The following is a 72,089-nucleotide window of genomic DNA, read 5'->3' on the forward strand; positions in this document are numbered from 1 at the left end:
AAATAAGTTTGATTTTGCATTATTGTTTCTTGTGTTGATACGTATTATTTCTTTTGGTATAGCTATTTTGTAATTACCAGAAACTTGAGGGGGTAATTAGGGAAAAAAATATGGAATTTTATTTAGTTATGCAAGAAGCCTATAGAAGGGATTAAAGTACAATAAAACAAGTGCAATTAAGTAAGTTTAAGGTGGGAAAGAGGTAATTTCAGAAGTTAAAGGGGGTTGGAAAATAGGAAATGACCAGCTGAAGCACAGTTGTCCCTTTTTGGTTAAAAAAGATATCATTTTCCTAAATTTTAGGAGGTTGGAAGATTCTCCTCTAGACCCTCTCTCATTCTCTTATATAGCATATACATATTCTATGTAAGAGACCTCACATTCCTACACACACACACACATAGAATTCTCTGCAGAAATTACACATACACTCCCTCATCTTCACTGATTTTCTCTCAAAGAAAACACTCTGGAAAATTCAATTTAAATACAGAAAACAAAAAAAACAAAAAAAAGGAGGATTTAAAGCTATTTTTTTTCAAATTGAAATCTAGAGTTGTTTGTTGTTTATTGTTGGATCTACTGATTGTTGTTAGCTGAGCTTCAATTGCTTTTCCTTCTGCCTTTGTTGGGTATTTGTTACTCTACTTTATCATGAATCATAGGAACACACGGAATCCTTATAGGTTTGTTTAGCTCTATAAGACCTATTTCTGAAGTTATTTAAACATGTTGAATGATTCTGTTGAACCTTGATTTCCTATTTCTATGTGTTTTTTTTCTGAAATGTTCTCTTAGTGTTCAATTTGTTTGATCCTGAGCTAATCAAGATACTTGTTTATGATTCATCAACTGTAATAACATGCGATATAATTTGCATATTTTTCTATATATCAATTCACATTTGGAAATCTCAGCAATTATTATAAGTTGTGGTTTAGATATTGTGACTGTAAATGTTGATTCCAGGAGCTCTCAAATTAGAGTCCAGGCATTCTATTAAAGGCACTCATCTTGAGATCTTCATTTTTTCTTAATAAAAGGGCTGATTACTTTGTGGATTGAGTCCATGGTTTATAACAGGATATATTTGATTAAGCATTGTATGTACACGTAAATGTTGGCTACTTTGTAATCTATGTTAAATGTGTTATAGCTAATACAAGTCAAAGATAATTTATTAATGTTGTATTCATAAGCATGATGGTTTATTTATTGGATTTATGGATAAGGCATGTAATAATCACAATTCACAGTAAGTGAATTACATTAGCAGTCGAGACTTATTAAGCTGAATGTGATTATGTAGTTATGAGTTTCACATCAGATGTCTTGTTAGTTTGATTGAGGAGTATTTATGAAATTTACATCAGATGCGTCGTTAGTTTAAGCTATTCAATGACCTATAGATTTCATTTGGCTAGTAACAATATAAAATGGGCATGTTCGCACAACTGGCCCAGCGGTTGGGAATTTGCAATCACAAGAGGTCTGGCTATGTTGGGCTTACCTTAAGCCCTGCCTCAACTCACCTGGACCTGTCAAAGGTCTTTATATGGGCTACTAATTGCATACAATTTGTCATTTCGCTAAGTCATTCAATAATTGTTGCAGTGTTGAACTATTCCAAGTAAAGCATGTCTTAATTATCAAGTCTACTCTTCCCACTATTGTAGTAATTAGCTTCAAATAAATCCTCAATATTGTGAAGCTCATACATACCAATTTCATTTCCACTCTAAAACAAAATCATTCCATAATTTATGGGCCTTTGCACTTGACCTCAAACTTAGGAAAATATTAAACCATGAATACTCGTAGTTTGCTCTAGGCACATTTAAATAAATCATCGTGATTATGGATACGGTTCCCGTCGCATAGTCATGATACGTAAATTCTAATTCGAGTGTGTGATGACCCAAAAGGGCATATTTAAATTAAATAATCTCTCGGTGTTTTAAGACAATAAAAAGCGCTATCAATAATTTCTCGACTTGCGTGCGTAGTCCGTATAATTTTTCGGAAGGTTTTTATATGAAAAATGTATTAAATTGTGAACTAGAGCTTTAAAACTCAACTGAGTTGACTTCGGTCAACATTTTGAGCAAACAAACCCGGATAAAAGTTTTGACCATTCCGGTAGTTCCGTATTGTGATTTGGGACTTGGTCATATGCTCGAAATCGAATTCGGAGGTCCCTAGATCAAATTATCGCCATTTAACGGAATCTAGAAATCTAAGGCTAAAGATTTCTTAAGTTTGACCAGAGATTTGACTTTTTGATATCGGGGTCGAAATCCGGTTCTGAAAATTTTCGTAGCTTGGTTATGTCATTTATGACATGTGTACAAATTTGAAGTCAATCGGATTTAATTTGGTAGGTTTTTGCATCGAATATAGAAGTTGGACGTTCCTAGTTTCATTAGGCTTGAATTGGGGTGTGATTCGCGGTTTTAGCATTATTTGATATGATTTGAGATTTCGACTAAGTTCGTATGATGTTTTAGGACTTGTTGGTATATTTTGTTGATGTCCCGAGGGCCTCGGGTGGATTTCAGAAGGTTAACGGATCAATTCGGACTTGAATTTAGCTGTTGAAATTTTCTGGGCAGCTTTTGCATTTTTTGCACGTGTGAACAATGACCACACATGCGTGAACAGTATCCATATATAGTATCTGTGAACAATACCCATAAATAGTAACATGAACAGTACCCCGTAAACAGTACGTGAACAGCAAACCCGAAAAATTTCTGGACGGAATGTAACTTCTGAAAATGGGACTTCGTCCCATTTTCCATTTTTACCAAATTGGAGCTCGGGGAGAAGTGATTTTTGGGAGATTTTCAAAGAAAACAATGGGGTAAGTGTTCTTAACTTAATTTTGGTTATATTACCCGAATCTATTACTAGTTTTGGCATTAAATCTGTGAATTTAGTTGGAAGAGTTTTAAAATCCTTTCTGATAGATTTGAGAATTTGAGGGTCGAAATGTTATCAAAATTTAGTAATTTTGGTATGGTTATACTCATGGTTAAATGGGGGTTCATATTCCGTAATTTTTGCCGGGTTCCGAGACGTGGGCCCCACGGGCGAATTCTTAGTGCAATCTCGGATTTTTAGTGGAAAATGTAGAATTTTATATGGATTTAATTTCTATAATTTTTATTGATTGAATCGAATTATTGTGGCTAGATTTGAGGCATTCGGAGGTCGATTTGAGAGGAAAAGGCATTGCGGAGTAGGATTTTGCTCGAATTGAGGTAAGTAACGGTTATAAATCTGGTCCTGAGGGTATGAAACTCCGGACATTGTGTCGGATGACTATTTTGGAGGTGACGCACATGCTAGGTGATGGGCGTGTGTGTGTGCACCGTAGGGATTGTAACTTGGTCCGTCCCGCGAGACTGTGGAATTAATTGGCCTACTATTTAATACATGTTCCCTCTATTTTCATAGAAATTGGATGTACTTCATGTTAGAAATCATGTTTAGGCCTTATGTGATCACTGTTGAGACCTGCGAGGTTGTGTACTTGCTGAATTAGCTGCTAATTATTGTTTTGTACTCAGTCATAACTTTTCTTGCTTATTATGCCTCCGTTTGTTACTGTTCATTGTTGATATATGATATTACTTATGTTTGGGCCGTTTAAATGATTTCTGAGAACCCAAGAGACTGGAGAGATTGATGATTGAGTGAGGCCGAGGGCTTAAGTATGAGGTTATTGATATTATAGCACGTGAGTTGTCAGTGCAGATCCAGATATTATATTATAGCACGTGAGTTGTCCGTGCGGATCTAGATATTATTATAGCATGTGAGTTGTCCGTGCAGCACGTGAGTTGTCCGTGCGGATCAAGATATTATATTATGGCATGTGAGTTGTCCGTGCGGATCCAGATATTATTATAGCACGTGAGTTGTCCGTGCAACACATGAGTTGTTCGTACGGATCCAGATATTATTATAGCACGTAAGTTGTCCGTGCAGCACGTGAGTTGTCCGTGCGAATCCAGATATTATTATAGCACGTGAGATGTCCGTGCAGCACGTGAGATGTCCGTGCAGCACGTGAGATGTCCGTGCAGCACGTGAGTTGTCCGTGAAGTTTATAGCGCTTGGGCTGAAGGAGCCCCTCCAAAGTCTGCACACCCCCAGTGAGCGCAGTCGACTATATATATATATATGGATCGGGTTGCACGCCGCAGCAGTTATTATGAGGTATCTACTGAGTGTGAGTGCTGATTGATGAGAGTTGAGTCATGAGGGACTAAGAGGCTTGCCCGAGGGTCTATATATACATACATACGAGTGATGGTTTGCCCAGAGGGTCTTATTTTATGAAATTTCTGTCTTCACTCATCTTTATGCTGAGCCTCTATTAAAAATATTAAACAAATATTTTGAACAACTTTCATTGGAACTGGAGTTTTTTTTACGACATGTTTGGAATTAAATTACTGATTTGGTTTTGTTATTTCCACTGAGATTTTTAAGTTATGAGATGAGCTGAGTAACTGTTGCCTTGAGAGGCTATATTTGTTTTCAGTTAATTGCTGCACTTAGTTGCTATTTATCCTTGTAGTACATATTTATGGAATATTTGATATCTGGGTTATTTGAGTACGCACTAATGAGACTTAAACTGTTAAATTGAAAGTATGGATATTCTTATTGAAAGTTATTGAGATAACTGTATTTGCATAGCTCGTCACTACTTCTCAGTTCAATAATTTATTTCTATTACTTACTAAGTTGGTGTACTCACGTTACCCCCTATACCTCGTGTACAAATCAAGACACTTCTGGTCACAGTGGTTGCTGATTGAGGTGTCAGACTCAGGAGACTATTGAGGTAGTTGCATGGCGTTCCCTGACCTTGACTCTCCTTTCCTTTCATATTCTACTGTTCTATATTTTCAGACAGTGTTTTATTCAGTCAGATGTTGTTATCATTTAGATGCTCATGCACTCAGTGACACCGGGTTTTGGGGATGGATTGTATAGTAATTTTGGAGTTATATTCTATTTTTTTAAAAAAGGATTTCTTTAATATTAACTGCTTACGCCTTTATTTAAAAGTTCTACTGTGTTGAGATGTCGAGTTGAGGCTTGCTTAGTTTCACAATAGGCGCCATCACGACATGTGAGATTTTGGGTCGTGATAGAGTGCGCGTTTCACGCGACTTGACCATAACTTCAAATAATAATAATACTGAACATGTTGTAAATCGTGGGTGCATTTTCCGTGATGCGATTCACAATGTGTACAAAAACATTAAGTACGCGACATCGCGACTTATTTAAATAAATTTCATATATCCTAAAAAGCAATTAAAATTCTATTAAAAGCAGTTAGAAAGTAAAAATGTACAATAGGTTTTAGACATGTAATAAATACGATAATTAGGTCAATTATTAATTGTTGAGCGATCGTGCTAAAACCACGGTACTCGGGAATGCCTCACACCTTCTCCTGGGTTGACAGAATTCTTTACTCGGTCTTCTGTGTTCGCGGACCATAAATAGGGTCAATTTTCTCAATTTGGTATTTAAAATAAACTGGTGACTTGGGACACCCTAATAATTATTCCAAGTGGCGACTCTAATTAAATAAATAATCCCATTTCGAATAATATCACTTTAATTAGAAAAACTCCATATTCTTCGTAAAAAGGAGGCATGTCAGTTAGTTTGGTTCAGATTTTTTTATTCAATACCGAATCTAATCGATTTGACTTTTTGATTTGGTGCAATTTTCCTTTTCGATTTGAACAACCTAACTTGTATGGACCACTTAGAATTAGATAGATAACTAATGATTAATTGGGACTTGATTGGGACACTGATAGATTGACGGAGTTAGTGGGTAAATGGCAGGAGTAACTTGTTAATGTATAGGATAAAATATGTTACACTAAGTAATGGCATACGAAAGTGACACGTGGAGACGGAGACAGAAGATAGCCGAAACCAAAGATAATTGTTCCATTTTGTTACCGGAAGGAATGATGCTCATAAAGATGTAATAAATGTCGGTCACCCGGTAGCATTTAATGGAGAATATTCTATAGCACTTAATACACTGCACGTTACAAAAGGATATGGTATTCATGCCTATTGTTACACACTTTTTAATGGCTCTCATAATTGGCATTGAAGAGGGACTTGATCCTAGGTCCTTATTCCCTAGGTGTAACTATAAATAGTGAGCTCTATTATCATTGTAAAAGGAAGAATTTTTTGGCAAACTTAGGCTATAATCTATTCAAAGCTCTATACAATTTTATCTGCTTACTTTTTGGTTTCATTATTATTGTGCCCAAAAGCCTCGCTCATGGACTTACTATTTTTGTTATTTCATCTTCATATCAAGGCTAAGTGTTACATATTTCTTTAATTTTTTATTATTTCAGGATCGAATTAATTTACTTGTCTAGAAACCACGTATATATTTAACTGTATCGTTTTATGGGTAAATAGTTTGGCGCCCACCGTAAGGCCTAGACAGTTGTGTAATTAAGTTGATCCTTGCCTCTTTTTATAATGTGTTTTGATTATTTGTTCTTAGCAAAAATCACAAAAAATGGTAGATAATGGTGTTAACAATACACACAATCTTGAGGCCCAAGGAGACCAGCCTCAGCGTGAGGATTTGATCAGCGATACCCACAATGAGGGAAACGATGTCACGCCGATCCATAGCAGACTGTACCCGCGTCATGTTCGGGAGGCTACTCCCAATGATACTGAAGAAGAGCGTGTTATTGAAGCGAAAAAAGTCCTGCAGGAGCAACAAGATGCCATTCTAAGTCATCTCACACGGTAGGATAAGGTTATGTTAGAACTAAAACAGGCGTTGTCGGGTACTTCCAATAACACGCATGGATGAGGTCAAGTTCCTCCCGGTGTTCCCACAAATAAAACAACGCAGAGGGTCGACCACGATACCCCGATGGACAAGGTCGCCTTCCCCGGGGCCGGAGGGAGCAGTTTCGATCACAACAACGAGAACAATCCCTTCAAAAGCGATCTCTTATGGTTTATGAGGGAAGTGAACGCCCGTATGCACCAAATCCAGGGCGTACCGCCGATGCTAAAAGGGACGGACTCAAATAAGTACACTCAGTTGTCGTACAAACCAAGCACATAACCGGAATTAATCCCAAAGCGGTTTAAAATACCCGATGTGCCGAAATATGATGGTACTTAGGACCCTCAAGGGAATATTACCACCTATACAACGGCGGTGAAGGGGAACGATTTATCTCCCCCATGAAATTGAATCTATTTTGCTGAAGAAATTTGGGGAGACTCTTACGAGGGGAGCCTTGACGTGGTATTCGCTATTACCCGTGCAATCCATAGATTCTTTTGAGATGCTCGTGGATTCTTGTATTAAGGCACATGCTGGGGCCAGAAAGGTAGAGGCCCGAAAGGCCGACATATTCAGAATTGAACAAGTAGAGTCCGAGTTGTTACGAGAATTTGTCACCCAGTTCCAAAAGGAAAGAATGTTGCTCCCGGCTATTTCGGATGAATGGGAGGCTGAAGAATTCACCAAGGGTCTGAATCCGAGAAGTTCCAATGCTTCCTAAAAATTGAAGGAAAGCTTGCTTGAATTCCAAGCGATGACTTGAGCGAATGTTCACAACTGGTATGAGTCCAAGATAAGGATTGATGATGATCAGTTTGGCTTCCCGACATCAGCAAAAGGTCGGGAGAAGAATAAAGAAAAATAAAAGACGATTTTGACACAGATAGATGGTAGTTGAGGGGCCTATTTTTGCCCTACAAATGGGTCAAAAACGCGGCAAAATTTTCCGATAGGCAGACAAGTTCATCACCAACAGAAGAACTGGTCATAGTCGAAACAACAGATCATTATAGGACAAAGAAACGTCAGGTACATGGGATCCTTCCTACCCTAGGCTATCAGAATACAACTTTAACATCAGTGTAGTACAGTTGGTATCGTCTATGAGTAACATTAAAGAAGTGTGGTACCCGAAGCCGATGAGGTCCAATCCCAGCCAGAGGGATCCCAATTTTTGGTACGAATTGCACGGGATGAATGGCCACCGGACTGGGGTTACCGAGATCTACCACCACTGAAATATGATCATCTTAGAGAATTCTTAAATGATCGAGCCAAGAACAACTATGGTCGGAATCGTGATAATGCAGAGCCCTCGAAATTAGGAGAAGATGCCCCCTCCCGACGATCAATATTATCTTGGGGGGAACGAGATCAACGGTGTCACCTTCTAGGCAACAAAAAAAATAAAGGTATCAATAACCCATAGCAAGAGAATACGGGAAGTTGCTGAAGAAGGCATCGCTTTCACGGAGGAGGACGTAGACGGACTAGTTCTACCGCACAATAATACATTGGTAATTTCTATAAATGTACTAGATTTTAAAACAAATGTGTTCTAGTGGACCCAGGAGTTCAGCCAATATCATAAAATGGAGGGTATTGAAGCAAGCCAAACTTACCGGAACCATAGTTCCGTCCACAAAACTCCTCGTCGGGTTCAACTTTGCAAGCGTAACGACCCGAGAAAAGATCATGCTGCCCACAAATGCCGAAGAGGTGATGAATACGACTCTTTTTGAAGTGGTGGACGGTTATATGGGTTATAATATTATTCTGGAAAGACCGTGGTTTCACGAGATGGAGTCGTACCATCAACGTATCATCAGTTACTAAAATTCCTGACACCCAAAGGAATCAACCAGATAAGAAGTGACCAACCAGCGGCATGGAGATAAATACAATTTCGAACTCTAGTAGAAAGGGGAAAGAGCATGCGGCATAGAAATTTCAGGAACCGGTGCTTGCTCTTAAATCAAGTGAAGTTAACCAAGAGGGAGAAGCGCCAAAATTTTATCAGGTGTCAAGATACTTCCAGGTACCAGAAGAAATGGATTCAACAAAATTCACAGCGGAAGAACTCGAGAAAGTTGCATTGTTTGAAAAATTCTTGGAGAGGAAATTCCACTTGGGGACAGGACTGCACCCCAAGCTGAGGTCTGGATTTATTGAATTTCTTAAATATAATGCCGATTGTTTTGTGTCATCGCATGCAGATATGACAGGTATCCCAACAGAAGTGGTTGTACACAAGCTAAGATTAGATCCCAACATCCCTCCGGTAAGACAAAAGAAACGCCCTATTATGGAGGCTAGGAATAAATTTGTCAAAGAAAATGTAACCCGCCTACTTGATATTGGTTCGATCCGAGAGGTAAAGTATCCAAACTGGCTAGCTAATGTAGTAGTAGTTCCTAAGAGGAACAATGAGCTTTGCATGTGTAGATTATAAGGATTTGAATAAGGCATGCCCAAAAGACTCATACCCACTTCCAAACAACGATCAAATGATTAATGCAATGAGTGGGCATGAGTTAATGAGTGTCCTTAATGTTTATTCCAGGTACAACCAAATTAAGATGAACCAGGAGGATCAGGAAAAGGTTTCACTCATAACAAATTTTGGCATATATTGCTATAATATGATGCCCTTCGGGCTAAATAACGCGGAGCCCGTTATCAACGTCTCGTAAACAAGATGTTTGAAAAATAGATAGGAAAAACCATGGAAATTTATATAGACGATATGCTTGTTAAGTCTTTGAACACAGGTGATGTGACGACCCGGCCAGTCGTCTCATGAGTTACCGCTTGGTTTTCCCCATTTCTGCTTCTTTATGCTTTGTTTATCCGTGTTATGTGATATCGGGTAGGTCGGATCGAATCCGAAAGGAATTTGGTAAGGTTCGAGACACTTAGTCTCTTTTGAGGGAGCTTAAGTTGGAAAAATCAACCGGATATTGACTTATGTGTTAGAGGGCTCGGATGTGAGTTTCGATGGTTCGATTATCTTCGGGAAGTGATTTGTGACTTATGAGCATGATCGGAATGAATTTTGGAGGTTCGTAGTAGATTTAGGCTTGAATTGGCGAAGTTAATATTTTGGCGATTTCCGGTTGGTAGGCGAGATTTTGATATGGGGGTTGGAATGGAATTCTGAGAGTTGCAATAGTTCCATTGTGTCACTTGGGATGTGCGTGCAAAATATTAGGTCATTCAGACATGATTTGGTTGGGTTTTTTATCAAAAGCAGAATTTGGAAGATTTTAGAAAGTTTGGCTTGAATCCGATGTGTTTTGGGTGATTTGATGTTATTTGAGGTGTTTTGATGATTGGAACAAGTTTGAATAAAGTATCAGGATGTGTTCCTGCCTTTGTTTGAGGTCTCGGGGGCCTCGGGTGATTTTCGAGGGATTGAACAGATCATTTTAGAGTTAAGAAAATTGCAGAAGTTGCAGGTTCAGTTGTTGCAGGTTTTTACTCTTCGCGTTCGCGAGTGGACCCTTGCATTCGTGAAGAGTCAGTGGAATTTTGGCCTTCGTGTTGCGAGAAGGGCTTCGCGTTCGCGGAGGGATGGGAAGTGAAGCATCGCGTTCGCGAGAATGGCTTCGCGTTCGCGTAGAGGAATTTGGGTCAGCTGGGTTGAGGTCAATTTGTTCATCGCGTTCGCGGGAGAGGTAGTGCGTTCACGAAGGTTCATCTGGGTAAAGCATCATGTTCGCGAGGACTTGGTCGCGATCTCTTAGGAGAAAAGTTGGTCAAAGTAAAATCTGTGCTTCGCGAACGCGAGGGTTGTGACTGCGTTCGCGAAGAAGGAATAAATGCCTGGGCAGAAGGTTTTTAAACTCGTCTTGTCCGCGATTTTGGGGCTTATTTCCTTCATAGTTGGTCATTTTTGGAGATTTTTGAAGGAGATTGAAGAGGGATTCAAGGGGGAAACGTTTGGAGGTAAGCATTTTGGACTAAAAACTCGATTATTATGTGAATTCCACCTAGAAAATCATGGAATCTAAGCCTAAAATTGAAGAACTAGGGATTGAAATTAGAGGCCAAATATTTGGGATTTGAAGGGTTATATGTGGATGAATTTTGATGTTTTTGATATGTATGAACTCGTGGGGAGATAAGAAATCTATTGGTGTAAAAATTTCTGAATTTCGAGATTTGGGCCCGGGGGTCGGGTTTTGGTAATTTCGGGATTTGTGCCATTTATTGATTGTTTTTGCTTGGGCTTCGTTCCCTTAGCATATTTTGATGTCCTCGTTCTGATTTTGGATAGATTCGATGCGCGTGGAGGCCGATTCGAGGGGCAAAGGTGTCGCGAGCTAGAGATTTAGCAGGTTCGAGGTGAGTAATGATTGTAAATGATGAGGGTTTGAAACCCCGGATTGCACATCATAGTGCTATATTGAGGTGAGACACATGCTTGATGATGGGCGTGGGGTCATGCACTATTGGGGATTGTGACTTGGTCCGTCCAGGCTTATGATTTTACCGCGTATTTGACTGAAATTTATTTGCTATCCTCATGATTTGGGCTGAATGCCATATTTGGGCTTCGTGCCAACTATTTGAACCCTTCGGGGATTTTTATTCATATTTCCTCACTGTTTTGATTCATTACTTGAACTCAGTCATGTTATTTTCCACTGTTTTCATACTCAGCCATGTTTACTCCGTTTTTTTAAGACTTAAATGCTATTTTAAATGATGTTTGGGCTGAGAAACATTGTTTTACTATTGCCCGAGGGGCTTGTGAGGATTTTTGACTGAGTAAGGCCGAGGGCCTATGTTATGAGGAAACATTGATACTAATTTTAGGCCGAGGGCCTGAGATATGTATGCCACGAGATGGCTTGAAATTGCGCTTGGGCCATAAGGGGCCCCTCCAGGAGTCTGCACACCCCCAGTGAGCACAGGTACCCATTGTGATGTGAGATTTGAGCCCGAGGGGCTGGTATTGTTCTGAGATGTTGCTCGAGGGGCGGTTTTGTTGATACAATGCCCGAGATGCGAACCTTTACGTGTTTATTTTTCCTTAATTGCCGGTCAATTATATGCTTATTTGTTGAAACAGGATTTTACTTATCTTTTAACTGGTTTTACTGTTTTTAAATGGTTTTACTGCTTTATTATGGAATGCCTTGTGCCTTACGTGTTTTCTTACTTTCAGTCCTTATTTACATTTGTTGCTTACTGAGTTGGAGTACTCACTTTATACCATGCACCCTGTGTGCAGATTCAGGCGTAGCTGGTCCCCCTCTCGAGTGCTGATTCATTCCAGCTTCAGGCGGATCTTCAAGGAGTCTTTAGGTAGTTGTTGACGTTTGCAGTCTGAAGCTTCTCCCTACCTCTTTTCCTTATGTCTTTAGTTCAGTGTTAAACTCTGTAGTTACATTTGCGTATTCAGTGTTGTTAGATGCTTGTGACTTGTGACACCCCGGTTAGGGGTATGTTGGGTTGTACTTCCGCACTTTATTGATATTATTCGCTACTTAGTATTGCTAAATCATGTTTTAGACTGCTTTTATGTTGTTTAACTGTTTAAAAAATGAATTGGGTTTAATTGGCTGGCCTTATCTTCACGAGAGACACCATCACGACCGGGTCCGAGTTCAGGGTCGTGACAAGTTGGTATCAGAGCCTAGGTTACATAGGTCTCACGAGTCATGAGCAGGTAAAATAGAGTCTCGGGGATTGGTATGGAGACGTCTGTATTTATCCTCGAGAGGCTGCAGAACCTTTAGGAAAAAACTTCATATTCTTGAAATTCTTGTCGTGCGAACTTGTCGATCCGAGTACTAAACTTCTGTTATTCTATTCTCTCACAGATGGTGAGGACATGTGCTACCGGACAGGATGGACAACCACCAGTGCCACCAGCTGTGTCCACCAGAAGCCGAGGATGCGGTCGTGGTCATGGTAGAGGCAGAGCAGCTAAGGCAGCACCTGCAGATCCACTAGCTGCCCCAGCTCAAGCCCAGGTTCTAGCTATGGACGCTCCAGCACCACCAGCTCAGGCACCAGCTGCCCATCGTGATTCCGGGTCTTCAGGAGGCCATGACTCAGATCTTATCAGTTTGCACTGGCCTAGCTCAGGCGGTTTCAGCCACTACAACCGCAGCTACTTCTCAGGCCGGGGGAGGCAATCAGACTCCCGCCGCTCGCACACCTGAACAGGTCGTATAGGTACTCCAAACACCGGGGGTGCATTCAGCCCAGCCGGTTACAGTTGCTCAGGACTATGTAGTTTCTGCCATGTCGTAGGATGAGCAACGTAGGTTGGAGAGATTTGGTAGATTTCAGCCTCTGACCTTCAGCGATGCAAAGGGCGAGGGTGCCCAGGGCTTTTTGGACAAGTGTTAGATGATGCTTCGTACAACGGGTATTCTGGAGACCAGCAGGGTCTCTTTTACCACCTATCAGTTTTCAGGAGCTGCTTTCACTTGGTGGGACGATTTTAAGAGGCGTAGCCCTGTTGGCCCAGGTTATTGTGGGGCATCGTTGGGTAATGGTTCTCACAGTTCTCATCAGGGCCAGTCATCACTTAGTGCCCTTCCAGCTCAAAGTTCGACCCATGCTCCATCAGTTTAGGGCTCTTCTATGCCGAGTGCATCTGCTAGTCACTCCAGTGCGAGGGGTTCCCTTCAGTCCCCTTCTCCAGCACTTGGGAGTTTTTATGCGTGTGGCAAGATGGGTCACATGTGGAGGCAGTGTCCTCGTCATTTTACTAGTTCATCTTAGCAGAGAGGTCAGTCATCGGCTTCAGCGCCAGTTTCTTCACTACCACCTGCTCAGTCAGCTAGGGGTGGGGGTCAGTCAGCCAGGGGTCGCCCTAGAGGGGGAGGTCGATCAGGGGGCTGTCAGGCCCATTTCTATGCACTTCCAGGTAGACCTGATGCTATTGCTTCAGATGCTATCATTACAGGTATTGTTTCAGTCTGCCACAGAAATGCCTCTATATTATTTGATCCCAGTTCTACCTTTTCTTATGTGTCCTCGTATTTTGCTCGTTATTTGGGTACGCCCCATGAGTTTCTTGCTTTATCTATTCATGTATCTACCCCGGTGGGCGATACTGTTATTGTAGACCGTGTGTACTGGTCGTGTGTGGTGACTATTGGCGGTCTGGAGACCCGAGTGGATCTATTATTATTGAGCATGGTAGATTTCGATGTCATTTTGGGCATGGATTGGCTATCTCCGTGTCGTGCTATTCTGGAGTGTCATGCTAAGACAGTCGCATTGGCTATACCGGGTGTGCCATGGATTGAGTGGCGAGGTATGATTGATTATGCTCCCAGTAGAGTGATCTCATTCTTGGAAGCCCAGCGTATGGTTGGGAAGGGTTGTCTTTCGTATCTAGCCTTTGTGAGGGATGTTAGTGCTAAGACTCCAGTATTGATTATGTTCCAGTTGTGAGGGATTTTCCCGATGTGTTTTCTGCAGACCTGCCGGGCATGCCACCGAATAGGGATATTGATTTTGGTATTGACCTGGTGCCGGGCACTTAGCCCATTTTTATTCCACCGTATCGTATGGCACCAGCGGAGTTGAAGGAATTAAAAGAACAGCTTCAGGAACTCCTTGATAAAGGGTTCATTCGGCCTAGTGTGTCACATTGGGGTGCGCCGGTTCTATTTGTGAAGAAGAAGGATGGCACTATGAGAATGTGCATTGATTATAGGCAATTGAACAAAGTAACAATTAAGAACAAGTATCCCTTACCTCGCATTGATGATTTATTCGACCAGCTTCAGGGAGTGAGGGTGTTCTCCAAGATTGATCTTCGTTCAGGCTATCATCAGTTGAAGATCAGGGATTCGGATATTATTAAGACAGCTTTCGGGACCCGATATGGTCATTATGAGTTCTTGGTGATGTCTTTTGGGATGACCAATGCTCCGGCAGCGTTCATGCATTTGATGAACAACGTGTTCCGGCCTTATCTTGATTCGTTTGTCATAGTTTTCATTGATGATATTCTGGTGTACTCGCATAGTCAAGAGGAGTACGCGGAGCATTTGAGAGTTGTGTTGCAGAGATTGAGGGAGGAGAAGCTTTATGCAAAATTCTACAAGTGTGAGTTTTGGCTTGGTTCAGTGGCTTTCTTGGGGCATGTGGTGTCCAGCGAGGGTATTCAGGTTGACCCGAAGAAGATAGAGGCGGTTTAGAGTTGTCCCAAACCGTCCTCAGCCATAGTGGTTCGCAGCTTTCTTGGTTTGGCGGGTTATTATCGCCGTTTTGTTCAGGGATTCTCATCTATCGCATCGTGCTTGACCAAGTTAACTCATAAGGGTGCTCCATTTGTATGGTCGGACGAGTATGAGGAGAGCTTTCAGAAGCTCAAGACAGCTTTGACCATAGCTCTAGTGGTGGTCTTGCCATCAGCCTCAGGTTCATATACTGTGTATTGTGATGCTTTGAGAGTTGGGATTGGATGTGTGTTGATGCAGGAAGGTAGAGTTATTGCTTATGCTTCTAGTCAGTTGAAGCCTCATGAGAAGAACTACCCCATTCATGATTTGGAGTTGGCTGCCATAGTTCATGCATTAAAGATTTGGAGGCATTACTTTTATGCCGTATCTTGTGAGGTGTTTATTGATCATCACAATCTTCAGCATTTGTTCAAGCAAAAGGATCTTAATTTGAGACAGTAGAGATGGTTGGAGTTGCTTAAAGATTATGATATCACTATATTGTACCATCCGGGAAAGGCCAATGTGGTGGACGATGCTTTGAGCCGAAAGGCAGTGAGTATGGGGAGTTTGACATATGTTCCAGTTGGGGAGAGACCTATTGCAGTTGATGTTCAGGCCTTGGCCAATTGGTTCGTAAGGCTAGATATTTCGGAGCCCAGTCAGGTATTGGCTTGTGTGATTTCTCGGTCGTCCTTATGTGATCGCATTAGAGAGCGCCAGTATGATGATTCGCACTTGCTTGTACTTAAGGACAGAGTTCAGCATGATGATGCTAGAGATGTGACCATTGGTGATGATGGGGTGTTGAGGATGCAGGGCCGGATTTGTGTGCCCAATATGGATGGATGGGCTTCGGGAGTTGATTCTGGAGGAGGCCCATAGCTCTCGGTATTCCGTTCATCCGGGTTCCACAAAGATGTATCAGGATTTGAGGTAGCATTACTGGTGGAGAAGAATGAAGAAAGATATTGTGGGATTTATAGCTCGGTGTCTCAATTGCCAATAGGTGAAATATGAGCATCAGAGATCGGGTGGCTTGCTTCAGCAAATGGATATTCCTGAGTGGATGTGGGAGAGGATGACTATGGACTTTGTGGTTAGACTTCCACGGACTTTGAGGAAGTTCGATACTATTTGGGTGATTGTGGATCGGCTGACCAAATCCGCGCACTTTATTCCTGTGTGTACTACCTATTCTTCAGAGCAATTGGCAGAGATCTATATTCGAGAGATTGTTCATTTACATGGTGTCCCAGTTTCCATCATTTCAGATAGGGGCACTCAGTTTACATCGTAGTTTTAGAGGTCTATGCAGCGAAAGTTAGGTACTCAGGTTGAGTTGAGCACAGTTTTTCACCCTCAGACGGACAGGCAGTCTGAGCGCACTATTCAGATATTAGAGGACATGTTGCGTGCTTGTGTCATTTATTTCGGAGGGTCATGGGATCAGTTTCTACTGCTTGTAGAGTTTTCTTTTAACAACAGCTACCAGTCGAGTATTCAGATAGCTCCATATGAAGCTTTGTACGGGAGGCGGTGTAGATCTCCAATTGGTTGGTTTGAGCCCGGTGAGGCTAGGCTATTGGGGACAGACTTGGTGCAGGATGCTTTAGAAAAGGTGAAGGTGATTCAGGAGAGGCTTCGTACAGCGCAGTCAAGACAAAAGAGTTATGCTGGCCAGAAGGTTCGAGATGTGTCCTACATGGTTGGCGAGAAGGTTATGTTGAAGGTTTCACCCATGAAGGGTGTTATGAGATTTTGGAAGAAAGGGAAGTTGAGTCCTCGATTCATTGGGCCTTTTGAGGTGCTTCAGAGGATTGGGGAGGTGGCTTATGAACTTGCTTTGCCACCCAGCTTGTCGAGTGTGCATCCGATATTATATATTTCTATGCTCCGAAAATATATTGGAGATTTGTCTCATGTTTTGGATTTCAGCACGATTCAGCTGGATGATGATTTGACTTATGATGTGGAGCCAGTAGCTATTTTGGGTCGTCAGGTTTGAAAGTTGAGGTCAAAGGATATAGCTTCGGTGAAAGTGCAGTGGAGAGGTCGGCCTGTGGATGAGGCTGCCTGGGAGACCGAGCGGGAGATACAGAGTAGATATCCTCACCTGTTTGAGGCTTCATGTATGTTTCTTGATTCGTTCGCGGACGAATGTTTGTTTAAGTTGGGGGGGATGTGACGACCCGGCCAGTCGTCTCATGAGTTACCACTCCATTTTCCCTATTTTTGCTTCTTTATGCTTTGTTTATCCATGTTATATAATATCGGGTTGGTCGGATCGAACCCGGAAGGAATTTGGTAAGGTTTGAGACACTTAGTCTCTTTTGAGGGAGCTTAAGTTGGAAAAGTCAATCGGATATTGACTTATGTGTTAGAGGGCTCAGATGTGAGTTCTGATGGTTCGGCTAGCTTTGGGAGGTGATTTGTGACTTGGGAACGTGATCGGAATGAATTTTGGAGGTTCGTAGTATATTTAGGCTTGAATTGGTGAAGTTGATATTTTGGCGATTTCCGGTTGGTAGGTGAGATTTTGATATGGGGGTCAGAATGGAATTTCGAGAGTTGCAGTAGTTCTGTTATGTCACTTGGGATGTGCGTGCAAAATTTCAAGTCATTCAGACCTGATTTGGTTGGGTTTTTGATCAAAAGCGGAATTTGAAAGATTTTAGAAAGTTTGGCTTGAATCCGATGTGTTTTGGGTGATTTGATATTATTTGAGGTGTTTTGATGATTGTAACAAGTTTGAATAAGGTATCAGGATGTGTTCATGCCTTTGGTTGAGGTCCCGGGGGCCTCGGGTGAGTTTTGAGGGGTTGAACGGATCATTTTGGAGTTAAGCAAATTGCCGAAGTTGCAGGTTCAGTTGTTGAAGGTTTTTACTCTTCGCATTCGTGAAGAGTCAGTGGAAATTTGGCCTTCGCGTTTGCGAGAAGGGCTTCACGTTTGAGGAGAACTGGGAAGTGAAGCATCGCGTTCGCGAGAATGGCTTCGCGTTCGCGTAGAGGAATTTGGGTCAGCTGGGTTAAGGTCAAGTTGTTCATCGCGTTCGCGGGAGAGGTAGTGCATTCGCGAAGGTTTGTCGGGGTAAATCATCGCGTTTTCAAGGGCTTGGTCGTGATCACGTAGGAGAAAAATTGGTCAAAGTAAAATCTGTGCTTCGCGAACACGAGGGTTTGACCGTGTTCGCGAAGAAGGAATAAATGCCTGGGCAGAAGGTTTTTAAACTCGTCTTGTCCGCAATTTTGGGGCTTATTTCCTCCATAGTAGGTCATTTTTGGAGATTTTTGAAGGAGATTGAAGAGGGATTCAAGGGGGAAAAGTTTGGAGGTAAGAATTTTGGAGTAAAAACTTGATTATTATGTGAATTCCACCTAGAAAATCATGGAATCTGATACTAAAATTGAAGAACTAGGGCTTGAAATTGCAGACCAGACATTTGGGATTTGAAGGGTCATTTGTGGATGGATTTTGATGTTTTTGATATGTATGAACTTGTGGGGAGATAAGGAATCTATTGGTGTAAAAATTTCTAAATTTCAAGATGTGGGCCCGGGGGGTCGGGTTTTGGTAATTTCGGGATTTGTGCCATTTATTGATTATTTTCGATTGGGATTCGTTCCCTTAGCATATTTTGATATCCTCGTTCTGATTTTGGATAGATTCGACGTGCGTGGAGGCCGATTCGAGGGGAAAAGGCATCGCGAGCTAGAGATTTAGCTAGTTCGAGGTGAGTAATGATTGTAAATGATGTTCTGAGGGTTTGAAACCCCGGATTTCACATCGTAGTGCTATATTGAGGTGAGACACACGCTTGATGACGGGTGTGGGGTCGTGCACTATTGAGGATTGTGACTTGATCCATCCCGGTTGATGTTTTTACCGCGTATTCGACTGAAATTTATTTGCTATCCTCATGATTTGGGCTGAATGCTATATTTGGGCTTCGTGCCAACTATTTGAACCCTTCGGGGATTTTTATTCATATTTCCTCACTATTTTGATTCATTACTTGAACTCGTCATGTTATTTTCCACTGTTTTCATACTCAGCCATGTTTACTTTGTTTTTATAAGATTTAAATGCTATTTTAAATGATGTTGGGGCTAAGAAACACTGTTTTACTATTGCCCGAGGGGCTTGTAAGGATTGTTGACTGTATGTTGGGGCTAAGAAACACTGTTTTACTATTTCCCGAGGGGCTTGTAAGGATTTTGGACTGAGTAAAGCCGAGGGCCTATGTTATGAGGAAATACTGATACTTATTTGAGGCCGAGGTCCTGAGATATGTACGCCACGAGATGGCTTGATATTGCACTTGGGTCGTAAGGGGCCCCTCTAGGAGTCTGCACACACCCAGTGAGCGCGGGTACCCATTGTGATGTGAGATTTGAGCCCAAGGGGTTGGTATTGTTTTGAGATGTTGCCCGAGGGGCGGTTTTGCTGATACAGTGCCCGAGGGGCAGTTTTGTTGATACAGTGCCCGAGGGGTGAACCTTTACTTGTTTACTTTTCCTTAATTTCCGGTCAATTATATTCTTACTTTTTGAAATAGGATTTTACTTATCTTTTAACTGGTTTTACTGTTTTTAAATGGTTTCACTGCTTTATTATAGAATGCCTTTTGCCTTACGTGTTTTCTTACTTTCAGTCGTTATTTACATTTGTTACTCACTGAGTTGGAGTACTCACTTTACTCCCTACACCCTGTATGCAGATTCAGGCGTAGCTGGTCCCGCTCTCGAGTGCTGATTCATTCCAGCTTTAGGCGGATCTTCGAGGAGTCTTTAGGTAGCTATTGGTGTTCGCAACCTGGAGCTCCTCCCTACCTCTTTTCCTTATTAGTTCAGTGTTAAACTGTGTAGTTACATTTGAGTATTCAGTGTTGTTAGATGCTCGTGACTTGTGACACCCCGGTTAGGGTTGTGTTGGGTTGTTCTTCCGCACTTTATTGATATTATCCGTTACTTAGTATTGCTAAATCATGTTTTATACTGCTTTTATGTTGTTTAACTGTTTAAAAAGTGAATTGGGTTTAATTGGCTGGCCTTGTCTTTATGAGAGGCATCATCACGACCGAGTCCGGGTTCAGGGTCGTGACAAGTTGTATCAGAAGCATCTGCAAGAAACTTTTGACATCCAAAGCTTAACCCCAAGAAGTGCATGTTCGGGGTCAGCTCTAAAAAGTTCCTAGGATTTCTAGTGTCACAAAGGGGGATTGAGGTCAACCCTGATAAGATCAAAGCCATCGAAGACATCCCGGACCAGCTATCAAGCGCGAAAGAAGTCCAAAGGCTCACGGGGAGATTGGCCACTTTGAGCAGGTTCATTTCCCGGTCATCAGAGAAATGGCACCATTTCTTTACGCTGCTCAAAAAGAAAAACAACTTTAAATGGACACCGGAATGCCAGCAGTCTTTGAGGGACTTGAAGTGGTACTTGTCAAGCCCGGCGCTATTATCAAAGCCGGAGGAATGGGAAATACTATTAATCTACCTAGAAATCTTGGAGGTAGAGGTAAGCGATGTTTTAGTCTGTGAGGATGAAGGTACACAATCTCCTATTTATTACGTTAGTAGAATTTTAACGGGGGCAGAAAATCGCTACCCGCATATGGAGAAGTTGGCCTTAGCTCTCATAGTCGTCGCTCGGAAGCTGAGGCCTTACTTCCAATGTCACCCGATAGCTGTGGTAACCACCTTTCCCCTATGAAATATACTTCACAAACCCAAACTCTCGGGTATATTGGCCAAATTGGCCGTCAAAATGAGTGAATTTGACATAAAGTATAAACCTAGGACTGCGATTAACTCACAAGTTTTTGCCGACTTTGTGGCCGATTTCAATCCACGATTGCTGCCTCTAGCGACCAAAGAAGCAGTGATGGTATCAGAATCAACATCGGGGGTTTGGACCTTATTTACGGACGGAGCTTCCAACGTAAAAGGATCCAGGATCAACACGTCTTCGGGTGAAATCCTAAGGCATGCCATAAGAATGGTTTCCTTAACTAACAACGAAACAAAGTATGAAGCTTTGATTGTAGGACTCGAACTTGCCCAGGGAATAGATTCTGAGGTCATGGAAATTAAATGCGACTCCTAGCTGGTGGTAAATCAGGTCCACGAGATCCTCAAAACCAAAGAGGGGTGCATGCAACAATACATAGTGAAAGTCTAGGCCATGCTTGCTTGATCCGGGAGTGGTCGATTACTCATATCCCAAGGGAAGAAAATGCAAAAACAGATGCATTAGCTAACCTCGGTTCATCAACAAAAATGAAGGGATCAGATTCCGGGACGGTAGTGCAGCTCATGCACTCGGTTTGGACGCAGATAGCTATTATGAGGTAAATACAACTAACTTGGTCTAGGACTGGAGGAATGATATTATTGACTATCTCAAACACGGGAAGTTTCCCAAAGACTCCAAGGCATCTCGGGCGTTGCGCGCCAAAGCGACACGGTATAGCTTCAAAGGAGGCTAATTGTATAGGAAATCCTTTCAAGGCCTACTGGCCTGATGCTTAGGAGCCTCCGAAGCTAATTATGTTATGCGAGAAGTCCAAAAGGGATGTGGAAATCATTCAGGCGCAGACTCTTTAGTGCTAAAACTGGTAAGGCCAGGATACTATTGGCCCCGAATGGAATAAGATGCCAAAGCTTTCGTGCAAAAGTGCGATAAGTGTCAACGCTACACGCCACTAGTACATCTGCTAGCAGAACTATTACACTCAGTTTTATATCTATGGTCGTTCATGAAGTGGGGAATGGATATCATCGGACCACTGCCCCCAGCCCCTGGTAAGATAAGGTTTATTTTAATTTTAACTGATTATTTTTCTAGGTAGGTTGAAAAGGTCCTTATCAGAAGATCGGTGAACAAGAGGTGGTGGATTTCTTGTGGGAGAACATTATTTACATATTCGGAATAACAAAAGAGATAGCATGCGATAACGGGCCACAGTTTATAGGCGCAAAGATCACAAAGTTTCTTGAAGACTTGAAAATCAAAAGAATCACATCTTTTCCCTACCATCCGAGCACAAATAGTCAAGCAGAATTATACGGAAAGCATACTACGAAGAAGAGTTTCAACAACAGCAATAAGACCTTCTAATAACAAGGCATACAAGCGAAGAACCACGTGGACGGTTAGTTAATCTTTCGCTCGATAGCAAAGATTCTACTGGGAAGTTAAGTTTGTTATCGAACAAAGGATACCCGACCGTTCACAAGTGCAAACCATTAAGGGATTGTTAGATAGTCTTTAGCTTGATAACATAAATTTCTAAGGGGAAATGAAGTTTGTTACCGAACTGAAGATTATCTAGCAATTCATTAGTGAAATCCTCGAAGATACAAACTTCTAGTATTCCAATTTGTTTCTTTCGCATTTAAACACTGGAGGGGAATGATATAAGGATACGACAACAATGACTACCACGTCGACCAGGAAACAAAAACCGGAAACATAGTTATTTTATTGGGACCGAGGATTGCGCAGCCAGCCCCGTAGAAATAAGTTGTACAAGTTAGCCACAAGAAATGACAATTTCTTTTTAGTATAATCAATGTTTATGTACTTTTTGAAAATGGAAGGAATAAAGTGAAGTCCTTTTATTTCTATCTTGTTTCTTGTTTGAACGATGAATTGACTTTGTCATTTGAAAGTTAAACATGTACTTCAAATGCTAGTGCCGTAATGAATAGGAGACGTCCTCTTCAAGAGAACCATAAACATAATAGGGCTCTCTCTTATGAAAACTCTCACGTTAAAGGGTTGATTTCGGAAGAACTTATAACTGGAATCCAAATGCATTCGGGGAAAAATACACCCGAAGCCTTGCACAAAAAGACGCAAAAAGTAAACTTGCGCAAATACTTATGAAAAACCTCATGCTAATGGGTTGATTTCAAACGAATTTGTGCCCAAAATCACAATGCTTTGGGGGGAAAATATACCTAAGGCCTTACATAATCAGATGCAAACAGTAAAACTTGTGCAAAACACTTAAGCAAAAAAGAATGTAAAGGTTAAAACTTGCATAAATGTTCAAATGAAAGAACGCAGAAAGACATAAGCAACACTTCAGAAAAAGATGATTTTATAAATGTGCCAAAATGGCACAGATACAAAAGTTGGGAAAATAAAGTAAAAGCTAAATTGTTGCATCTCCGAAACCCGAAGGAAGAGAAGTGCCCGCGCCCCCAAGAGAAATGAGTAGATCCGCTGATGGCTCAACATCTTGGCCCTCATTAGTTTGGCCTTCATTATCTTCATTTTCCAGTTCCTCGCTAGTTCTCGAAATTTCAGAACTGCAACCAGAAGAACCGGAAGCATCAGGCCCTACCAGGAAACCCCTTTTGGCAGTTGACTCAAGCTCACGAGCTTTAGCGATTTTGACATCAAAGTCAATGATACCCGCTTTAGCCTTTTCCAAGGTTTTTCTCCCCATGATGTACATAACATAAGTTTTCTCAAAAATGAGGGAAGCCACTTGATGATTGAGTTCTTCTTTAAGTTGGTTAACTTCGGTAGAACGGTTTTCCCGGGCGGATCTAATGACTTGAGGCTAACGTCAAGTACGTGGACAGTAGAGCTGAAAATTCTATTATGCTCAATGGTCTTCTTATACTTCTCCTTTAAGTGGGAATATTTCACCCCCGCAACAGCAAACTCTTCAGTTTTGGAGTTCAAGACTGCCTCTAAATTGGTCAATCTTTCAACGGAGGTAGCCATACTTGAGCCTATTTAGCCCTAGCCTCTTCAAATTGAACCCTCAGCGGGGCGATCTCTTGGCTAAGGGTGGGTCTCCACTTCTTGCTCGTTTTGCTACAAATGAGCCTCCAACACAATGGCATTAGTAGCTTTGGTTTGTAGTTCTGAGAGGCGAGTAGAGACTTGGTTCCACTCGACCAAAAGTTGATCCCGCTGGGAGGTAAGTTCCTCCTTTCCCGAATCAACCTCTGAAGCAAGGAAATTGGCCTACAAAATAAGAAAGGCACATTCAAAAGTAATACTAAATCGAAGATAGAAGAAATGACAAAGGAAAGAAGAATATACCATTGCGGCGTTGTGCAATGGCATTATTCAACAAGCACTCTCCCGAGAGAGAATGTATCTTTTCCCAATCTTTTTATGAAGCCAAAGGCTTCAGATAGTTAGCAAGTTCCACCGGCTGGGACCGCAGGTTGCACCCGGTAGAGACCAAGAGAGTAATGCTCCTCCTCATTTGCGGATCTTCCAAGGGGGAGGCATAATTTTGCCCCAAATTTACATGAACTGGGGACTGAGAGGGGGAACATCCTCTTCTCGAATAGATGTGGCCGATAGAAATGATGTAGCAGCTGCTGATGGAAGAATGAGTGAAGAAGTTGATGAAATGGATGGCATTGAAGCAGCTATGGCAACTATGGTGCTGGTTGCTGGTTGCTCATCAACCAAAGATGGCGGGGGCCCGGTACTCAGCCTCGCAGTATCGGGCATAGTGACTGGGATCTAGAAACGGGAGCTGGCATTTTCTACCATCTCGAACTCCCTCTAAAGAGCCGAGACATCATCCATGGTTGGTGTAACTAACTCAACAAGTTGAGCATTTTGTTGAGTTGATAAGGACCTTTGTTTTCTATGTAGAGAAGATCCCTCATCACTAGCTTTTACATCAAACCATCATGGTGTCTATGGCTGGCCTAGGTGAAGGGCTCGTCACGATGACTTATGGAGATGACTCGGGGCAACATTTTTTCCCCTCTTATTTTTCCCCCGGCCACGGAGGAACATCTTCTTTTTGGTTGCTTGTTCTCCATCGGGTACTCCGTAAAGAAACATTTGTACCTGTTCGAGTAAGCTCTTCCTAAAGAAGCCTCTCTACATTAGAAGGATTAGCCAAAATGTCCTCCTTGGGGACGACAACCGAGTCTGCGGGTAGACCAGAATTCAGAAAAAAGGGAGAAAGTATCAATCAATTTCCTCACGTAAAAAATAAAAACGAGATGAGTCTAAGTTACCATGATTTTTAGCTTTCCACCCATATTTGAGGGCCAGTTCTTTCCACGTGCAGATTTCAAGCATAGTGACATCCAAGATTTTCTAGACCCACTGGTCCAAGCCTTCAACCCTAGGTAGAACCTGTCGAGTTACTGAAATAGGCGAAGGAAGGAAGATCAATACGGATATGAAAAAATTTCTAATTAAAGAAATATTAAACAAGGATCTTATAAGTGCGGTTCCATGATTCTGAAAAGAATGAAGTCATTGTCGGAATGATATCATTGGTGGCAACTGCAACCAACTGTTCCATCCACCCACAGTTGTTGTCAGCCTCCATGCGAGCATGGTGGCCGCGTTTGCTAAAGTTTATCACCCCCCCCCCCAAAAGACTTTGGGGAAATAGAGATTCATCACATGAGCTAAGGGTAGCTCCTCTCCCGTCTCTTGGCACAAACACCAAAAACAAGTAATCGTCCTCCACACAGAAGGACTTACTTGTGCCAAATACACCTGGTAGCAGAGGTAGAACTCCGCAATAATGGAGTCAAGCTCTCCACTCAAAGAAAACGCTCCCAAAGTAAAGGGATACGTGTAAAAATATGTAAAACCCTCCTTGGGTAGGGTTACTCGCTCTATTGGATCAGGAGCAATAATGTCCAAATCTTGGCAGCGGCAATCTTTATTCACAGCAGAAATACTGGAAGGACGGATAGAAGAAGGGTATCTGCCAACGGCCCACGGGTGAGGGTTAGTAGAAGGAAACTTCTCTTTGAAATTCTTAGTGGTAACCAGGCTCTTTGGAACAATGGTGCTCACCGTAGCAGGAGCGGCATCATCAGCTTTGCCTTTATTCTTTGACGAACTAGGTTTACTTGAAGCGGAGGCCATTCTTTATCAAGAGGAAGGGTTTTCTTTTTCTCAAAGAAGGAAGCTAAAGAAAGGTTAAAGTTGGAAGATGAGTTGAGTAAAGAGAGTCTTAGAAAATTTAGAGTGTTATGAAGTATAATGATAGAAGTTGATGCGTACAAGTGAAGGTATAAACGGCTAAATTCATGGTCGTAATTGCCTCGATATCCAGTAAAAATTATGTTAAATCATGGGATGACATGTGTTCACAGCATTAAATGCGGAGAGACGTGCGTCTAATCAACCGTCAGAAATTTTTCAGAAGGTGTCAGAGAAATTTCCGCCAAAAAGAATGTTTCTATCAACTTTCGAGTGACACAAAGTTATGTCACCGGAAAGCAGGGGGACTATCTGTATAGGGTAAAATATGTTACTCTGAGTAATGGCATAAGAAACTGACATGTGGAACCGGAGGCAGAAGATAGCCAAAACCAAAGATAATTGGTCCATTTGTTACCGGAAGGAATGATACTCATAAAGATGCAATAACTGCCCCTTACCCAATATCATTTAATGGAAAATATTCTACAGCACTTCATACACTGCCCGTTACAAAATGATATGGCATTCATGCCTACCGTTACACATTCTTTAATGGCCCTCATAATTGGCATTGAAGATGGGCTTGATCCTAGGTGTAACTATAAATAGTGAGCTTTATTATCATTGTAAGGGGAGGAATTTTCTGGTAAACTTAGACTATAATCAATTCGAAGCTCTATACAATTTTATCTGCTTACTTTTTGGTTTCATTATTGTTGTGCCCAGAAGTCTCGCTCTTGGACTTACTATTTCTAATATTTCTTGATTTGCGTTCATGGTCCGTGTCATTTTTCGGAAAGTTTTTGCGTAAAATTTTGAAGAAAGTGTGATTTTTGGCTTAAAATGAGACTTGAATTGACCATGGTCGACATTCTTAGTAAAGACCTCAGATCGGTATTTTGACGACTTCGGTAGGTTCGTATGATTTTTTGGACTTATACGCACATTTGATTGGGGTTCGGGTTGACCCGAGCGCATTTCGGTGTGTTATGGCAAAAAATTTGAAAATGAGCTTTAAGGTTGAAATTCATGAGTTTTGATGATTGTTTCTTGTTATTTGATGTTATTTAGATGATTTGAGGTAGCGAGTAAGTTTGTAGGATGTTATTACACTTGTGTGCATATTTGATTTGGCGCCCGAGGAGCTTGAATGAGTTTCAGGTGTGTATCAAATGAGTTTGGATGATTTTTGAACTACTGGTGCAAGCCTGTAGATATCGCATGTTTGATCTCGAGCTCGCATTTGCGGTCAAACGATCGATTTGCAAAACGGGCTGGGGGGCTGGAACTTCATTTTTGTAAAGAATAGTTGGCATTTGCGGACCAAGCTGAGACCATATTTGCGTTCTCAGAGTTGCATTTGCGACGTAGTGTTCTAGGAGTGAGCTTCGTATTTGTGAAGTATTAGTGCACATTTGTGAAGTATTGGTGTGCATTTGTGATGGGGGCAGCTCGCATTTGCAAACAAAATACGGCATTTGCGACTTCACTGGGCCTGACGCACTTATCGCATCGCATATGCGGACGTCGCATTTGCAAACACATACAACTGGGTTAAAGAGGGGGAAATCAAGACTTAGCTCATTTTACTCTATTTTTCAACCTCAAACACTCTAGAAACGATTTTTGAAGAACTTTTTCTTCTCAAATTCATTGATAAACTACTCTAATTCATTTTTTATCAATTCCCCATTACTTTTCATGAGTTTTTAACATCTAATCTAGGAATTTTATGGTAGAAATTAGGGATTTTGGGTAGAATTTAAAGATTTTATGAAAATGAGATTTAGACCTCTAATTGAGGTCTGATTTCGAACCAAATCACATAACCGGGCTCGGAGGTGAATGGATAATCGAGTTTTGATCCAGATCTCGAATTTTGACCAAGTAGGTTCGGGGTCAACTTTTGTTGACTTTTTGAATTTCATCAAAGATTGAGCCTTTTTTATTTGTGGGTAGTTTCTAAAGCTTATTTTGAAATGTTTGAATGATATTTGACAAGATTTGATTAGTTTATAAGCTCGTTCGAAAGGAAAAGACGTTGTTGAGTATTGGTTTAGTTGCGAAATGAGGTAAATGTTGTGTCTAACTTTTACCTAAGGGAATTAGAATTTGTTGGTCTATTTGTTACGTGAATTATCTAGGAAAATAATGTATATGCAAGGTGACAAGTGTATATGCACTGTCATGGGTTAAAGCGTGTGAGTTGGGCTATTTATCTTTATGTCCTCACTTATTTCATGTTATCTCTTGTCATAGGCTTTGATTGCTACATGATCTTATTTGTTATACATGCCTTACTTGTTACCTCTCAATTAGCTGTTACATATTTTGATTTATTTATTTTTCGCTCAGTATCTGCTTACCTTCTATATGGTCCTACCTGTATTGATTATAAATCTTCACTTTCTCATGTCTTTACTGGCCTTTAGTATTTTTAGGTTACTTATTGCACTTTATCATGCTATATCTAATTGTTCGAGTTATTTAGGGCTCGTTTGATCTTAGATTTTGCCAAAATATATTTGGGATTTTTTTGGCAAATACATGTTTAGCCATAAATTTTATCTATATTTTGGCAAAACCCAAAACCCAAAATCAGCTCAAGAGCTGGTTTTGGCCCAAAATATTACTATTACATATTTTAAAAATTTCCCTAAACTTTTATATTTTATAAAAGAGCCCACCATTTATTGTTTTGTAATAATATTGTTTTATCTTCTCGGTCATCTGATAGTGTATTATGCAGTTCATTATAAAAATGATAATTTTGTACCAAATTTATTTATGTTCAGAACTATGGTTTGCGATAATATAATGAATGTTATTGATAAAGGTACTGTTGGGTATTTGTGATAGTTTTTAGAACTTGTGGGTATAAGTCATGTTTCATATTTTTTTCAAAAAAAAAGTGAAATATATTTTGAAAACTTATGTCTAAACACATTTTCATCTTCAAACCAAACTTCACTCAAATCATATTTTTAAAATAAATTTGGGAATCTACGACCAAATGCTAGCTTAATTGTTACTTGGTGGCTAAGCCACTTTTTCCTCTATAAGTGAGTTCTATTCAATTGTAATTCATGCCCAAATCAATAAGAACTTTTTATTTTATTATTTTATAACACCATATTGAGAAAGAAAAAAAAAAAAAGCAAAGGAAACTTAATAATAACCAATAGAAAGCAGACAGGTAGTAGTTTAAAGGTCACCTTGGCCGCATCTGATTTCTACCTCTCCCCGACCAAAACCCTCCTCATCTGAGTCTAAAACCCAGCCTCCTTGTACAATCTTCCTGGCATCAAAATCACCTCTATCTATTTCTCAGGTTCGTTTAGTTTCTTTTCCTCTGTGTTCTTTATATATATTTAACTCTTTCCGCATAAATGTCCAAAGCGTGAAACCCTTTTGTCTATACAGTCGTGGATTGAGTATGTCTATCATAGAATTCACTCACCAGTTTCATGATTGTTTTCATTTGCTGCAAATTCGTGCAATCATATGTTCTTGCTAACAGAGAAACTATTTTACAACGACTATTATAGCTGGTTTTGACTTCAGATAAAAGAAGAGTGTGCTGTAATAGCTATAAAATACTACAAAGAATTAATATAGTCCACCCCTACTAGTTTGAGATTAAGGCCTAATTTATTAATAGGGGCAAACTAGGGATGCTACTTTATTTTCCAATGGTGTACAGGAACTATAGATTTTTGCTTATTTGCTTGGTTTTATCAAATGTATTGTGGGTGTTCTTTCTATTGGTCAAAAGAAAAGAGTGTTCTTGAAAAAAAATGTTTTTTTTTTGTAGCAAAGCAATCGACGTTTTATGGTGGATTCATAGATTTCTCTAGCAAAAAATTGATGTAGTGGACCTCAACTAGTTTGAGATTAAGGCTTAATTGGTTGATAGAGAGATGCTGTTTTATATTTCCAGTTTAGAGTAAATGAATGATGGGATTTAGCTAAGTTGCTTGATTTACGTATCAAATTCAGGTGGCTCAAAAGAAAAGTGCCAAGTGATTGATTATATATGCTGGATTCATGGATTTGTCTTTATTACTTGCAGTTGAGTTATAAAAGTTGGTAAGGACATGATAAAAAGGCGATTTTACAAGCTTGAACATGGTGATAGAGATGCTCCTTCGGAGTCGTCTTCATCTTCCGATGACTCTGAATTGGAGGCAGCGGCAACAGAAGACGAAGAAGAGTATGAGTATGAGGAGGAGGATGATAATGACACAAAGGAAGAGGAGGATGATGTTGCTCGACTGACAGGAGGAAATGAATCTTCTTCTGGTATGTTTATCCTGATAATTTGCAGTTGCTTTTTGCCTCTATTATTTGCTGACATTATAATGCTTAGAGGGTATTTCAAGAAGTGGTAATTCTCTAGAGCTTTTGTTTGGTTTCTGGATTAGTAAAACTAATGGCTGGTACGTTTAGACGATTGTTTATTACTCCACAAGAACATAAGTTATGGTCTCTATTAAGTTATAAATCCCACATAGACCCCTCTAGCTTAAAAGATCTTGTGCTGCTCCACTCATTGCTTTGGGTTGGATGTTCAGATACTTTGAAGTGTCATCAGCGGCTCCCTTTGGTAAGCCCATTCTCACAATCGTAAGTCCATAAGTTTGCATGTGAGCACCAAAATAGGACATGTTTGTGAGGGTGTCTAGTTATAATTGTACCATATATATTGTGAATCGGTTTTTGAGGGGGTTTATAACGGTTTCGGGCCACTCCATCTATTTCCTTAAGCTCTTGGTTGGATCCTCAAATATTTTACAATCTTCTCACGGTATCAGTGATAACAGGTCTTTCTTCTCCTTGCTCTGTTTGTTTTCCTTTGAAGCAGGATATGAGAGTGAAGGTAGCTCTGCCAATGAGGTTAATCCCGACTCATCAGGTTGGTTTTAGTCTATTATCCCAAAGTTTTGTTGGTTATGGGTCTTATGGCAGTGTTTCGCTTGAAACACGCTCTGCAATTCTTCGTACTTGTATTCAAAATATGTTGGTGCTATTTCACATATGAGGAAAGTATAGCAATAATGAAATTTACTACATTTCCCCATTCCTTATTTGTAGGATTAACATGTTCTTTACTAATTCCAAACTCTTGCTCGAATAATCATTACACTGTGAACGTGGATTATAGCCAAGGAGCAAGGTGAATTACCTCCCTCTCCAAGAAAAGAAAGATAAATGAGAAGTCTGATGCTCTTTGCCTAATTTTGGGGAGATGCTGTTTTATGAACTTATTGCTAGTGTGAAAGCTACAATTTTTGAGCTGTGATGTAGAACTTGAAGTTTCTGCACAATGTACTCCCTCCGTTTCAAAAAGATTGTCACTTGGCACAAACTTTAATAAAGAAGGGAAGACTTTTTTGAGATATGTGGTCTTAAATAAGCCATAGTATTTGCGTGGCTTATAAACGTTTAAAACTTATGGTCTGAAATCTACCATAGCATTTGTGTGGCTATAATTGCTTCTATTAAGGAAATATTGAAAGGTGCCAATCTTTTTGAAACAGACTAATAAGGAAACAGTGTCAATCTTTTTGAAATAGAGAGAGTATGAATTAGAAATTCTATTGAATCAAGGATATCAGATACTTTCTTTTGATTGGTAATTCTTCACGAGCATGATAACGTCTTAAAGAAAATTGAGCTTTAGTTTCCATCACAGCCATTCTCTCCCTCTGGTGATTTTTTTTCTTGCCATTTGAAGGATGAGTTTAAGCCTTTTTGATGACTAATTCGGGGAGATTGCATACATATTTTCTCTAAGCATCTTCTCCACTTCCTTGGGGCATTTGTCAATAATTTAAACTATCAAGTCAGTGAATAAAATTATGGAAGCATGATTAAAAATTTTCTTAATATTTAATTTGAAACCAATATACCTCTTAAAATTATATTTAGTGCTGAATGAGAAAACTGAATTTGCTGCTATCTCTAGATGGCGATTGTCTTGTAAATTATGCAGTTTTAATTGCCTCTTTTCCGTGCTGCTTCCATCAACTTCGAAATAGCTACTTCTTGATTTTATATGTTGCACGTGAGATATAGTGCTATATCTTCCTTTTTCTATTTCAGAAAAAGAATTTAAATGCTTAGGGTTCGTTCTTAGTGTTCAATTCTAATTGATTTATAAAATGTACTATTAGTAGGTCTTCAATCCAGTGATGAAGATGTTACAACTCTGAAGGACACCAAGATTTCTGGTGAAACTCATTTGCTTGAGAAGGGCATTGCAGATTTAGATAATGCACGGAAAAATTCTATGCCCGAAGAGGATGATATTCCACGTGATGCTTTAGACTATGTCTTGAAATGTAAATCAGTTTTTAAGTGCAGGATATGTCCTAGAATCGTCTGCTTGACAGTGCAGACTCTAAATGCTCATCTCAAATCGAAAGTAAGCCTTCATTATCAGTCTTTTCATTTTCCAACTGACTTAAGCCTTCATTATCAGTCTTTTCATTTTCCAACTGTAACTAAGTCACTTCTTCAGATCCTATTCCATTTAAATCTTGCGGTGCTAACATGTCCAGTTGCCACTGACCAGTGCAGGGACTACTACCTGCAATTTTACTTTTTCCATGTTAAAGAATCTTAAGCTACACGTTAACATACATACACGCTTGAGACCTGCAGTGACTGATCTAACACAAAGTATTCATGATTCTTACAGAGGCATGCCCGCTCTGAAAAGCTGTTGAAAGAAGGGAAGCTTAAGCTTATGCTTACCGAGGATGGAAGAATCGAGGGAGAAATTCATCCTGAAGAGGATAGCCCAATCAGAGGGCAGGTTTGTTCATTTGCATTTTACTGCACGATGAATTTTTTGACCAAGTGAAGCCTCATGTTTTCATAAGTTGCTTACCATCATTATCATATGAATCATAACAGAACCCTTCAGAATCAAAGAAGAAAAGCAAAGGATTGAAGAGGCAGCACAAGGGGAAGAAGTTTAATAAGGTACATGCTAAGATCTGTGTCCTGATAGCCCTTGTTACTCGTTTGAAAATATATTGTTAGTCTAAAAGATGAATTTTCAAATTCAACTGCAGAATGAGGAAAACTTTTTGCCCATGGATAATGCTATAGATTCTAGAAAGAACCAGTCCAAGAAGAGGCAGAAAAACAAGTGAAGAATGTGGTGAGATCTTGGCATCTTGCTATTTATGCATTGAGCTAGAATCCATGCGACAAGAAGTTAAGGAGCAATGGAAACGAGCACACGAGCATGAAGAATCAATACGTCTGATAGGATGAATTAGTTGTGATTGCTCATTGGTGTGACCCAAAATATTACATTTCTTTTCAACTTTTGAGCAGAGAGCAATTTTGTACGGGGATGTTGGATCTGAAGCTTACATTCTAGTAAATGTATGACAAAGAAATGCCTTGCATTTCAGACCGTTTTGGCAAATCTGTTTCATAAAATGAAATTGTTTTCCAATTTATATTTCTATTATGTTATGGCTACATTGACGGATACCCCTCTTCACCTTTTATGGATGCGGCTGCGCCACTAGTTATTTCTTCAAAGATAAAACACAAATCTTTCAACTGTTTACCCTTGAAGGTATGCTTGCTGTGTATGTGTGTGTGTTTTTTTTCCCTTTCCGGTTGGGGGTATCGCATGAGATTTCCTTATCGAATATGAGTTCTACACTTCTACTAGACTACCTCTTTCATTGCTTTTAAAGCCTTGTAAGAGCCAGAGTATTTGCAAAGTGGTGGCTTAAGTCAGGTACTGCAATATCTTGTTTCCGATTTGTATCAGTAACTAGCATACAGCAGAAAAATAATGTAACGGCACCATAAATGGTGTAGTTCGTCGTCATAGTGAAATTGCCCAATCTAAGAACTGTGATTCACTGGCTGCCAGCCAAAAATGTGATTATGCATAATTTCTTGCATTTATGAACTCACTGATTGTAATTTGACATTGGCTTACGTAGATACAAAACTAAAATCAAGGTTATCAGAACTACATGCTTACAACAGTGTCTTCCGAACTCGCATTTTTTGGAGTAGACCGTAAAGCTAAAAGTGGCGTCTAATATAAGCAGAGTTTTCGACCCCATTCCTGAATGCATACAGAAAGACAAACAACCAAGGTTAACAGCCACAAAATGCAATTCGAGTGCATACACACTTTCACCAGAACTCTATTGCGATAGACGAAGATGATACCAGCAAAGAGTTTAATGCTCAGATCAGACATCATCCATAAGGATCTAGGACGAGATGATTTCAAACCAAAAACGTTAGGAGTTAGGCTAAAAGTTGTATCATCCTTCCAGTTAAGCTCCAGCCTCATCTGATCCATTCTTAGGTGAAGGTAGTTGATCTTCATTCCCAGCTGCTTCAGCCACGTGATCTGTTGGAGGGGCTTGCTCCCCGCTTTCACTATTTTCAGGGTGAAAATTGATAGGGAACTTTGTTACTCTAGGTTTGTCTGATAGTATGTTTCTTTGAATCTTGTCAATTAAAACCTTTTGGGGAGGTTCTTCTCTCAGCTTCTCATCATCATAATCATTGTTCACATAGTAGCCAATTCGTACAAATTCTTGACCCAAATAGGAACAGGTCAATAAGAGCACAGTGACACCAATTATATCCTCTTCACGAATTCTGGAAGGATCTGGAGGGTCCGCCTAGTATTTAGCAGTGGAAAACATTACACAAATTTGATCAGCACAAAGGCTAAACCCAGTAAAAAACAACTTGCTTGTCAAAGCAGGAGGTAATACCTGCAATACGAAGCGGTAATTTCCAACATTGACGGGGCCAACAAGCACACTTTCTAGTTGTTGGTCATATGTCTCATCCTCGGCAGATCCAACATAGATGAGTTTCCATTCCAAGTCTGCATGCAAAATAAGTCGAATAGAAACTAAATTAAGCTGTTAACATGCTTAGTTGCTTTAATTTTTAGAACGGTCTACGACAATACCAACAAGAAAAAGATCAATTTGGTGGGAGCAGTTCTATGTGCTTGTCAAAGGACGAACCTATATATCTTTAATGAGAATGGATAGGCAGTCCAGAGATGATTCTCTAGTATTTCAATTCCTAAAAAGAAAATGAACAATAAAACACTACTATTACAAGTTAAAAGAGGCAATTAGCAACTGGTCGTTAAGGATTACACGATCTACCATCAAGGCCTCAAATTCATTGGCTGCTTATTGGACCAAGCAGAAGCCATTTTGTGCCATACCGCATGAAAGAAGCAATCTGAAATGCAAAGGTATATCTAAAATAAAAGCCCCATAACAGAAGGCAGTAGGCTCCGTTCCCTCCTCCAAACCAATCTTTGGTATGTCTATGTCATAAATAAAAGAGTCCTCAAAGAAAAAAATGGAATTATGATCTATTCCCTTGTGGTCCGGCCTTTCCCCGGACCCCGTTCATAGCGGAGGCTTAGTGCACCGGGCTGCCCTTTTTTGGATCTATTCCCTGTTACTTCTCAAAACTCATAGAGGTATTTACATTGTCAAATAATACAACAATTGATTGACAAAACCTCAAGCCCCCAGAAAATTTACAATCAGGAAGCACTTCAAGTAGAATAGAAGGTTCCCTTCAAAGTCAATTATCTAAAGAGTCCAGAAATAACTACAGGAAACAACAGATTTATACTGCCAAATAATATAACTACAGATTGACAAAGCCTCAAACCCCAGAAAACATACAATAAGGAAGCACTTCAGAAGAGTAGAAGGTTCCCTAGAAATTGCTAAACTATTATGTACGTTGCCTTCCAAAGTCAACTACCTAAAGGGTCCTTAAAAGTTAAGACAGATAACTAAGAAGATAATACAGAGACAAGTTCATTAATCCTATGCATTAGCCTACAGACATGGAAGAGGATATTGGAAGTTAATGTAATAACAGATGTAGCACAGTACTAAACATTATAGTATGGAATTTCTGCAGGGATATTAGAATTGTAACATCTCTCTGCTAATCATGAAAAATTGTGATATTAGAAGAGAGAGAGAGAGAGAGAAAGAGAGTGTGTGTGTGTGTGATTTTTTTTTTTTTTGGTGTGTGTGTGTGTAACATTCATAACGTGCAAATTTGAACTACAGAGTTGGACTTTATTCAGGCTACTGCTGAAACTAACAACGCTGACACCACTTCCCTTACCTTAAACCAACTACAAGAAAATTGACAAGGACATACCTAAATACTTTGATGCTATTGGTATTTCATGCAAATGGCTTTAATTGGATCAACAAACTAGCAACAGGGAGTAACTGAAAATGAAATACAATGCAGCACAGCCAGAGGTATATTCTTCCGAAGTCAAAATAAAGACGATATGATACATTACATTACCTTGCTAATCGAATTGTACCAAGAAACTGCCAATTAGTTGGCTTACTTATCTGCTTTATACAGCCACTATAAGGATGAAGAGAAAGTAAGGAGTTATGATTATGGTCCAAGAGAAATGGAAGAGTGAACATACTGCAGAAATCCTATCAGATACTTCATGTCTATTCTGGAAATGATTTAATGCCTAGCCTAGTATGATCTGTGAAACCATGTGTCCATGACGTTCCAGAAATCCATAGCGTGAAGGCTTCCTCCTCCACGGCTACTTCGATGTGGCGAGCAAACCGACAAGCCCAGCATAAATATACATCATTGGTGGAGAAAATTGGTAGCAAGAGGATCAGAACTAGCTAACAACCTAAATAAATATTACATTCATTCCACATTTCTTTCACAAAAGTTATAGTATGTTTCCTTGGAGACTCTTGATTTGTTACTGATCCTGGCATGAATTGTGTCATGTATTCCACACATTTTATGAGCCGAATATTCAGACAATATCCATCCAAATTTAATTGTGACATTAATGAAATTGTACAGTTCTTTTCACGCGCTATAAATTCCAGCATCATACGTGACTAACCAATCGATAAAATGAGACGAACCATAAAAATCAAAATTAAGAACTTTATTTCAAGCGAATCAACCAAATTGACACAGCCGTTATGTTTTCTATTACGGGAGGACTGTTAAACCGAAATGCCACTCAGCACTAAAATATTTGCCTGGCATGTTTCCACTCAACATTATCTCGGCAATATATATATAAGGAATTCTTACAACTTTCCCGTTAACTTAAGAAACCTAGGGCAAGACTAAGCATGATAACCATTCAATATCGAGCTTTGACATCATGGAGTACATGCAAATGTAAAGTGCTCTGATTTATTAATTAATCAAAGAATCTGTTATCTTACCAGAAAACAATCTATTTTGCAAAAATTATCAACGAGGCTGACAACATTGTAAAAGCCAAATTTCTTAATAAATAAAAATATTAACTGGATTTAGGAGTCGTCGGTACAATGAAGCAAAAGCAATAAAATCATAGCGCAAACAAATAGCATATGAAAAAAATCTAACAAATTGTACTATACAAATTTACAGTCTCTTTTGAGTATAAAAATCCTAACTAGGTCAGGGAGACTATACAATGAAGCGAAAGCAAATTATCATAGTACAAAGGAATATATGAAGAAATCAAAGAGGTTATGAACAATTTGATTTTTTCATCAAATATCAACGAGTTGAAAATACTGCACAACTTGAAAATCAACTTTGTGATTTAAAAGAACTAACTAGGTCTTCTAGATGATACAAAGAAGCAAAAACAATTACTCCTAAATCATATCACAAATGAATGTATGAAAGAAAATCCAATAGATTGCAAACAATTGATGAGAACGATTATCAACGAGTTGAAAACACTTTAAACGAAATCTAGGTCAAATTCTGATTAAAGAAATCTCTAAGTAATACAATCAAGAAAAAAACAAGAAAATCATAGTAGTACATATGAATTACGAAAAAATTCAACAGAAAAAAGTAAGTAAGAAAGAGAAATCACCGTCTTTGAGGGGAGCGACGCACTCGTAAGAGATTTCAAACTGGAAAGGCGCAAGAAACGACGCCGGATTGTCTAACACGGCGACATTCGTGATGTTCACAGCACTCATTGCATTCAAACTGATTAAAGCTCTAATTCGAGAGGCTCTTCGTCGTGAGATTCAGATAAGAGGAAGTGAGAGATTCTGGAAGTTTCATGAAATATACGAGAAACTATTCGGAGAATTGCGAGAGAAGGAACAATTAGAGGCAAAGGCAAAAGAGAGAAGAAGCAGCTCAGTCATGTGAGAGGGGGTGGGAACTGGGAAGTGCACGGAGGAAATGCCTCTGGTGGTGTATTTGATGGCTGGATATTTATATGAGTGACCGGTTGTTCTTGGGGTTACAGGCTATAGCCGGTTTCTAGTTTTGGCGGGAGTTTGGTTTGTTTCTTTCGTGGATAAAGATCTTCCAAAGCCCAACGTTTAGTGTTCCCGCATGACCTTTTTTGGGCTACTGGGACTTACGGCCCATTTAGACAAAAGCTAAAGTTAGGAAAAGTAACGAGGAATTTTCAAAAATTAGTTTAGTGGTTATTAATTTGTTATAGCTATCATTTACTTAATTACTTTCTATAGCTATATTTTCACTTGCTATAGAATGTATTCGATGTATTCAAGTTGCTGTATTTATAAATAGAGTAGCAAAACTTGGCGGAAAATAAGAAAGTCTAGCTAAACATAAACTGTATTCATATGTATTCGCGAGCTGTATTCGTGAATACATTAACGAAAATCTGCGAAAAAAGGGTAATCAGCTGTTTAAATACGGTAAGTGAATCAATTAACGTGATAGACTCCTAATATAGCTCAACAAACTCAATTATAACACGCAAATTTTATATTTCCAGTTGCAGAAAAGATTCTCAACCGAAAAACACCCCAAAAACAGAGCAATCTTTAAAGATTCAATCCATTCTTTCTTTTTATAGTGATATCTTTACTAAAATATTTTTTGGTGGTATCTTTAAAAATAGATTTATATATTGAAATTATATAATTGCATTGAATACATTTAAATACATAAAAATGCATTGAATACATGAAGTTTAGCAAGTCATCTATAGTGTAAAAATACATGAATACATACTGCAGATACATATATATATATATATATACACACACACACACACACACACACACACATCTGAATACATAAATTATATTAATTAAAAAACATATGAATACATTCTATAATACATTGAATATATATTGCTAAGTATATTGTTACACCCTATGTTTTCGTATGTTAGAGTATCCGTAAGTCAATTGATGTAAGCTCAGAAATGAGATCAACTTTGAAAGTACGTAAAGTAAGTTAATCCTTTTATAATGGAGGTTACAAATCTTTATGATCATGAATAACGAGTACCAAAAGGGTTGGAAAGCGTAGGCGCTAAATGAATTAAAGAAAATAAGTTTCGTCGAATGTCGACAAGTTTGGAATGTTATAACCTATACTTTTGGGGTGAGACAAGGGTGATTAACATGATGATGAGGTTATGTTATGAGTTAGTTTAGTCGTATGATAGTCGTGTGTTATGTTTTTAAGTCAAGCAAGTTGTGGAACAAAAGTTGGAAAAGGTCATCACAAGTTACATTCAAAAATGAGTTGAAACTTGGGTTAAATATAGCTGAGCTTTTCTCACAACATACTTTGAATCAAGGGATGATCTACATATGAAATTGAATATCTATGAGTCTAGTTTTTAACTAATTAAACCGTTTATCAATACAATCTCAGAGTATAGAGATATTCGCATTTTCGCGAGACCGCGCAGCTAGTAGGTGACAAGTAGGTGCATCACCTACTTGCCAAAACGAGAGGCCTCAACTAAGTCGGTCAAGAGGGGACTTTTAAGGGATTATAAACTCAGTTATTTCACCTATCTTTCAGACCAAGAAAACCTAATTGAACCCCTACAACTCCTCCCCAAAAATCCCACACAAACCCTAGGGTATTCCGGGTGTTACGACGCGATTCTAGTGCTGAAAAGTCCGGACAGCTTGCTAGTTTCTCTTTCTCCTTCTTGTAGCCGTGTTGAGGAACTTATTTTTGATGAAAAAGGACCAGGTTTCGTGGGTTATACTCAGTACAAGGTAGTTTATGCTTCTCCTTCCATTATCTATGCGTTTGCGAGTTGTAACTCGATCGTAAAGAATAGACCTAGCTAGTTTCGAAAGAATGGTATGTTGTTTGTTCATGTGTAATGGTTGGCTGGTTGTAAACTTATTTTTAAGTTGAATTCATGGCTGGTTTATTGGATAAGAGGTATAATGATGTACTTTTGGTTGTATTTCCCAATTTGAAAGAAAAGACAAGTCGAAACGTGTTTAAGTAAACTGAAAAATTATTTTTGAGTTGATGAACTTGTGAGAATATTTTTGGGCTGTTTCGAGTTGGTATTGGGTTGTCTCTTTTACTACTATTTTTATGGAGTTGAGAAGAGGAAGGTTGTGGAGAAACACCACATAATGGCAAGGTTTTTTGTTGGTCGTTCGTCGTAACATTTTCGGGTTGGTTGACACTATTATGGTTGTCGTGTTGTGTATGAAGTGATAGGGGTATGTTGGGTTGTTTTTGATTGTTTTGACTAGTGTGAAGTCATATATATAGGGGAGGTTCTGTCCATTTCATTGTAAAATAGGTTGTGGTCGATACATAATAGTTACGACGCTTAAACGATAACGAGAGTGTCATTTCTCTTATTGTAGACTAAGGAGCCGTGAAATTGCATAACTTGAGGTTGGGAAGAATATACAAGGTATGTTAAGGCACTTACTTCTTTCTTTTGGCATGATCTAAAGTGACATGAACATAAACGGTACGCTAATTCTTAACGGATCTACTCCTAGAAACTAAGGTTGTCCATGTTGTTCTTTCCATATAAAGTTATTCTAAACAAGTGTGTATGATCCTTAAATCCCACTAAGGTTCATATTGATGGTAGGGATGTCCATAATGTTAATCGAAGGTGCAATGACCTTACATCACTCCGAAAGGGTTAGAACGTGATTCCATGAGTCGAGCATGCATTATATATATGTATCTATTTTACTCTACCGAGTCGCGCTATAGTTGGCCGGGTATGGCACCTATTGTGCAACCACTGATCAGTTGGGTTTACCGAGCTCTACGTGGCCGGGTACGATTCTACCGAGCCTTATGATAGCCGGGTACGTTTTTACTGAGTCCTCTTTGAGGCCGGGTACGATATGATGATGATGATGCCCACAAAGGCGAATGTTTTTAAAAAGTTCATGTATATATATGTATTATGCATTTCATGTGAGTATACCCCAGAGGCACTCAGATGTTACAGGTTGTATCTCCTCTATTTCTCTTTACATTACTGTTCTTGTTTATGCTTTCCTGCCTTACATACTCGGTACTTTATTCGTAATGACATCCCTTTTGCCTGGGGATGCTGCGTGTCATGCCCGCAGTTCCCGATTGATAGGTTGATAGTCCTTATAGTAGGCTATCAGCTCAGCGAAGGTGTTGGTACACTCTACTTGCTCCAGAGTTGCCTAGTTGGTCATTATGCTTTGGATATGTATTGATTGGTATGGCGGGGCCCTGTCCCGATCTTTATGATTTTATGTACTATTAGAGGCTTGTAGACAGATGTCAGGTGTAGGGACACTTGTATGGCCTTGTCGGCCTATGTTTTGAGTTTACAAATGGTCATGTCGGCCTAATAGGCCCGTATGTCACATATATAAGTTTGTATATCATTTTGGGTCTTCATATGTTGAGTATTCCCTTATGTTTTATTCTTGTTATCTCATGACCGGTTTTCTGGCTCATTTGCTCATGTTAGTATGATAAGAAAGATTTGTTACGTTGGTACTCGGTTGAGTAAAGCACCGGGTGCCCGTCGCGACCCTCTGATTCGGGTCATGACAAAAGTGGTATCAGAGCAGTTCTGTCCTAGGGATTCTACAAGCCGTGTCTAGTAGAGTCTTGTTTATGGGTGTGTAGTGCACCACACTTATAAGCAGGAGGCTACAGGGCATTTAGGACTGTCACTCTTTCTTCTTATTCTAGATCGTGTGGTAGAGCTCTGTTGTAAGAATTCAAACTCCTAAATTCGACTTTAGTCGTAATACAACGATACCTACATTTAAAAAGATGGTTGGTAAAAGATTGTATGTGGCTGTGAAAGAGTTGAGTTAGAGGAGCTCGATTTTGCATGATGCATATGATGGGTAAATATAAGGTCTTCAGTAGATCATGTGTGTACTAAGAAGTGTAAGCTTCTCGATAAGGAGCCTTAAGGCAAAGAATATCTATCCACCCCTAAAGGCAATGAAAGATTCAAAAGATAGATACAAGCTTCAACAAGTAAAAGGAGCAAGATGGGAAGGGTACAAGGCACCTAGTTAATAAAGATTATCGGTATTTTCATCTCCGGCAGAAAAATATAAGCATTGTAAGTTACCCTCAACAGTAACAGAGGTATGTATAATTGACCATACCCATATCAGTTATACCCTATTGGGGGCTAACATGTGTAGATTAAGAAAAGGACGAGATATCAGGATCCGGTTGGGGTTAGGATAACCCATAATGGTGAATTGATTGTTTGTGTTAGTTGACAATTTCTGAAGGATAATGCAAATGTGCTAATAAATCTCCTTGTGAGATACCCAGATGGCGCACTCTAAAATAGTACAGTTAGATATGAGTACTATAAAGATAGCCACTGGAAGCCTTGAAGGGATAAATATTACTTTAGCATGGCTCGTGTCCCTAGGAGAGAGAATTTTAGGCATCCCGAAGAGCCAGTGAGATGAAGCAAGGGGAGCTAAAAGCAAAAGAATGTCTTGTTGATATTTTCAGAATAAAGTGATAGACATAAATGTTAGTAGGAAAATAAGAATAGAGTTAATGAAGAATTATGAGTAAGATATCCACATGGATGACAACGGTGGAAAAAAAATGATGATGAAAATGACAGAATTATAGAGTCTATAGTTAAGTGAAGGAAAAAGATGAGAGGTGACAGGCCTTGAAACAACAAAGGAGTATAGGCCATAAAGTCATATCTTTTTTTTGAGAAATAAGTTCGCAACTCTAACGCGATTACCAGCAGGAAAAGATATACCCCCAGAGTAGTAGAAATCAGTATGGGCTGGTAAACAAGATAAACTAAACGTGAACTAGGGACTAAATGATATGATAATAGTCGGCATCATGAGAATTTCAGAGGTTGTGTTCCGGCGATAGTAGAATGGATGACAAAAGAATGCCCTTTAATGGCCATTCAGGAAGTCGCTTCCCTAAAGCAAGCAATATGAGCAAAGTTAAGCTTAAAGGACTATGTGCGCCAGTTACACTAAGTGTCATCCTCGCGAGCAAGGAATTTTATTATCCTTGGTACAGAAAGCATTACCACAAGGCGAGTAAGGGTAATCGATGATGTGAAAAAACGTCAAATATATAGAGGTAAAATATCTATAGGTAGATCGTCGTAGCTCCAGCTCTTAGTACTCCTCTAAAGGGGGAATATGGAGTGATGTGGCATGAAGTCAGAATTTAGTGGTTATACTAATCATGGATTGGTAGAATAATGCGGTAATGTGAAAAAGGGATGAGATTGTACTTATTCAAAGCCTACAGATATGCTACGATATCAGTGAATTATACAAACACGACGTCAAGGAAAGGAAGTAAGGGTTCCTGCCCGAAATGTCATTGATAGATCAGAGGCCAGTGCATGAGGTAAGTTAAAACAAAGGAAATAACCCAAGAAAGATTACGCGGAAAATTGATGTGAGGATAGGCCAACGAGTATTTGGGATTTGATTAAGGAAGAGCCCAGTTATGGCTAAATAGGAGGTTATAGACGAGTCAACAGATCATGCAAGATAAACGTGGTGAATCCTAATATAGTGAATTCAGTCTCGCAAATATGACATCATAAACCTTGAGAAATGCTCAGATATGAGTTGGGGTATTTAAAGGTATTGTATAAGTATTACGGGAATAATGGAGGGTGCCACTAAGGAGATACTCAAAATCTGATTTTACAAGTAATCCTATGAGCACAAAGGCACGGAGGTATGTAAGTAAGGATGTTTTTAGGCGAGTAAGAATATCAAAAATTCCTTCGAGTATACAGTATAACAAGATCACAACTTTACAAGATCCAAAACGTCTCCTAAGTACTACCACAAAAGACTAGCTAAGGAAATAAGGAAGAAGGTTTCCACCTAAGCATAGTGACCTAAAAAGAAAATGATCTTTGATCTTGTAACAACAGTCTCACTATAATATTGCATGCACTCCATAAGAAAGTGGCACCCATCATGGCTAATGAACAGGAAAAAAAAGGAAAAAAAAACATCAAAGGTGATACTTGAGAGCATACGAGTTACAGGGAGTTCCAGTGTTCGTGGGCACTATGATAAGCCAAGTATCCATGTAGCAAGTGGCAGAACGACCAGAAAAAATAATTATTTACATTTAAAGACAGCTGAGAATGCGCAAAAGGGAATCTAATGTGCTATCAAGTTAAAGAAAGTTTCTGAGTAGAATAAATAAATATGTGTAAGTCGCAAGCGAAAGTATAGTAGAGTGAAAAGATTTTGGGTAGATGTAAGTAAGGGTGAGAAAAGGTGAGTTAGAAGCTGATAAGAATAGGTAAGACCTCGGTATTAAACCCATCAAACAAGAGAGCTGATGGTTTATATATGTTATAAAAGGCTCAGTATAGCTTGAATTAACACGGAGGAGTCTAAGACTAGGAGCATTTAGAAGAGATGGAATGCTCCTCTGGTCATAATGTAAGGGTGTAATAGTGGCAAATTATAAAAGGATGATATATAGGCCTTCATTTGAGTAATGATTCAAAGAGAAGAGATTTCATGGATAGCACGGGACTAGGATACCCGCATAAGACTAATCACATTGGGATGCTATGAAATACGGTTATTGAAGTATAGTATTGTCCCTAGGTGGATGAGGAAAACCACTTCAAATGTTCCCAGATGAAACGTGAGACTTGTGGCAATGTATTACGTAAGAGGTTTCAAGTTATCAGTGGTGGATTATAGATTAACATTAAGGTAATTCAATAATAGATGGATAAAGATTCCAAAGTATGAGAGGAGATTATGATGTCATTCTTTAGATGAACAGTAATAAGGATTATACATATAGGATAAGCGGTGAGAGAGTAACCTGGAGTTGGGTGGAAGACCTCGGTAATAGTAAACCGAAGTAAGAGTTATTGTATAATATGACCTACCTAGTTGTATTAAAGCCATAAGCATAGATAACTGAGGCTATGGAACAAGACATAGCAAAAGTCGTAAGTTTAACAAAGTACCGAGTAAAGAACTTCAGTATACCCATAGATTCCCAAACGGACAGCATATCAAGCCTTGTATATGTTTACAACGTGCTACCTAGAGATTGGATAAAAGCTGGAGAAAAAAAAGAGTTGCATAGGCGCACATACAAGAAAAAAGTCGTACAGGCTGCATGACAAAAAGGAGCAACAGTTACGAGATTGGAAGGGGTCCGACCACAAGTCGTGGTATGAAAATGAGGAGTAGGAATACCCTAGACTTTGGATTTATTCAAAGAATAATTGCCTACGTGTCTAGAATAGTATTAAAGTGTTCACAAGAGCTATGGGTTATGAAAATGATAAGTGGATCAGTCAACATTCGAGGACGAATGTTCCAAAGGGGGGAATGATGTTACACCCTATGTTTTCGTATGTTAGATAAGTCAATTGATGTAAGATCAGAAATGAGATCAACTTTTAAAGTACGTAAAGTAAGTTAATCCTTTTATAATGGAGGTTATAAATCTTTATGATCATGAATAACGAGTACCAAAAGGGTTGGAAAGCTTAGGCGCTAAATGAATTAAAGAAAATAAGTTTCGTCGAATGTCGACAAGTTTGGAATGTTATAACCTATACTTTTGGGGTGAGACAAGGGTGATTAACATGATGATGAGGTTATGTTATGAGTTAGTTTAGTCGTATGATAGTCGTGTATTATGTTTTTAAGTCAAGCAAGTTGTGGAACAAAAGTTGGAAAAGGTCATCACAAGTTACATTCAAAAATGAGTTGAAACTTGGGTTAAATGTAGCTGAGCTTTTCTCCCAACATACTTTGAATCAAGGGATTATATACATATTAAATTGAATATCTATGAGTCTAGTTTTCAACTCATTAAACCGTTTATCAATACGATCTTGGAGTATAGAGATATTCGCATTTTCGCGAGATCGCGCAGCTAGTAGGTGACAAGTAGGTGCATCACCTACTTGCCAAAAAGAGAGGCCTCAACTAAGTCGGCCAAAAGGGGACTTTTAAGGGATTATAAACTCAGTTATTTAACCTATCTTTCAGACCAAGAAAACCTAATTGAACCCCTGCAACTCCTCCCCAAAAATCCCATACAAACCCTAGGGTATTACGGGTGTTACGATGCGATTCTAGTGCTGAAAAGTCCGGACAGCTTGCTAGTTTCTCTTTCTCCTTCTTGTAGCCGTGTTGAGGAACTTATTTTTGATGAAAAAGGACCAGGTTTCGTGGGTTATACTCAGTACAAGGTAGTTTATGCTTCTCCTTCCATTATCTATGCGTTTGCGAGTTGTAACTCGATCGTAAAGAATAAACCTAGCTAGTTTCGAAAGAATGGTATGTTGTTTGTTCTTGTGTAATGGTTGGCTGGTTGTAAACTTATTTTTAAGTTGAATTCATGGATGGTTTATTGGATAAGAGGTATAATGATGTACTTTTGATTGTATTTCCCAATTTGAAAGAAAAGACAAGTCAAAACGTGTTTAAGTAAACTGAAAAATTATTTTTGAGTTGATGAACTTATGAGAATATTATTAGGCTGTTTCGAGTTGGTATTGGGTTGTATCTTTTACTACTATTTTTATGGAGTTGAGAGGAGGAAGGTTGTGGAGAAACACTACATAATGGCTAGGTTGTTTGTTGGTCGTTCGTCGTAACATTTTCGGGTTGGTTGACACTATTATGGTTGTCGTGTTGTGTATGAAGTGATAGGGGTATGTTGGGTTGTTTGTTATTGTTTTGACTAGTGTGAAGTCATATATATAGGGGAGGTTCTGTCCGGTTTATTGTAAAATAGGTTGTGGTCGATACATAATAGTTACGACGCTTAAACGATAACGAGAGTGTCATTTCTCTTATTGTAGACTAAGGAGTCGTTAAATTGCATAGCTTGAGGTTGGGAAGAATATACTAGGTATGTTAAGGCACTTACTTCTTTCTTTTGGCATGATCTAAAGTGACATGAACATAAACGGTACGCTAATTCATGACGGATCTACTCCTAGAAACTAAGGTTGTCCATGTTGTTCTTTCCTTATAAAGTTATTCTAAACAAGTGTGTATGATCCTTAAATCCCACTAAGGTTCATATTGATGGTAGGGATGTCCATAATGTTAATCGAATGTGTAATGACCTTACATCACTCCGAAAGGGTTAGAACGTGATTCCATGAGTCGAGCATGCATTACATATATGTATCTATTTTACTCTACCGAGTCGCGCTATAGTCGGCCGGGTATGGCACCTATTGTGCAACCACTGATCAGTTCAGTTTACCGAGCTCCACATGGTCGGGTACGATTCTACCGAGCCTTATGATGGCCGGATACGTTTTTACCGAGTCCTCTTTGAGGCCGGGTACGATATGATAATGATTATGCCCACAGAGGCGAATGTTTTTAAAAAGTTCATGTATATATATGTATTATGTATTTCATGTCAATAGCCCCCAGAGGCACTCAGATGTTACAGGTTGTATCTCCTCTATCTCTCTTTACATTACTGTTCTTGTTTATGCTTTCCTGCTTTACATACTCGGTACTTTATTCATACTGACATCCCTTTTGCCTGGGGATGCTGCGTGTCATGCCCGCAGGTCCCGATTGATAGGTTGACAGTCCTCCTAGTAGGCTATCAGCTCAACGAAGGTGTTGGTGCACTCCACTTGCTCCGGAGTTGCCTAGTTGGTCAGTATGCTTTGGATATGTATTGATTGGTATGGCGGGGCCCTGTCCCGATCTTTATGATTTTATGTACTATTAGAGGCTTATAGACAGATGTCAGGTGTAGGGACACTTGTATGGCCTTGTCGGCCTATGTTTTGAGTTTACAAATGGTCATGTCGGCCTTATTGACCCGTATGTCACATATATAAGTTTGTATATCATTTTGGGTCTTCATATGTTGAGTATTCCCTTATGTTTTATTCTTGTTATCTCATGACCGGTTTTCTGGCTCATTTACTCATGATAGTATGATAAGAAAGATATGTTACGTTGGTACTCGGTTGAGTAAAGCACCGGGTGCCCGTCGCGGCCCTCTGATTCGGGTCGTGACACATTGTCTTGTGGAGGATAGTAGTGAAACAAAGTGAAGTTTTGAAATTATATAATTACATTGAATATAGTTAAATACAGTGAATATATTAAAAAAGTAGAAAAAACTAAAGATAGTGAATACAATAAAATACATGGATACAACGAGATACTTGAATACAATGAAAATAAAGGTAACGGACTCTTCAAGTTCCTTAGCCCCAAGCTCTGTCCCCAATCCACCGATATCCAGGCCGCCATCATGTGGGGCGCCACCGTCATGTGGGGCGTCGCTGTCGGTACTAGTGCCCTCTGGGTCGTCTATGTAGTGAATCTCTCATTTCTGCTTTGAAAATTTTCAGATCTTCACTTATATTTCTCCAAATCTTTGTTTCTCCTTTATCTTTTTCTGTTTCGTTTTGTGTTGTCTTTTCCATTCAATTCCAATACCAGCGAAAATCTATCAACTTTAACATTTACCATAACTTTTTGGAGCAAAAATATTTGAAAATTTCGCGAGACAATAGAGATGAATCAGTGGAGAATCGTGGTTGTATTCATGGAGAAAGACTGGCGTTGAGAGGAGAGAGATGGGGTGGAGAGAGATCGTGGTTAAGTTGTATACAGAAAGTAGGAGTGAGAAAAATATTACCAGCATATTTAATGGCTAAACAGTAGAAAGTGACCATAAATACATATTTTGCTGTAAAACCTAAAAGGTAGCTATAGAAAATAATATTTTAAAAGGATATTTATTTATTTATAATAAATAAGGTATAAAACTTTGCTATAGGAGGTAAAATTTCCAAAAATAATTGTTGAAAAATTGACCCACTAGTTCACCCAATCGTTTAAATTAAAAATAGCTGACAAATATATAATCATTGTACAATCTATATATAGTGAATAGAAAAAGTAAAAAGTAAATCCAGCTTGATATTTGTGTAAAGATCCCATGAAGTTAAACATTGATTAAAATTAATAAATTTGACTCAAAATTGTGTGTTGATAATTGTATTATTTTGAAAATAAAAAAATTGTAAGAGTTGAAGATTTTAAGTGCGGAGGTTTAGAAATTCCCTTAAAGTCCACCTTCAAACCACAGACTGAACTTCGGATTTTTATCCACGTTCAATTAAAATTTTCTTCTCAGTTTGACATACGAAGTAACGCCAACTTGCATGCTGAAACTTCTTGATTTGCAATACAGATTATTAATTCGTTTATGCTGTGAAGTATGGATCGGAAACCATATAAAAATGGTAGCAAGGTATTCATAATTCTCGTAAGATTTCAATATATAGGAGAGTTTAAAAGTTTGATTTTACAGGTAATGGAATATTTATAAAATTTTATTTGCACTAGAGAGTGGCAAGCGAAGACTGAGTGCGTATTAAGTTATACAATACTTTCAATTTATTCCGTTCAATTGAAACACTAGCAGTTAGATTTTTGGAATGAAATTCTCATACTTTTTAATGCAAATTTTGGACTCTGTTTGCCATCTTTAACATGTTAAGTGGTCTCTATATATTAGATTCATTGTGGACCAAAATAGTTGCTTACTTGCAAATGAAAATGTCTCTGTCTTATGAATATTGCTTCATGATCCTAACATTTTCTAAATTGTCTAAACATGGGATGAAATGATGTTCATATGTTAAGTTACTGGCAGATCGAGAATAGAGTACATTTATATTTATATATGTGAGATGATTAAGGTGCTTAATAAAAAGCTAGTAAAAGGCATAAAACCTGTCGTCCTACCAATTGCAGTAATCATAATAATTTAATGAACTAATTATGTGTGCTGCCTATTGTGCTCTATTTCATTGCCTGTTCAGTTGTAACAAAAATATATCAATAAAGTCTTCATTTCTGAAGCTTTTTATTTTTTTCCATGTTAATTAAGAATGTATACATCAATAAAGGGCTTCACATGTAGTGTAGCAGATCACAGACCAATGAAAAGTGAGATCTGAACTTTAAAGTTAAGAAGTCCAAAAGAATGTACAATAAATAAATTAATTAAAATCAATATACTATATATATATATATATACTAGTCTTAGGGTACGCCCGTATCATTGCATACAAAACTTTAAGAAACAACTTTAACATTACAAAATATTCTCTATAAACTAAAAAGAAATACTAAAGATAAAAGTGCAAGTGCATATTGACATGTTCTATTTAGCTAACTCAGTAACTAAAGAAATGGTGTCGTACTATAGTCCTTTGGTACCTTATTATTGGAATTGTCAGTAAATTTGGATTAGAAGAACCTTGTCAAAACATATTGTCAGAGGCAGATCCACTTTTGAAACTAATTAACACAATACACTTTTGAAACTATGGGTGGGTAAAATTGATATTAGTTCAAATAGATAAAAATATTATTAAAAAAATAAAGACTCCTAATCCATAAATTAGTTCAAAAGGCTCATTTTCACCTATTATAGTTTATAAAAAAGTAGTACTAAAAACTAGTTAGTGTAACTTTTCTAACTTTCCTACATCAAAACTTTATTAACTAAAAAAAAACCGAAACTTTTAGATAAAATTTTATTAACTAAAGAAAAGCCCCTCCTAAACCTAAAAGGAGAAAAAAAAATCATTAACTAAAGAAACCTCCTCCGAAACCTAAAGGAAGAAATTTAGTACTCCTAAATATAAATGGAGTTGAATGAAAAACTTTTCTAGTTTAGATAAATTAGGAGAATAATTAATTGATTATTCTTATATAATAAGACATTAATTAAATGACTATTCCTAAATAGTAGGAGATTTATTAAATGATTTTTTCAAAATATTTAAAAACTAATAAAATGACTATTTTCTCCAATGTGAAATCTATTTTTAAAGGGTAAAAAAAGCGAACGACATTTCGCTAAGGGCATTCGTGCTTTTAATAATACTAGAACTCCACTATTTTAGCCAAATCAATTTTTTTTATAAAAATAATAGAGTACTATTGGTGTATTTCTTGTTATTTTTTCTTATATGCAAATGACTGTTGATTTCAATTGTATATTTTTTCTCAGTAAAAAGAAGAATGGCTAGAGCTCCATTATTTTTCTTGACTGATAAAAAAGATATCGCCAAAATAATAGAGTTGCAATTGTATACTTTTTTTTAAATTTTTTCTTTAGATACAATGACTATTTATTTTGACTATGTATTTTTTATAAAAAAAATTATGAAAATATACTTGCTTAGAGCTCCATTATTTTTAGTCTAACAAAAAATTGTAAACAAAATGGTAATGAAGTTCAAACTATGTATTTTTTCTTAAAAAAATTTAAATACAATGATTATTTATTTTAGCTGTATATTTATTCTTCTTTAGATAAATTTGTAGGAGTTTTAACTGAAATTTCATCATTTTAACCAATAAAATAGATATATTAATGACTACGTTTTTAAATGCATACTTATTGATTAAAATTTTAAGAATATCAATAGTTTCTTTTGAAAGAAAATAAAGAGGAAAAATAGGTAAGAAGACAAAAATTACAAAACATTTATCGTCAGTTGTAGGAAAAAGAAACTTACATTCTATGTAAGTATTATTTAAAATATTTTTGGTTCTTATTAGGAAAAAGATATTTAACATAAATTTAAAATTTTAGTTGATTTAGAACTCCTAAATATTAGGGAATAAGGAAGGATTTAATTACTAAAATTATACTTGATTTTAAAGTCCTAAATATTAGGAAAAATAACTAAATTACAATTTTGTCCCTTGTAAAATTTATTTTTAAAGGATAAAATAGGCGAACGACATTTCACTAAGGGCCTTCGTGCTTTTAATATAGTATATATATATATATTCTGAATTGCAAAAGAGCTATTTTCAAGTAGTGTTGGAGCAGGGTTATGTATTAATCAATATTCGATTGATTATTCTGAGTTTATCAAAAAAAATGAGCACTATTATATCAAATTCAATGATTCAAATGTTGGGATATACTATTAACCATGCGGTTTAGACATAGTATTATATTTTATTCTTTATGGAACAATTGTTTATTTAATTTATTCAATTCAATAAAGTACTATTTTAAATAGATCATGTGTTATATGTGTGTCCTTTTAGTTATGTAGTAGACAATTTAGTGTATGAAGTTTTAGCTCATGCACAGAAGATTAAATTGTTGGTTCTCATAATTAATAAACTATGTTCACAATCAAAGATATTGTTGGACAAAATATCTTGATGATTGTAGCCCAAGATTATCGTATAATTTGTCTTGATTATGGGAGTAGTTTTACTCCAACTTCTTGTGCTAGTATACTCAATGTATATTGAATGGATCAAGTAGAGAAAAGATGTTTTTGTACTGAATATATAGAACATTTTCTCTAATTCATTAAATGAGCTTATACTTCTAATCTTGATATAATTATTATGATCAATGTAATTTGTTTATGTTTTGATTTATCAAAAGGTACGACTCTATTTAGAGTTAGTATATGCCTAATAGTTAGACAATAACGAATAACATTTGTGAATAATAATTAGTTGATAGAATCCATGACTCGGTTTTGGGTTTGATGATACCCCTTTATGTAAGCTTATAAGTTTTCATGTGAAAACCCGGCCGGTGAATTTTGTATCCGTCACATGAAATAGTTTAAGTGGAATTATAAAGGATTTAATTAGTTAATTGAATTAAATTTTCAGTGATTTAATTTAATTAACTGGTATTTGAAATCTTAACATGGGGAGTTAAAATAAGTGTTAATGAATTTTCGAAATTCATATTGAGGAGTTCAATTGCAGTTTTTTAGTGGAATAAATTGCAATTAATTATAGTAAGAATTAATTCATGCTAATTTCGAATTAATACTATAATTAGTAGCCTCTTATTATTTCTGTGGTCCCTGCTATACCTAGTAAAAACCTGGACAGACTTGGGTAAAAAGTAGCTTGGGAGAAAAGTTATCCTTTTGAGTTAGAGTATGATTCTACTTGCAGAATCCTACATGTTTTTGAGCCCTTATTGTGGCTTAATTTCGGGTCTATTAAAGGAAGACTAGTTTCACCTAATAACTTACCTTTCAGTTGTATTGTTCTTGCCCACCCAATAGCAAAATCGTCCAAGGTTTTACTAGGCAAATAGCAGAAAACTGCAGCCTTGGATTCTTGCTGCTTGGAAGGTTTGTGCAACTACTTTAAGAGGTTAGTGCTTCTAATCTCATTATTATTGCGTTGTCTAGTTCACATGTATTTGATGCATAGTTTGTATGCTTGCTTTCACTGCGTATGTTCTTAACATCAAATGAATTAGAATAGAGGTAAGGTACAGTCAAAGGGTGCAGCCCAGAACAGTGAAGCCAAGAGTTCCACAAACCATGCAGAAGAATTCAACATTTTGAGATACATGACCTAATTTTTTCTTCTGCTTGTCCAAACATGTAGTACTTGAGTAATTCCAACCCTGCTTACACAACAAAGATTTGTCCAATCTTTCTTTGATCCTCACTTTTTCTATTCTTTCGCTCAATACTTGTAAATGTGCATCAACAACATGCCATGATCTCCCTGCCGAAGATCACCAAAAACAAGTTGCCATTGTTCACGATGAGATACGCGACTAGAATAAAGAAGAAATATGTACCTTCATCTCTATTCTTCTGAGCTCTCACTTGTTGACGGATCATCCTATATTTACTTGATGGCACGATAATTGCTGGATAATTAATAGTTGAAGAAGCCATTTTTTTCTGACTTGTACCTTGATTTTAACATAACGTAGCCAAGAGAGGTTTTAACTTTTAAAAGCTGCAGTGATGAAGTTTTCTCAATTTTGCTTGTTCTAATTGCTTGCCTCGATGTCTGTTTCGCTTCTCATAATTAGTACAATTAGGCTTGGGGTCGTGGGACAGCGGCTCTAATAATGCCACGAAGTTATCTTCGTGATCACGGGAAACTAAATCGAAAAAATTAAAGAAGAAAGAAAAAGCAACAGATACCCTTTTTTAGGAGTGTGTCTACAAAAGAAAAAGAAGTCATAATTAAATTTGTAAGGTTTCAAGGGACCATGTTAATTATGGGGTTAATATTGGTAACAAGAATAATAACTTTAATTATCATACTTTTAGATAAGAAATAGTCTTAGTCTATTTGTTAACTTGAGTCTTAAGTAGAAAACGTCCTAAGTTCAATTCTACTTAATCAAAATTTTTAACCACATAGACTCTCTCAAATATTTGCAAAAAAAATTATGCTAGTTGAGGTTTAAACCTTTGACCTTTTAGAGCAAAATCATATATATAACCAATGCACCAAGAGACAATTCATGTTAACCGATGTTATTTTTTTCCTATCCATTTCCTCACAGTATTAATACATATATTTAGTAAAAAAAATTGACGAAGCGCGTTGCGTGACACCACTTTGTTAAGCGTGTATCCGCCCCTGCTTTTGAATATACTACTTATACACATAATGTTTACGCAAAACTATAGCATTAACTTGCCATGATTCGGACTAACAAATTAATCACTATGTAATGGAAAAAGGGTAATTTGCAGTTTTTTTGAGTAACAAACTCCCACGCATAGTAGAAGCTTAGTGCAACGGGCTACTCTTTTTTAAATTAAACACTGCATTTACCCCTATTCAAGTTAAGGCGATTCTGAGTGTTTTGCTTTGGTCGTATAAATAAGGGCGTATTTCAGGATAGCATTCTAATTTCTAAATATTGGTAGAGTATTTTTCAAAATCTAATCTCCAGAGCATTCTTACTAAAGAGAGATTTTTCATGCATTGACCGTTCAAGCATAACACTTCTGTTCAAAATGCACACAGGAGAAGAAATAGAAATGCACAGTATCAGTTGCATCATATTTCAAGGGAAAGAATATTAAGTTATGCTGTACAATTATGAGAAAACAACTGTAGTAAATTACAGAGATACAAGAGGAGATTCCACCTGTGAATTGGACAAAGTAGCAAGTATTTATAGTATGCCCATTTGAGAATCAGTGTTATCAATCATCATAAGAAGCATGAGGTGCAGCAGTGCAGCCAGTGTCAAATGGATCTTCAGACCCACAACAATGCCAGTATTGAAAAACTTTACCACCGTCAGGGGTGTCCATGGTGCCGCCAGCATAAACACTCTCAAATTTCCTCCTTGTTTCTCCTGCTCGAAGAAACACGAGGAAAAAGAAAGATGAGTTAAGGTACTATCTCACTCATTAAAAAGTCGGACAAAGTAAGGAATGGAATAAGGTAGCAAGATAATATCCTTCTGCAGAAAGAAGCAGAAGCGCTTAAAGGAGAACATAATGTTCCTATATTTTCTTATTCTTGCCAATACAACATATAAAATGATAACAGCGAGGAATAAATCCCAGTACCTTCCATTCAAAAGCATTGCATACGCAATGGGAATACGAAGGAGAAATCACATAACTGACATATATTACTTAATTAGTCTTGCCAAAGGTAAATTCTGCAGAAGTTACTCCTTTCAAAAGAAATTGCTATTGTGAGTTATTTATTCTATCTTTAACGGAGCAGCTTTGCCAAGACGTTCACATCAAACACATGAAACACCAGGGAGATATTGGTTCATCATTACATAAACTTGTATTAACTAAGATCTAAATGCTCCACCTTCCCTATTTTGCTTGGCCTACATCAAGAGAAGAAGGCTATATTAACTTAGGAAGTGATAATTGGTAGATATGTCGAGAAGGTTGAAATATATGCATAGTCTTAAGAACTGCAATCATGGTCCTCATCTTTAAAGTTGATGCTTTCCAGGGGTGACTCTCGCAAATCAACACCTTATCCACTCAGAAAGACTTAGTGGTTGAGGCATGGGATTAACGACATGGAAATCTCCTATTCAAATCTCAGCTACAACACTTTGGTGTGTACTCACCTGCTCAAACTTTGGTGGGTAGGATACCTTGGCAACTTGTGCTAGTGGGTTTGACAAATTGTAATCAAGGCGCCACACAAGTTGATCCAGACACCACCGTAATTTTTTTAAAAAAGGAGAAAGATACTAATATCATCCAGCCAAAACCAACTGACCCATCCCAAGTATATATACATTTATAGAGAGACAAATTCTACTTTTCCTCTCTAGTCCAGCTAAATTTTCATTTCTAAGATTAAGCAACTATAAATCGAGTCCAAAAATAGTCATTTTATGTGAGCTCTTAACCAAAGAAAGAATACATGCAACTAAAAGTAACCTGATTGATCGAAAAGTTCTTGTGGAAAAGCATATAACTAGTTTTTCTCTCTACTCATTTTGTGGAAAAGTTCTTGTTTGTGCAAGTAAGGCAAAACTAGTTGCTGTTCAATAAGAACAAAAATCACTAAAGATCAATCTCAGACTAGTTTTGCTCGGCCATATGAATCTTCTATATCCGTCTGTTCCATTTGAACCCTTTAGGCCTTTACATTCCACTATTGAATAATTGGAGATTCTCAAATTCTCACATCTCTCCCACAATGCCATACAATTTCTAATCAAGCTTAAGAGACTCTTGACGAATCTACTTACTATTGTGGACCATGAAAAGGAAAAGTAACTGATGACAAACATATAAAAAGAAAATCAGGGCAAACCTTCTGCCACAAACACCTTTACCGAATGGAACCAGCTTCAACTCCGAGAAGCCTAAACCCAATTCAATCTAACAGTTTTACCTTCACCAAATAGAATTTTCAACTCAAAGAAACTTGATCCCCATTCAGTCTAAAATTTAACTCCAACGTTCCTACATAAAATTGTACTGCTGAATTGTCCAAAATGATAATGCTGCCACGACCCTTTAAGCAGGATAATGAAGGACAAGAGGAGTCGTTATTAGAAAGCTTAAGTATGACTCAGTGCTGCTCAACTAACCCACTTTTAATGGAAACACTATCATAAGTTAAAACATTCTCAACTTTTAACATGTTCAGAGAGTTGGCATCTTATAATCAAAACAACATCGGGTAAATTACACTAACAACAATTGTGAAGCTCTCAAAAGAAAGTCAAAACCGCAACATGTCCTTCCCCGCACGCTCATTGTCCATTTTAATTAGACATAAGTTTGACCTAGCACAAAGTTTAGACATAGAGTTTATATCACATATTTCCTCCGTTTCAATTTATGTGAACCTATTTTCTTTTTGGTCCGTGCCAAAAAGAATGATCCCTTTCCTTATTTGGAAACAATTTACCTTTATGCAATGATTTATAGCCACACAAAATATATGTGCCTTATTTTACACCACAAGTTCAAAAGTCTTGTGGTGTACTTTAACCTGTAGCTTGTAGATAGACCACGATTAGAGATAAATATCACCTTTGAGTAACTATACGATAATTGCAAACTTCCCCTGATGGAAATAGCTCAGCAGCGCCTCCCCCCACCCCCCCCCTTTCCCCTAAGAATCAAACAGTTATACATTTTTTTTTTTTTTTTTTCATATTCCATAATGTCCAAAGACCGGAACATCTGATACTTAAGAAACAAAAGAGATAAGTTAACAATAGGAATTACCTAAATTAGAGGTTTTATCTACCTATTTTATGAGATTAGTAACTATGGTAGTACAGATGTAAGTGAGAGAAGGGTACCTCCAAAATGTGCAGTGTGGTAACAGCAAGCACGAGGGTGATTGAGCAAAGGGTCGAACTGGGTCTTGCAATTCTTGCACGTCCGGAGATTCTCTGTTTGTTTCTCAGAGCATTGAACTAACAATCTTGCGGCCCGCCGTTTACCGAACTCAATACTCGGAAGCGACCTGAATAATGGAAGAATGGTGGTTCGATTTCGACGACAGATGAAAGAATTTGCATATGAGATTACATGATTTGGACATAATTGGGTGGCCATGGACATGGAGCTATAACGAAATGGAAGACCAAAGGATTTTAGCAGGGAGACCAGGGGAAAATATCGGGGCTATAACTGACGGCAGCCTGGTAGTTTGAGGGTAAAATGGGTAAATTATGTTAAATTTGGGCAAAGATAAAAAAAATGGATCAAATCAATATAATTATGATGATTTAACTATTATAAATTTTTATTTTACAATCAAATTTTAAAAGTTTCTTTATTTTAAATTTCATGCTCACTCTAATTATGCCATATAAATTGAATTGAATAAAGTACATGATGGGTTTTTAATGTTTTTGCCTTATGTTTTGATGATCTAACAAACTTACTGTCACGAACCAGATAGAGAACCTGACACACTTGGTACACATTACAAATGAACGGATTACAGCCGGAACTCCAACTAATGTGAACTACTGCAAGTATAGAAAATAGAGAAACAAATTAAGGACTTGATCCCATGTGTTTCCCCGACAGCAGTACGAAAGTCAACTATACACAGCTGAAAAGTGACTGCCACAGAAATAGTGCACACAGTGCAACAGTTTTGTAGTCACTTGCCTTTGACATACCAAGTACTTACATCATTCAAGTGATGTCATCAAAAGTGTATTAACAAGAGCATTATAACAAAACACCACTTGAACACTTGAGAATTCACTTCAAGCATTCAAGTCTTCTGCAAACAGTGAACCCAATTCTCAAGAGCTTGAAGAACAATGTTACGCTACTACGGACCAGTTCCTAAATCTAGTATTTTATTGTCCTTAGTTGAGTTGTAACTTTGTGATTGTTCTTATTGTAATTCCTAAATTTCTTAGTTAGAAGCGTTGCTTAGGAACCCCTTTGTAAAACCATAAACTTTCTGAGTTTGTGTTGTGACTAGAGTTAGTCATAAGTTAAAGTCTTTGTAACTAGTGAATGACAAAGTGGCTTGTGGTAAGTGTATCACAAGTTAGTTGAGTTGAAGTCTTTGTAATAGAGTCATTACAAAGTGGCTTGTAATAGAGAGTTTACAAGTTAGTGAAGTTGAAAGCCCACAAGTATAGGTCGTGGTTTTTGTCCCCTTGAGTGAGATTTTTCCACATAAAAATCTCCTGTCTCATTTGCTTACTATTTCATTAGTATTCTCAGTGGAAACTCATAGAGGACCAGGTACTCTATAGGTTGGTGGACTCATATAAACAAACAATTTGTATCAGAGCGAGTTCCTTCTATCAGGCTAACACCTAGGAAGGATTCGTATGGCTGCTCCACCAAATTTTGAAAAAGGTCAATCTACGTATAGACCACCCAGGTTCAATGGGCAGTACTATGGGTGGTGGAAGACAAGAATGCATCATTTTATCATGGCCGAAGATTCTGAGTTGTGTGATGTCATATGTGACGGTCCTTACATCCCAACAAAGGCTCTTGAAGAACTTCCATTCTCAATGCCAAAAACTAGAAAAGAATACACCGACACAGATATGAAAGCTGTGGAGAAAAGTTTTCGTGCCAAAAAGATTTTGATATGTAGAATAGGACCTGATAAATACAATAGAATTTCTGCTTGTGAAACGGCAAATGAGATATGGGAAGCTCTACAAACAGCACACGAGGGAACCACTCAAATAAAGCAATCCAAGATCGATATGCTCACTACCGAGTATGAACACTTTAGGATGAAGGACAATGAATCTATTCAAGATATGCAGACAAGATTCACCTCCATCATAAATGAGTTACACTCACTTGGTGAAACCAGTCCTAGAAACAAGCTAGTGAGAAAGATTCTCAGTATCCTGTCCAGTTCTTGGGAAAGCAAGGTAAATGCTATTACTGAAGCAAAGGACCTACAGGAACGGACCGTAGACGAGCTGGTTGGAAATCTGAAGACCTACGAGATGAAGAGGAAGATAGATAGTGAAAAAAGAGAACCAAAGAAAGAAAAGAACCTGGTACTCAAAGCTGATAGCAATGACTCGAGTGAGGAGGACAGTGACATGGCCTACTTAACCAAAAGATTTCAAAAGATAGTCAGAAGGAATGGAGGAATACCAAAAAAGGGTAACTCTAGCAAACCAAAGAACTATGATCTCTACCATAAGTGTGGAAAGCCTGGACACTTCATCAAAGACTGTCCTCTATTGAAGCAAGAGTACTCCAAGTACAATCCTAAGAAAGCAGCCAAGAGGAACCCAGTTCCTGACAAGGACTTCAAGAGGAAGAGATCTACTGACAATATGGTGAAACATGCTCTTGCAGCATGAGGAGATTCCTCTAGTGAATCTGAAAATGAAACTGATACAGGCGACAACTCCATGATGGCAGTCGAAAGTGAGGAAAATGAATATGATTCAATAGTTGCCTTGATGGCCCAATCAGATGATGATGAAGACGATGACAACATCGAGGTAAATTTCAGGGATGTTAAGAGAAATATGAAATCCTACTCCCCTAAGAAACTCATGTCTTTAACTAGTGTATTGATTGATGCCTATCAGTCTTGTGGAGGATAAGGATGCCTTGACCTTAGAGATGTGAGAAGCTGTACAAACTAGAGATGATCTGGTAGTGTGTGTAGTTGATCTAAAGGAATCCAGTTGCGAGCTGGAGAAAGAAAAATGTATTTTAACTAAAAAAAATTGCTAACATAGAACATGAAAGAGATGACTTAGTGGTTGTAGTTGTTGACCATAAGGAAACTATTGAAAACTTCAGAAAAGAAAGAGAAGCCTTATTGAAGAGAGTGACAGAGATTGGGGAAGAAAGAGATAATCTCTTGGTAGTAATTACAGACATAAGGGAAACAATTGAGGGACTAGGGATTGAGTCAAAACCTAGAAATTCTAGAAAAAGAAAAGAGGTAGCCAGTGAGGAACACATTAGGCTTGAAAACGTATTGAAGGCTGTGAGAACTAGTATGTGTCTAGAATTTGAGAAAAACAAGCATCTCCAGACTGAACTGGAAAGAGTAAAAAATGATCTTGAAAAGTCCCTAAAGTGGACCTGGTCCTCAAAAGCTATCACTACCATGTACGTCAATAATGGTGGAAACAAGCAGGGATTAGGGCTCCAAATGGAGAAAACCCCTTACAACCCCCATAGCAAGTATGTTACTGTACTAGATAACTAGCTGTGTACCCACTGTGGAAACAATGGGCATTTCAAGGAAAATTGCCAAGCCAGGGTCCAGTCCATTCAGAAAAACAAACTGTTTGCTGAAAATGTAACTACTAAAAAGGGACCAGGTTCCACTCATAAAAAATGCATGTTACCTGCATAGACTAAGAGAGCTCTTATTCATCCTCTTGCATACTACAAGGGACCCAAACTTGCTTGGGTTCCTAAAACTAACTTTTGATCTCCTTGTGTGCAGGGAACAGTGAGAAGAAGCAGTCAACAATGGTTTATGGATAATGGATATTCAAAGCACATGACTGGGAACACCATAGACTTTCTTTAACTAAAAGCCCTGCAATGAGGGAGTGTATCCTTTGGGAATGGGTGAAAGGGGTACATTCTGGGAGTTGGAAAAGTCGGGAAATCACTCACTCACTCTATTGAGAATGTGTACTAGGTCAATGGTCTTAAATACAGTCTCTTGAGTGTCTCTCAGATCTGTGATAAAGGAAACAAGGTGGAGTTCTTGTCCAAGATATGTACAGTCACTAATTTGGTATAACTGGTGAAGTGGTACTTGTGGCCAAAAGATACAAGAACATCTATGTTGTTGATTTTGAGTCCATACAAAGTGATGATCTGAGTTGTCTGAAAGCTATTGATGATGATGCTGAACTCTGGCACAGAAGATTGGGGCACACAAACTTCTCTCTTCTGAACAAACTAATTCAGACGGACCTGGTCCATGGTCTGCCCATGTCAAAGTTCAAAGTACAGAAAGTATGTGATGCCTGTGCTAGAGGAAAGCATGTGAAGTCCTCTTTTAAGTCTAAAAAGGATGTAAGCACCTCGAAGCCACTCGATCTTCTGCATATAGATTTGTGTGGTCCTATGAGAGTGCAAAGCAGGGGAGGAAAAAGATACATATTTGTGATAGTGGATGACTACTCTAGATTCACATGGACTTTGTTTCTTAGAACTAAAGATGGAACCTTTGAGGTATTTATGGCCTTTGTGAAGAAAATCCAAGTGAAGATGGAGTCTAGAGTCGCATGTATTAGATCAAATCATGGAATAGAATTTGACAATGCCAAATTTGATGAGTTTTGTAATGAAAATGGCATTACTCACAACTTCTCATCTCCAAGAACCCCCCAACAAAATGGAGTAGTAGAAAGGAAGAATAGAACTCTTGAAGAAATGGCAAGAACAATGCTTATCGACAGTGGGATTGCAAAGAATTTCTGGGCTAAAGCTGTCAACACTGTCTGCTACTTGGTGAATAGGTGCATGATCAGATCTCTCCTGAACAAAACCCCCTATGAGTTGCTGAATGGAAAGAAACCCAAGCTGTCTCACCTAAGAACATTTGGGTACAAATGCTATGTTCTCAATAATGGAAAGGATCAGCTCGGCAAATTTGATGCCAAGAGTGACGGAGGAATCTTTTTGGGGTATTCTTCTCAAAGCAAAGCTTACAAGATGTACAACAAGCGGATTCAATGTGTTGAGGAAAGTGTTTATATTATCTTTGATGAGTCCTATCCTTCTTATGAGAAAATGCTATAGATAATCAAGATGGAGAGCCCCTACTGGTTCCTGGTGAAGTCATTGACATGACAAATGGAAAGGCAGATATGATGAGCCAAGTGAAGGAGCCGAGTGGAGACAATGATACATCTTCTTCAATGGAACCAGGTACCTCAATTACCACCACTGGAGCTGAAGAAAGAGTAGTTAACACTGTACAGGGTACTCCACTAGTACCTAAGAGAAGAACACAAGAAAACCAGTTAAATATACCCAGCTCCTCTACTAATGATCCTCAAATACCCAACTGGAAGCACAAAAGCTATCATCCTCTTGACAACATAATTACTCATCTAGACTCTGGAGTACAAACCAAGTCAAAAGTCAAAAATTCACTTGCCTTCTCAGCTTTTCTCTCTCAAATAGAACCCAAAAATACCAAGGAAACCCTAAAAGATGCAGATTGGATTACAACCATGCAAGATGAGCTGCATCAGTTTGAAAGGAACAATGTCTGGCACCTGGTACCTAGACCGTCAGATCAAACCATTATAGGAACCAGGTGGGTATTCAGGAACAAGCTTCATGAACATGGAAATAGTACAAGGAACAAGGCCCGACTAGTGGTTCAAGGCTACAATTAAGAGGAAGGGATTGATTGTGATGAAACGTTTGCTCTGGTCGCTCACATGGAAGCTATTAGAATCCTCATCGCTTTTTCATCTCATATGTAATTCACCCTGCTCCAAATGGATGTCAAAAGTGCACTTCTGAATGGACTTCTTAAGGAAGAAGTCTATGTGAAGCAACCTCCAGGGTTTGAATGTCATGAACACCCTGACTACGTGTTTAAACTGGACAAAGAATTGTATAGGTTGAAGCAAGCTCCTCGAGCTTGGTATGAAAGGCTGTCAAAATTCCTTTTAGAAAATGGCTTTAAAAGAGGGAATCTTGACAACACCTTGTTCCTGAAGAAACGGGGAAGGAACCTGCTCACTGTTCAAGTTTATGTTTGTGATGACCTTTGGGTCATCACTTATTTTAAAACAAATTTTGTATTCCAAGGCCTTAAAACCCTCTTTATATCTCACCTTGAATTGCGTGCACAGTTTGAGTGCATAGCCGGAAAGACATTTTGTGAAAATCTATGAAAAATGATAAATTTTGCCTTTAAAATGAGTTTAAGTTGACTTCGGTCAATATTTTAGGTAAACGGACCCGGACCCGTGATTTGACGGTCTCGGAGGGTTCATAGGAAAATATGGGACTTAGGCATATGCCCGGAATCGAATTCCGAGGTCCCAATCCTGAGAAATGAATTTTTAAAGAAAATTATTTTCTGGATTATTTATGAGTTTTTGGAAATGAAATGTGTTTAAAATTTGATGGTATCAGGCCCGTATTCTGGTTTTGGAGCCCGGTACAGGTCTTATATGTGATTTAAGTTGAGTCTGTGAAATTTGGTAAGAAACGGACTTGAAATGACGTAAATCGGACCGTATTTGAGAAAATTGGAAAATTTGAGGTTCTTAAGTGATTTCATGATTTTGATGCTAAATTTATAATTGTTGATGTTATTTTGGCGATTTGATCGCACGAGTAAGTTCATATGATGTTTTTGAGTTAGTATGCTTGTTTGGTTTGGAGCCCCGAGGGCTCGGGTGAGTTTCGGATAGGTTTCGGAAGGTTTTAAACTTAGAAAAAGTTGCAGGTTTTCAGTTTCTGGTGCACAGATATTTTGTGCTTCGCGTTCGCGTTTCTTCACTAGCGAATGCGGAAGGCAATCTTCCTCAGGTGAAAATTTGTTTTTCGCAAACGCGGATCTTGGGATGCGAGCGCGAGGCTGTGGGGGGAATACCCTACGCGAACGCGTCCAGGCCCTCGCGAACGCGTAGGGTTAGTGGCCTAGGGGAGGAATTTCACACTTTACCTTACGCGAACGCGGCCACCTGACCGCGAACACGATGACTCTGGGAGCTAAAGCTTCGCGAACGCGAGTTTCTGATCATGAATGCGATGGTCAACTGGGCCTGACCCATCGTGAACGTGACAGGCCTATCGCGAACGCGATGAAGGCCTGCCCAGTGATTTTAAAACAGAAGCAAAAACGGGCAGAACCCATTTACTTCATATTTTTCGAAATTTGGGAGCTATGAGGCGATTTTCAAAGAACAATTTCTTCCCCAAAACATTGGTAAATGATTATAAACCTTTTTCTTTCGATTTGCCATTGCATTTCATCAATTTTCATCCTAAAATCTAGGGTTTTAATGGTAGAAATTAGGAATTTGGGTAGAGTTAGGGCTTTTTGATTAATTGGGATTTAGACCTCGTTTTGGGGTCGGATTTCGAAACTAATTGTATATTTGGGCTCGTGGGTGAATGGGTGATCGGATTTGGTCCGAACCTCGAGTTTTGACCAAGCGGGCCCGGGGTCAATTTTTGACTTTTTGGGGAAAATGATAGAAAACTTATAATTAAGCATTAAGTATGAATTCTTTAGCATTTATTGATGTTGTTAAATTAATTTGGACTAGATACGAGTTGTTTGGAGGCAAATTCTAAAGGAAAAGCGGTGTTTGAGGCTTGAGTTGGCCGTGGAAGTTCGAGGTAAGTGTTTGGTCTAACCTTAGCTTGAGGGATTATGAGTTGTGTTCTATTTGCTACGTGTTACTTGTTGAGTACAACGTATAGGCATGGTGAAAAGTATCTATACGTTCGTGTCAAGCATAATCGTGGGTCTTAAATTGAAATTATTGTGTTCTTAATAAATACTACGAATGCCTAAGTTATTGATTCTCTATGTTGAGCAAGGATTATGATTGTTCTCGTGGAAATTGCTTATGGTTGGGTGTTGGTGCTAGTTGAGGTTTCTTTTGTGAAGTTAGATGTTGGAAAAAGTTTGGTTATAGCTGATTTTCCCTTGCCGGGACGTATTTACATATACCATCGATTCCCTTGCAGGGATAGTGTTGTTTTCTTTATTGTTCCCTTGCCGGGACTCTCTTTGTGATTGGTGTTGAACTGTATATGTGGATCGGGTTGCACGCCGCAACAATATTATATTTGGATCGGGTTGCACGCCACAACAATATTATGTTTGGATCGGGTTGCACGCCGCAACAGTTGTTTTTATGATTTGGATCGGGTTGCGCACCGCAACAATAACTAATAAAAGTGTTTATTGATTGATAACGATTTCCTTATTCTTTGCTGTGAATTTTAAATTGTCTTTATACTTTTCTCTTAAATTAATGTTGGTAAATGATATTCCCCGCAGCATGTCCCCCTCCTATCTTTAATTGTCTATTTCTATTTATTTTCCGTTGTATATGATATAACTGCATAGGTTTATTTGGTAGTCTGGTCCTAGCCTCGTCAGTACTTCGCCGGGGTTAGGCCAGGCACTTATTGGCACATGAGGTCGGTTGTGCTGATACTACACTCTGCATTGTGTGAAGATCCCGGAGCGGTAGCTTTTGGACCGTAGCTTTGGGTGGCTGCCTTCAGTCCAGTCGGAGATTCTGAGGTAGTCCTGCAGGCGTTCGCAAGCTCGGTGCTCTCTTCTATCTTTATATTCTGTTTTCATTTACTTCAGAGACAGATTGTACATTTCTTTCCACACATTTGTATGTAGTATTCGTAGATGGACCATGATATTGTGACACCGGTTCCAGGTAGAGATGTACTTGGTATTGTCGTACTTGTTTTTGGCTAAGTTATCATATTACGTCTTCCGCATGTCTTTATTTATTGTTAATATTTCACTATTGATCGTATGTTGCTTTAAACTGTTAAAAAAGGCTAAATAAAAGAGTTAATGAATCTATAATACTCGGCTTGTCTAGCTTCCACGAGTAGGCGCTATCACAACTCCTGAGGGTGGGAAATCCGGGTCGTGACAATGTTGATGATATCATTTTTGGGGCAACAACTGACTCTCTATGTGAGGTGTTGATACCCAATTTTTTCCTATATATTTTTAATATGCAAAATATTTTCAAAATAGCATATATATGCATATATAAGTATGTCCAAATATTTTATTATTTTTCCTTAATTTTTAAAGATTTTTAAACCAATATATTCCCCTATTTTATTCATAAAAACCCAATAATAATTTTCATAATTATCATTTTTGGTGATTCATTTATTGGATTCTAATATTTATGTTAAAATATAGCCAATATGGTTTTTGCATATTTTTACAATTTATTTAGTATTTTTAAAGCTAAATTGCATATAATTGCAATATTAGCCTCTTTTAGGATTTAATTGCGTTTACATTTATAAAAATTAAGTCCAGTATTTTTAAATTGATAATTATATGTTATAAATTATTTTAGTATTTTCAATTTATTTCTAGAATTTTATTTACTATTTTTTATAAAATAAATGGGAAAAATGGCTATTTAAAATCTAGCCAGATTTCATTTCAATTGTAGCCTAATTCTACCCCAATTTAAGCCCAATTTACCCCGATCCAATTCCTACTCATACCCGACCCTCAACCTAATTAAATGACCCACCTGGACTCCCACCTAATCCCAGTCGTTGATCGTTTAGATCAATGGCTCCCATGACCCCCTTCCCTTTTTAACCCAAACGACCCCTTCACCCTAATTCATTTCTCACATACTGCCGCCCTTTGAGTCCCCTTCTCTCTCAATTCTCTCTGCAACACCACCTAAACCCTAGCCGCTGCCACCCTAATCCACCTTGATATATACCTAATCCATGGCCTTCCGAGGTCATCGGAGACCTGTACCAGCCTTCCATGGCTCCTATGTGTTTGTACTTATGGTTTCAAGGCCAGACTATGAAGAACTCTAGTCTAGCCTTCGTTCGATTTTAGTTCATGGCCCTTCTCCGGTCATCTTTGACCTTTCTCTGGCCAGCCATGGCCATTCGAGTCAGACCTTTGACTCTCCTGGTTAGATCGGTAACTTTCAAGGCCTTTCTCGTTGCTTTTGGGTTCTTCTGAAACCCTAATCTCTAAGACCTTCCGATTTCTTTCAGATCTATTTTAGATCTATGCTTGCTTTGAAATTGTAAGCATTTTTCTCGAAGCTTCTTTAACTTTGCTTTCAAAACTCTTTATCTTTCCCGATTTGGGTTTTCCTGTTAAATTATTTCAAATCTCTTCTCTGAATTATGACATGTTTTGCTCGTGTTGTTCTTCTATCTGAGTTAGAATGCTGAAAACACCTAATTTCTTTTGGCTATTTGTCAGGCGAGTGCTTGTTTAGTTAAGTTTTTGTCTGATTTGTTTATTTATCATCTTTTAAGCTCTGCTATTGTTGAGAAAAACTATGTCTTTGGGTTTGAAACTGTTCGCTTGAATACATGACTCGATTTGAAGTTCTTTGTTCTCTTTTTCCTTTATGTGATTCCTCTGACTCTGGGTTTCTACTATCTTTAAAACTCGACTATGCTTGAAACCCTAACTTTTCAAAAGGTTTCTCATCTGTTATTGTAGGACCTTTGCATGCTTCTGATACACTATTTTTTCTCTACTATCGATTCAACTGGACTTGACCTATTTGACTATCATGCTTCAAATGTTTGCTATCTACTGAACTTTGTGCTACTACTATATACTGTTTCTTTTGCCAATGAATTTGGCCTCGCATGTCTGGTGTCCCCGCTCACCCTGTTTAAATACTGAAGTGCAGAAGCATGTTACTTCTTTGATTGATCTTCAAATCTCGTGACTGATTTCAAAACCTTTCTTTTACGAATTCTAATTTCACTCGCCTGCCAATGTTAATTGACTCCTTTCCTTATTTTGCCTTGCTGAATCCTTTCCCAAAATAAGTATATTTTTGTACTTAGACTCGATTGCTTACTTAATATTTTACTATTTCTTTTATGGCAATAATCAGTCCACCTACAAACTGATTTTCTTTCCTTATTTTGAATCTGTTAGCCAAGTGATTCCTCAATTAAAGGGAAATCACTTGGTTGATTGATTCTGACTGTTGATTATTTCCATATTTGTATTGAACTTTACTTATTACCTTATTTCTCACATATTTTTAAAGGCTATAAATACCCTGCACCCCTCTTCTTTCAAAGACACGAACATAAGGAATATGAACACAAGCAATACGAATACTTGAGTTCAGAACACACACTTCACTAAAAACTCTCTCTCTCTCTCTTTTCTCTGTTACTGCTTGTGTTGCTGCCTTATCTAGCCTGCTGAATGCCAAGGCTAGGTTGAGGAAATTTGCCTGCTTTTCTTTTTGCATTTGCTTCTTTACTAGTATGTTCTGATTAATCTTCAGCATCAACAAAAACATATTTATTTACTATTTCTTGCACTTTTGCCTATTTTCTGCTTGTGTTTAATTGAGTTTCATTCCTAAGCATGCTATAATATGCCCTTTCCTTTTCTGAATTAATATTTCCCTTATAAATGAACTCTGTCAGTTACTTATGAATCCCAAACCCCCATCCCCTATGTGTTTGTATTCTTTGGTTGGTTGAGGGCATGTCAGCATCAGACATTGCTGTGCATGACCTAAACCTGACCCTCCCTGGGTCATATGTTACATATACTCTCTATGTGTTATGTCTTTTGGCTGGTTTATGGGCATGCCAGCTTCACTTATTGCTGTGCATGTCCAGACTTAACCCCTTTTCAGGGTCGTATGCCATCTACAATGTATTCCCGAACCCCTGCCCCTTTGTGCAATTGCTGATAATGTACTTTACTACTACTGTTTTTTTAAACTACCCTTATCCCTTACTATTCTCAATCCTGTCTTTTTTTAAACAAATCTCTGCTTCTTCACTTCCACCATATTCTTAGACTTAAGTTCTTCCCCTCTTATGTGAGCCTTGCCTTGGGACCCATGAGCTCCCTCTAAACTTGGACACATAAGGGCTGGCCCTTCCACACTGCACTCATCTCTATCTGGTTATGCAACTTGGGTGTGAGCACTGCCCGGGGTCCTCTTGAGACCCTTAGGGAACTTTGACACACTCAAGTTTAAGAAAGGCTTTGAAACAATGGCATTTGAGGTGGTTTATTCCATAACTCAGAGAGGAAGTCAAGAATCAGGTTTCCTATGGTTGTAACTCTTTCTTTATACTTCTTTGATGTATTTCATTATTCAGTTTTGCAATAATTTGTAATAAACATTTGGAGCTTGGCTAGTGAAAAAGGGCTGAAGGGTAGATATCATGTCTATAGGACCTAAAATTCTACATGTTTAACTTTGCATCTAGATATCATGCCTATAAGATCTGTTGTTCTGCATGTTTAACTCTACATCTAGATACCATGCGTATAAGATATACTTTCATTGAAATTCTGTATGTTCTACATCTATAGAATATGCCTATAGGACCTAAAATCTGCATATTGAACTCTGCATTTAGAGAACCTGTCTATAGGACTTGTTTTAATTTCTGCATTACCACACTTAAAAAACCATGCTTAGGAACTAACTAGTTAAAAATCAGATATCATGTCATTGTTTAAAATCAATACCCCCTTTCGTAGAAATCATGCCTATAGGAATACTGCATGCTTTCAAATCACGTTTGACTAGATATTACGTCTATAGGAATTAAATTAGTAATAATCAATGTTTATAAAATCTGAAATCAGACTAATCTAAAATCAGCTCTCCTCAACTAGTTTTTAAACAACTCTCTCACCTCATATTAGTACGGTTTATAAAGCATGCCTGTAAGATTTCAAATCGTTCGTCTTCAATTGTTACTGCTTTGCCTCATCCGGATAGATACCATGTCTATAGGATCTCACCTAAACGCTTAGGCAAGCCTCAGGTGATAATAACCATAAAATTGAATCAGCCTTTGTTTAATCAATAATTGCTACAACCAGCAGGCAGGCCTGATTCGGGTTTCTTACCTGAGTTATGTAATAAACTGTCTGCCTCAACAAATTGGAATTCCCTTACCTTAGTATTCAGACCCTAAATGTGTATTTAAGTCATGCTATTTATGTGTTTCAATTGAGAAGGTATACATGAACCTTTATTTGTTTACATGCTTCCCCCTAATGTGCAGTATTATGTGTTTTGTATGTCGCCTTAAATTTTTTCACCTTTTTGAAATCAAAAGTCATCCTAACATCCATTCCTTTTAGGAATAGTAGTCCTAAGTTCCTTCGGGACTAATAGGAATGGGATGGGTAATAACATGCAATAGAGATCAAGACCAATCCGCGCTTTAATATCTTAATGAGGTGGGAAGGGTAGATATGGATATGACAACCGATGCACTAATGCCACATGTATCCCCTCTTCTGAGGATTGTCATACCGGGTATCGCATTGATGTGATCTATATTATATATAAACGTAGGACCCCCTATCCTTTTTTATTTGCAAACTTCTTTTCCGAACTCTTCATTTAGCTGTTCTTTCTAACTCTTATGTGTTCAAATTTAAATCCCCTCTTATTTGAGCCTTATTTGATTACTTGCTAATTGCACAAATTTACAGCAAACCGTCTGGCCGGGAACCACACTAGTGGATCCTGAGGGGTGCCTAACACACTCCCCTTAGGATAATTTCAAGCCCTTACCATATCTCTGGTTATCAACAAACTTAGAAGTGAACCCTTATAGCTGTCCTAGTGCACCTTAAAATTATTAGGTGGCGACTCTTCAAATGCAAATCCAGTTCCCAAAAGGAATGAGTTGTCCCATACCAAATGTCACAAACCTGACCTCCCGATTGCATCAAGAGAGAAAAAAGGGGGCGCGACACTATGACGACTCTGTTAGGGATATTTAGGCTTTTACCATTTCAGATTGTTATTGTGAATTTATACCTCTGTATGTGCAACTACTTGTTTAATTCCTTTAAGCATTCAATTCCCTTTTCAACTGCAAAACTGACTTGTCTTCTTTGTTTCTTTCCTTTAGTATTGCTTTAAATTATGAAACTGCTATATTTACTGCTTTCTTGATGTGCAAATACATGTCAACATGCTTTTAATTATTTCATAACCATGCTCAACATCATACTCCACTCGTGCCAAACAAAATACCATAGCAATGCTTATAATGAGTGGTTGCGCTCTTCCTATATTATTACCCCCTAAATTCGAAAAAGGCATATTTGCGGTAAAACCAGTCGATCAGCGATGCAGTCGACGGTTCTGTGCCTTCCCCCCTTGAGTTGTCTGCTCAAGGGTACCAGTCTAAAACCCCATAGAAACCTTACTCTGTTTAAACTGTGCATGCA

General features: G+C 38.3%; 2 protein-coding genes and 2 long non-coding RNA genes across 7 annotated transcripts in view; 2 read left to right on the forward strand and 2 right to left on the reverse strand.

Moving 5' to 3' along the window:
- LOC142174822 (uncharacterized) overlaps nt 1–1,256 on the forward strand; it is a 1,975-nt gene extending 719 nt beyond the window's left edge. Inside the window, exon 2 of the long non-coding RNA XR_012703897.1 lies at nt 970–1,256. This is a non-coding gene — a long non-coding RNA (uncharacterized LOC142174822). The remainder of the gene's footprint in view (nt 1–969) is intronic.
- A 27,981-nt stretch (nt 1,257–29,237) lies between these two features.
- Nucleotides 29,238–33,505, forward strand: LOC107775900 (uncharacterized). 4 transcript variants are annotated; one of them, XM_016595700.2, is made up of 7 exons: nt 29,238–29,356; nt 30,098–30,327; nt 30,887–30,940; nt 32,202–32,452; nt 32,729–32,845; nt 32,947–33,015; nt 33,108–33,505. In XM_016595700.2, exons 2-7 carry the CDS (start codon nt 30,123–30,125, stop codon nt 33,186–33,188), a joined length of 777 nt encoding a protein of 258 aa, XP_016451186.1. In that variant the 5' UTR covers nt 29,238–29,356; nt 30,098–30,122; the 3' UTR covers nt 33,189–33,505. The 4 variants fall into 4 exon arrangements, with proteins under 4 accessions (XP_016451186.1, XP_016451188.1, XP_016451187.1 ...); XM_016595702.2 differs by having other exon boundaries at nt 32,205–32,452; XM_016595701.2 differs by having other exon boundaries at nt 30,890–30,940.
- Nucleotides 33,506–33,943: 438 nt separating this feature from the next.
- On the reverse strand, nt 33,944–38,288 carry LOC107775902 (histone chaperone ASF1B-like). Its single transcript, XM_016595704.2, has 3 exons — nt 37,961–38,288; nt 34,800–34,915; nt 33,944–34,703 (listed from the first exon to the last, which is right to left on the reverse strand). The coding sequence occupies exons 1-3, from the start codon at nt 38,067–38,069 to the stop codon at nt 34,350–34,352; spliced, it is 579 nt and encodes a 192-aa protein (XP_016451190.1). The 5' UTR covers nt 38,070–38,288; the 3' UTR covers nt 33,944–34,349.
- A 16,896-nt stretch (nt 38,289–55,184) lies between these two features.
- LOC107762100 (uncharacterized) lies at nt 55,185–58,265 on the reverse strand. Its single transcript, XR_012707607.1, has 2 exons — nt 57,964–58,265; nt 55,185–55,515 (listed from the first exon to the last, which is right to left on the reverse strand). It is a non-coding gene; the product is annotated as an uncharacterized LOC107762100 (long non-coding RNA).
- Between the last annotated feature and the right edge of the window lie 13,824 nt (nt 58,266–72,089).

The sequence above is a fragment of the Nicotiana tabacum genome, chromosome 3 (assembly GCF_000715075.1).
Source record: "Nicotiana tabacum cultivar K326 chromosome 3, ASM71507v2, whole genome shotgun sequence".
Classification (NCBI taxonomy): Eukaryota; Viridiplantae; Streptophyta; class Magnoliopsida; order Solanales; family Solanaceae; genus Nicotiana; species Nicotiana tabacum.

Bases quoted from the DNA above. Each gene is read 5' to 3' on its own strand.
- LOC107775900 (XM_016595700.2), top strand. From the start codon at position 30,123: ATGATAAAAAGGCGATTTTACAAGCTTGAACATGGTGATAGAGATGCT. The intron at 30,328-30,886 runs GTATGTTTATCC...TTTCCTTTGAAG, and splicing joins AGGAAATGAATCTTCTTCTG to CAGGATATGAGAGTGAAGGT. The intron at 32,453-32,728 runs GTAAGCCTTCAT...TGATTCTTACAG, and splicing joins ATGCTCATCTCAAATCGAAA to AGGCATGCCCGCTCTGAAAA.
- LOC107775902 (XM_016595704.2), bottom strand. From the start codon at position 38,069: ATGAGTGCTGTGAACATCACGAATGTCGCCGTGTTAGACAATCCGGCG. The intron at 34,916-37,960 runs GTGATTTCTCTT...TTTTGCATGCAG, and splicing joins CGTCGCTCCCCTCAAAGACG to ACTTGGAATGGAAACTCATC. The intron at 34,704-34,799 runs GTATTACCTCCT...GCTAAATACTAG, and splicing joins ATTACCGCTTCGTATTGCAG to GCGGACCCTCCAGATCCTTC.